At 40.8% G+C, this 62,891-nt stretch overlaps 3 protein-coding genes and 1 pseudogene across 4 annotated transcripts; 1 reads left to right on the top strand and 3 right to left on the bottom strand.

Annotated features, from left to right (window-relative positions):
- The first annotated feature begins 2,238 nt into the window (after positions 1–2,238).
- ILR3 (basic helix-loop-helix (bHLH) DNA-binding superfamily protein) lies at positions 2,239–10,063 on the top strand. Of its 2 annotated transcripts, XM_088964860.1 has the most exons (6): positions 2,239–2,576; positions 7,267–7,296; positions 8,470–8,532; positions 8,731–8,808; positions 9,166–9,328; positions 9,541–10,063. In XM_088964860.1, exons 1-6 carry the CDS (start codon positions 2,437–2,439, stop codon positions 9,808–9,810), a joined length of 744 nt encoding a protein of 247 aa, XP_088820986.1. In that variant the 5' UTR covers positions 2,239–2,436; the 3' UTR covers positions 9,811–10,063. The 2 variants fall into 2 exon arrangements, with proteins under 2 accessions (XP_088820986.1, XP_088820985.1); XM_088964859.1 differs by lacking the exon at positions 7,267–7,296 and having other exon boundaries at positions 2,240–2,576.
- Positions 10,064–10,676: 613 nt separating this feature from the next.
- Positions 10,677–24,174, bottom strand: LOC148875546 (sulfite exporter TauE/SafE family protein 2-like). Its single transcript, XM_088966106.1, has 4 exons — positions 22,854–24,174; positions 13,862–13,993; positions 13,602–13,748; positions 10,677–11,584 (listed from the first exon to the last, which is right to left on the bottom strand). Exons 1-4 carry the CDS (start codon positions 23,670–23,672, stop codon positions 11,276–11,278), a joined length of 1,407 nt encoding a protein of 468 aa, XP_088822232.1. The 5' UTR covers positions 23,673–24,174; the 3' UTR covers positions 10,677–11,275.
- A 4,956-nt stretch (positions 24,175–29,130) lies between these two features.
- LOC148875545 (cysteine-rich receptor-like protein kinase 10) lies at positions 29,131–32,240 on the bottom strand. Its single transcript, XM_088966779.1, has 7 exons — positions 31,369–32,240; positions 31,105–31,242; positions 30,903–31,024; positions 30,568–30,778; positions 30,163–30,400; positions 29,687–29,837; positions 29,131–29,594 (listed from the first exon to the last, which is right to left on the bottom strand). Exons 1-7 carry the CDS (start codon positions 32,186–32,188, stop codon positions 29,349–29,351), a joined length of 1,926 nt encoding a protein of 641 aa, XP_088822905.1. The 5' UTR covers positions 32,189–32,240; the 3' UTR covers positions 29,131–29,348.
- A 7,897-nt stretch (positions 32,241–40,137) lies between these two features.
- On the bottom strand, positions 40,138–41,621 carry LOC148875544 (antimicrobial ginkbilobin-2-like protein; annotated as a pseudogene).
- Positions 41,622–62,891: the final 21,270 nt, after the last annotated feature.

Raw genomic sequence — 62,891 nt, 5'->3', positions numbered from 1 at the left:
ACTTTTGCCTAAGTGGCAAAGTTACTTATTTACCTTGGGAGAGGGAATCTGCGAATCTCACATAAATCTAAAAAAAAAACATTGATATCTTGATATGTTGGAATCAAAATCCAATTAACCAATTTTCTCTCCTCTCGAAATCCAAAGCAGATTAATACGGCCCGTATTGGCCAGAAATAGATGAAAAGTAATAGAGTGACTGATTTTTATATAATATGTATCGTGCCTTGGACAAATATGTATTGACCAGTATCAGTCTATACACTGTAAAATTTTGAACCTTGGGTAGCTCTAAACCACTCTCTCTCCTTTATGCCAAAACAATGCTACCACATTGGCCAGTTGGCCTCTTACGCCTAGGCAGATATAACTTCTGCCTAGTGTGCGGTGCACATGACAGTGTGTGCAAAAGGATTCAGGAGTTGGACTGACCCACCCTTGGATCTATTTCAGGTAGGTAGGGCTATAACATATTCTAAGCAGCAACTGGTTCACATGGATTATCTAATTAATCCATTAATCGTCTGTTCAATCTATTTCAATCTTCTCTATTAAGAACTATATTCTATATCAGAGTTGAGGCCTGAGGGGTTATCGTGTTGGCTTGCAATGGTAGTTCTTGTCCAATCTAAAAAGGATTCATGTATACCATGAGCAACTGTGGGTAGATCCAAATTTGATTTGTTTATATTTAAATTCAAATGGAATTTTTTATCCATTAAAATTTTATTACATTTGAGTTGAATTTGAATTGTGATTAGGTATTAAATAGCATTAATAAATTAAATTAAAACAGATTATATAATACACATCAATGATTCTATTAATTTATTAGCTAAAAAAATAAGAAAATGGACCAACTTTATTAAATATAACATAAATTTGAAATATAAGATATGCAGTTAAGTTGAATCCAATTATAATATAATGAAGACTATATCGTCTCTAGTCTCAAAGTTCTCCCTCTCAGTGGTTCAGTCCCACGTATAGTGTATAGACTATAGAGGACGTGATACGGCACATCAATCAGTGGTTCGGTACCTTGGGAATATTTCTGTCCTTTGAAGGAAAAAATGGTCTGATTTTACTTGGAGTTTCTCTTCAAAGGGAAGGGGATTCGGAATCCTCAGAGTCTGAGGTCCGTCCTCTCCTTCGTATCTGAGATCGGCTTCAAAGCCCATTGGAACACTGTTCGAACAGTCATCATAGTCTTGCATTGAGAATTCCCGATGCAAGGCTATGATGACTGTTCGAATGGGCTTTGAACTGACTGAATCGGGCTTTATTTCGGATCAGCTCTGTTCTGTTCTCTTCCCATCAATCGATGATCGATCACTGTGTCCTAATTCATAGAATCTTTTGATAATCCTGGCAAAAGTTACTTTTGCAGGTATTTCCGGGAAGAGCAACGGGAACCCCACCACCGCTCTACCCGAAGCCAGGCCAGAGGCGGATGGCCTCGCATATAAATCCCATCCACCAAGGTGTCTCTGAGAGAGAGCCTGCGGAACGTTTTCTTTTATTTATTTTTTAATCAAGGTTTTTATTCAAGACTAGATGTTCAATGAAGTTTCTCACTCAAATTATTAAAAAAATAAATAAATTAATGAAGGTTTCCGGTTTCTACATTAAATAACAATTATTATAGAGTAAATCGACCGGATTTATTCTGGCCATTGGTTCCGGGTCAACAGTTTAATTGTCTGATTTGAATGGATAGCCTGTTCTATCTTAAAAAATAAATAAAAATAAAAATAATAAAAATCATTGAACCGATCAAATGAATTAACAGACCAAATCAATATTTTTTGATCAAGAACGAGTTAAGGTTAAAATAAAACAGATTGTCAATCAATTACAGTTCAAAAACATTGTTATAGGGTCTAGTCTTACTTTAATTAGCAAATAAAAAATAAAATATTATTCTTTTTCTAATTTTGATAAATTTATTTCCCCATGGTCATTCATCTACTCATCTTTAAAATGGTTAAAATTTACAAGCATCAATCACATGGTGCCCATTTTCCTTGTTCTTTCTCGATGATTCTCCCTCTTGCGTCAGATACTAATACGAGTTTGTCGATTTTATTTATTAATTATATATAAAATTAGGGTAACTCAGCTTTGTGCAGACAAGAGACAACTACAACCTTGGGAATGGGCTTGAGAACGAGATGGACGGCCCAAGTCCATTAGTACAGAGCATATGAAGCCCAAGTACATTATCTGTTCCATTTACAATTGGTGATTGGTCTTCGGGCGGACACCGGAGCGCCAATTCCCCACGCTTTCCATCCATCAAAATCCCAGACCACCCCTTTCCTTTTCCCTTCCTTCTATTTTCGATCGCGGCAACGCCTTATTTTCTTCCTACCCTCACCAAACTCTCCCGGCGAATTTCAGCCGGAAGATTTCATTTCCGGCGATCGATCCGACATGGTTTCCCCAGAAAACCCTAATTGGCTCTATGATTACGGCTTGATGGACGATATTTCTGTTCCAGGCGGGGATTTTACGGCGTCGGCGGCTGGTTTTCACTGGAATTCGCAGCCTTTGAATGGTTCAACTAGCGTTAGGTGCGTTGAATTTTAATGTTTTGTCTTTTGCTTCGTCCGGTCGAGGTCCATGATGCTCTTAATCGTCTTGTACGTCTAGGGTTTTCTGTGCTACGATAATTGTATAACCTGACCCCTTACTGGAATTCCAAAATGCATTTGTTATTATTTTCTTTTAAGAATTTATGTATAAAATTACACGAAATAGTAGAAACAATTACAGAACCGGGGTGGTACTCCATGGAACTTATTTTGCAATTTATTTATTTCTATTTTTGATAATGGCTTATGTTTAGAAGGGATTTCTCGTAATTAGAAATATTTGGATTTTCGTTAATGTCTGCATCGGGATGTTTGAGTCTTTGAGACTGGAGGGGTGAAGCAGAAATTGAAAGAGAATAATTTTATCGGCTTCCCCATTCTTTGTTTTATGCTTTTCTTTCATTTGGGTAGCTAGGTGACAGTCTTTATTCATTCATGGGATGGAATAGTTCGTAGTTCCGGGTAGTGCTCTTTTTATTTTGTTTATGTTTTTGGTAGTTATTTAAGTAGCGTGTGCTTTTACGTAGTTGTAGCACTAATTCCTTTCCTTTTTATTCAGACAAGGGAGTAAACAAATAAAGATTAGTAAAAAGAAGGATACAGAAAGATAAACCAACTGAGAAAGGAATGCGTTACTGAGAACCCATGGGTGGCCCCAATAGGGAACAAAATAAGGTAACATACATTAAGATATCAAACTCATGTGAGTAAAAGACCACTATTGCACTGGTAAGAAAGGGTGGCCTGATTTTAGTTGAAGGTTCTGAAGAAGGTAGAGGGAGGTTAAAAAGGAGTGTGATGAAGTATTGCAGAAATATCTTTAGATTTAGCAAAATAATAACAACCACTGACAAAGTTGAATTGAAAAATAGGTTTCTGTAGCCCAAATAGTTGACTAGGTTTCTGTTGAGTTGAGTATCAAATACAACCATGGAACCTTTACCTCATTGGTTCCAGGGAGGTGGCACAGATGGAGAACCTTTATTTTTTATTGCATTCCTTTTCTTTCTAACTGGTTAACTGAAAGGATAGCATCATCATCCCTATTCCAAAGTGTCTTCTCAAATTATCATAGGGGGACCTATAATCTATTTGGGATTGAACATGTAAAACATCTGAAGGATATATTATGCATTGCCTTATAAGCATAAGGAAGAAAATCCAACTCCACATGTCAACTTGTCAAAACCATAAATGCAAAAAGTTGTGGTTCCACACTCTTCATAATTTCACAGCAATGCACAATCATGGGTATAAAAAGCTTAGAAGTTCTTCATTTTGGGATCTATTAGAAGGTCTCCTTCTTTGAAGCACATCTGTTATTGTATGGAAAATTGTTATCAGAACAAGAGTCATTATTTTAGCTAATAATAATGTTGATAATAATGTTGATAATAATTAGAGTGGTATTTTGTAAGCATTACTCTTGACTGATAATAATGTTGATAATAAGACTCTGCCAAACTTTAGGCTCCAAAGACTAGTCTTCTTGTTGTTTGACCTATTGCTGCAATCCTTTAACTAATTGTTGATGGGTTGTTTGCACCTCTACAGGTGCATGCATAGTTTGACTTATGTATGTGGCTGGACCTCAGACTAGTCCTGGAAAGAAATATGCTTATACCTCACTTTTTTTTCCTAGACAAACTCCCAATCTAACTAGGAAAACTACCAATAACTCAAATAATCAGAAAATAGTTACCAAACATTAAGATTTTGGTTTTTTGAAAAGTGGTGATGATTTCATTGAAAGCTTAAAGGAGAACATGCTGATGAGGGAGAGGTTCCCTTAATAGCTATAATGTAAACAGAAAGACTACAAGAACAGGAAATGTTAATTCATAACGTCATTGACCCACAAAATGCTCTACCAATGATCGTTGAGATGCCTGATTTTTCTTTGATAAATAAAATAAAATTTTCATTAAATGGAAAAGAAAATTACAACTTGAATAGGTGCTAAGGCAACACCTAGAAGCATCTCCAAACAACATCAATAAAGAAACTTAACAGATCCAAAATCAACAACCATAATGCTACAATTTGAGTCCAGTGCCTCCCAACGTCCGTCCCCAAGCTCTTCTTTCTTGACTTGAGTTGATTCAGACAACACCAGGACCTAGACAGACATAGACTTACCTAGAAATGCCACCAAACAAAACAGGTGATAGCAATCTCAATTCCAGACTCCTACATCCACCTCCCCTTCTCTCCTTTCCCTTCTGGCACCCCCTTCACTCTTCCCTCCTTCCTCCCACATCTCACCCCCTCTCCTAAAACTTTTTTTTTTTTGTTTTGTTCTTTTCTTCTACTTCTTTCGAAAAGCTCAATAACCCTTATAACAACTCTTTCCCCTCCCAGAAAGAATAAACTAAGAGAGTTACCCACCTCCACCTGTCTCTCCACAAGTTTTTCAATATCCATCTTTCCTTTTCTAGAACCCTCCTCTCCCTCATGACCCTCTACCGGTTCTTCTTCCTCCCTTAGTTCCTTTCCCGAACCCTCATGCTCTCTCACTTCCCCGCTCTCACCCCTAGCTCCTTCATTTTCCAGATAAATAGTCCTTCTTTTTCTATTATAAACTCTTTGATTCTTTTCATTTCCGTCTTCCCTGTTAGGAAATTTCCTCTTCACTTCATTTCCTTTCCCTTTCTCTTCTTCAACTCTGACTCCCTTTTCCTCCCCTTCTTTATTTGTCTCTTCCAACACCACTGAAGGAGCAGCAACGATCTCTAGAGTTCTTGAACCAGGCAGGAAACACACTTTGCTTCCCGTTACTGTCCTCTTGTATAACTCTTCCTTGCTCCTTGACTGTGGCTTCTTTGCCACTCAAACCTCCACTTCCAACATTTATATGAGGTTCCAGAAACTGGTTCTCAACTGGGATCAACTTTGGACGAATGAACACCTACCAGTCCTTGGTTGATCTTGCAAGTTTGGACAATCACTTCCTCTTTAAGTTCCATCAATCCTTCCAGCTGCCGGTTTTCCTTATGTAAGCTTGTTTTCCTAGATTCCTCTTCAGGCTCACCTAATCTCTCCTCCACCCCTGCAGCACGATTAATGTTTAGCTGTGAGATTTCCGTAACAAGTGCTGCTGCCACACAGCTCAGAAATTCCCAGTCACAGCTTCCTCTCTGCACTGGAGCTTGAAACTGCACCTATATTTCTACTGAGCTTGATAATCTTCTGCTTCGCAATTGCATCCTCATTTGTCTGGTCGCCGCCACCCTGAAATAGATTACTAACAGAAACCCAGCTGAACAAAGTTCTTTCACATCTGCAGTGATTCTGCACACATTTTTTCAGCAGGTAAAGCAAGGTCTTCAAATGGGTAATTATTCCTTTCTTTCCAAATGCACCAGCAGATCACCAAAGGGGTTAAGTTCCACAGCAACTTGCCCCTTTTACTAAAAGCCTTCCAAATGCCAAGAGAAAAATAAAGAAACTCTATCCTGAGGAGTTACCCAGTTCACGCCAACAAACTTAAGAGTATGAGCCCACAAACTTGCTAAAAAGTCACGATGGATTAGGATGTGCTGAATGTTCTCATTGGCTTTTCCGCATAAGCAACAGTTATATACAATAATCATTCCTTTCCTTCTAAGCACGTCAATGGTGGCGATCCTCCCTTTAATTGCAACCCAAACAAAAAATACCACTTTTGATGATCTTTTAGCTTCCAAATCCAGCCACAGGGAGGGGATTGACCCTCCACAACCGAAAGAAGCTTGGGCATTGAATTGGTTGTGAACTTACCAGATTTCTCAGCTACCCTGCACATGGCATCACTTCTAGAATGTAGAGGTTTTACTTGTTCCTAGGATTGAAAAAGAGAAGCCAACTCACCAAGGTTCCAATCATTAACATTTCTTCTGAGGCGGGGAATCCAAACACATAAAAATAGTCCTACTGCCCAGAAAATCATAAATTTGATATGTTGGTTCCTGTATCATTAACTTATCTGAGTTGGGTTAGTCTCACAACTGAAATAGCAATTACTGTTGTCCCATAGACTATTGTATGATGTCCTGTGCTTTTCTGCATTGCAGAATGGCACACAGAGATATATCTTGGTCTCACAAATTATGAATGTAATGTGCCTTAAAGAGAAAAATTAAATTTCTTTGATTTCACTGTTATTCCATTTGCAACTTCCCAGTGTATGAAATTGGTGTATAGAGTTCCTATTCGATAAATGCTAGTGTTTTCAATACTGACTTAATGTTGAAAGTGCTTACTAACTAATTGATAAGGATGCCTACAAATATTGTCAAGGAAGAAGAATTTCAGTAGTGTTTTTGGTTGTGATTTAGGGCTTAACATGATAAAGATGGGATGATATGAAAGATAACATGACTATCCTTAGTATGGACATACTGATAAAAAAATCCTTAGTATAAACATGAAGAGAAGAATTCCTTGATAAAATGTAGCCACTAGAACTTTTACCTTAGGAAGGAAATTCTCCTTTTGAAATGGTGTGCTTTCATTTAGTTGGATCATGGTATTTAAAAAGGTTTCATAAACTTCTGGTAAGTTTTCTATGTGGCTATTTTCATCAACTATATGGAACGCTATTCAGTGAAAACCTTGTTTTTTTTATATTATTTTTAATGACTTCTTGATTTGAAGCCTTTGGATAAGGAAAATTTAAATATGCTTGTAGGTTTTCATTTGCGAGGGATGAAAAATTGAGGTAATGACTTGTTGAGAGTTGTTCAACTTTTTGTGGTTTGATCTCTTTTAAAATTTACATGACAAGCTGATGCTGAAAGGTAAGCTGCCATGCCTCTTGTTATTTGAATGCATATACTGGGTAAAACCAGTTTGGCTGGCTTTAGGGGTGATTGTGGGCTGCACTCGGTCTGATACCCAGTGTACCATCAAATCCCAGGCCAAGCCAGGCCTGAATTCTTGGTCCATGTCCCATGCTAGGTGAGCCTGGGCTGGGCGTTTCCGGAAACAACCACCTCTAGCTGGGCTGCTCTGGTTTTAAAACCAGTTTTTAAAAATAGAACTAAAAATAGAAGTAAAAATAGAAATCACATCTCCAATTAATGGTAAAAATGTGTTTCTTAGGTAGACAAAAGTACCCTTTTATTTTTTTCATTATCATATACAAGGGGACTCTGGATCTGTTACAAACAAGGCATGTACAGCAGTCTACGTAACTTAAGTATGATTAAATACATCAACAATCTGTACCGTTTCCAGTTTTGTGGCTTTTTCTCATCTTGCCAATTGGGATGCAACACATGGCATAACAGCAGAGGGTGTTATTGGTATATAATCCATTCCACATGTCTTGTTTGAAGCAGATCTAGAGCCAAACAGTTTTGTGGTTTTTTTTCATCTTGCCAATTGGGATGCAACACATGGCATAACAACAGAGGGTGTTTGGGGATCACTATCCATATTGAGAACCTTCACAACAAAGTTTTACCTTTATGGGTCTATTTACCTTATTAGGAAAAAGTATTATTTTTCTCCAGGGCCATGTCTGGGATATGGATTTCTTTTCCTGTAGCTTTCTTTTTCTTTTTCTTTTTTATTTTCAAGAAACAATGTCATTGTTCTGTTTTGAGGTAACAAGAAATATGGTAAGCATTTATTGGAAAGCATTTTTGCTTCTTTTGAATAAAATGAAGAAAACTAAAATTGTTTAGGTTTGTGTTAGTTTCATATATTTCTTTTATTTGGTTCTGTTAAATAATTTATTCCCTATGGTTTCTTGAACTCATAAAGCATTCAGGAATATTGCTTCCTCTTTTCCTTCTTAACAATACAAACACATACATATAATTCTTTTTTGTTCTACTTTCTCCTTATTTTTCTTTTGACAAGAGTCTATTTGTTTCACTATTTCCAGTTTGGAAGCTGATGGTTCCTTTGGGAATTCAGATGGCCTCAAGGAAATGGGCTCCAAGAAGCGGTAAGTAATTTTTTGCCTTTTTTTTTTCATTTGGCAATCAGCAAAGCAAAGTACATTATTCTGTTGAAATTACTTTGATGCATTTTTTCATGGTTGTGGTTTGGTAAGGTTTTACTTACTTTTTGGCTTTATCTGCAAGCTCTATGTGTGTCTGTGTTTGTCTTATGATCCCAAATTTTTTTGAAATGCCTATTGCAGGGTAAGGACTGCATCATGCAGTGCAGCTGGCTCTAAAGCATGTAGGGAGAAAATGCGGAGGGATAGGTTGAATGACAAGTATGCTATTCCTCTCCCCCTCCCTCTTGTGTCTATGTTTTGCTCTCCTCTGGCTGGGAATTACATTATTTAGTTATTGTTGTGACACTCATTTTACATGTGGTAGCTGAGTTGCTTGTAGAAATTGTTTCATGTACTATGCTATGCTACCTCACTGCCTCTTTGTTCTCCAAGTTTCAGTCATTAGACTTGCAATGCACTAAAAGAATTCCCTTTCTCATCCCCGATAAAGGGAGAAAAGGAGAACATTCTATTTGGTCAATCTCATCTGTATTACACTGACAGCTTTGATTGGTCAAATATGCCCCTGGTCTTAATATGATATCTCTCTCATATTTACATTGGTGTTAATGCAAGGTTCGTGGAATTGGGTTCCATCCTGGATCCTGGAAGGCCACCCAAGATGGACAAGGCTGCCATATTGAGTGATGCTGTTCGCATGGTCACTCAGTTAAGAAGTGAAGCCCAGAAGCTGAAAGAGTCAAATGAGAGCCTACAGGAGAAGATCAAAGAGTTGAAGGTTAGCCTGGGTTCTATTTTAGAGGAAGTTCCCATATGTTGCTCCACATTCTCTATGGAAGTTTAGCACCATTGCTCTCCCAATTGTAATTCTGTCTGCGGGTTCTTAGATCACATTTTGTCGTGCTGATTTTATATTTGCTGGCTTGTCCAAGATACTGGGTGAAATATCCCAAGTTCCTGCAGTTGCTTACATTGAATTTCTCTTGGCAGGCTGAGAAGAATGAACTTCGGGATGAGAAACAAAGGTTAAAAGTAGAGAAGGAGAAGCTAGAACAGCAGATCAAAACTTTGAGCGCACAGCCAACAAGCTTCCTTCCTCACCCTTCTACCATCCCAGCTGCATTCCCTGCTCAAGGCCAAGCTGCTGGCAACAAGCTGATGCCATTCATTGGGTACCCCGGAGTTGCCATGTGGCAATTCATGCCACCTGCTGCAGTTGATACCTCACAAGATCATGTTCTCCGGCCCCCAGTTGCTTAAGCTGGAAGATCTTGGTGACGGATCATCCTTAATGTGCCCTGAAGAAATGTTCAGTTTTTTTGTTCTTGTTTTTTTTTTTTTTTTTTTTTTTTAATTTTCTTTGTTGACTTAGTTTTAGTTGGAAATCAGAAATAACCAGATTAGATGGGTTTAAAACGTTGGGAATTTTGTCAACTTGTTATTGTTGCTCATTTGTAAATGTCAATAATCGGATCTAGTAATTTATTTTGGATTCTTGTCTGTGCTTTTGGTACATCAGTGTTGTTCATTAGATATTTAACCTGCATATGCTATTGTTGCTCATGTCAGAATCATTTTGTTTCCTTGGGTTAATTTCATTTTCACGTGTGGTGTTGTCTGATTGCCAAAAGGGGGATCAAACTGCTCAGATCGAAGCTTGTTTTCTAGATAGGCCACCTGTAAAATTTGAGCCCGAATTAAATGTTCACAGTTACAAGTTAGCGCATCATTCAAAAATTTGGTAGCACCGTTTTATGGACAAGTCCTACAGACATTGTTGTGGAGCATCATATAGTAGGATAGGATGAGTGAATACTTGTCTATAATGGTCCCGATTTTCACTTGGCCATTGGTCATGTTAGATCATTGCCTCGTTGGAGGCTCATTTGTGGGGTGTTTCTCTGATTCTCTCCGGATATCAAGTCGCACATTGGGAACATTTCCTGTACTTATATATGCTATGATTCATGGAGAGATGTTCTTGATATGCAGCTATAGTATCCTGTGGGTAGGACTTAGGAGATCCGGACTGTCATGTACATGATTTTAAATATACACATCCATTATGGTAGTGTTCCCACAACCACAAATTGACAAATACAAAGAGAACTCCTGGAGTGATGAGATTATGATAATTGCTAACGATAGTTAACTTCATTGAGAAAACAGGTACAAGGACAAAAACAAGAGTAGAATCCAGAGATAGAGGGCAGAGGGGGGGGGGGGGTGGGGGGCAACTTTATTCAAATCCCCATACAATGGATTTATACTCCATGCAAAATCATCCACAATTATTCTAGCCAATAATTCTGCAAGGACGTTTATGCCTTTGAAAACGGAAAGAACTAGGTGTTCTGTCCGGCTGCGAAGGCCAATCCTCAACATACGAACCAATGTCCGCTTAGTTTTATTCACATCATTCCTTTAAAGGTGTTTGGCGCTCTGGAATCCAAGAGAACGAGTTGTTCTGCCCGTCTCCCGAGGTCCAACTCTCCCAAATCATATTTTCATATCTCATCTAAATCACCTTTGAGAACTCTTTACCGTAGCATCATAGCTCTCCCCTTCTTGGCCCAAACTTGCGTGCGACCCAACAACAACTGTACATGAATCAAGTACCAAACCTTTACTGCTTATCAACTTTCTACTTCTAGGTATATACTCGGCCTACTGGAATAATACTCGCCTATTAACACAACTAAGTGTTGAATCCACCATGTCTTACTCAACAGGGGAGTCTGAATCCCATGTACTTCCCGCTTGTGTAGTCCTTCCATACGTCAATTGCTCCGAAGGTGGTAATCAGAACAGTACTTATAGCCATAACTGTACTGACTGAGAATACAATGAGGGAGGCCCTACCATATTTCACTATGGCCCTCTGTACTACTAGTAACCCAAGAAGTGAAGCCACAAAAGTACCAATAGAAAATATGATGATTTCATTTATGTGATTCACGCCCGCCAGTAAGTATTGAACTGCAGACATTGAAGAAGAGAATAAAACCATGAAGGAACAAGTGGCTGCTGTTACCTGCACACAACAAAGCCATGACAAAGATGAAATGATGGTTACTTATATGAAGCATCAACTTTTGGAGTTTGTGAGTGCTTTGAGATGCTGACGGAAAAGTTTTTGCAAAATTATGGAGTTCTGGCAATTATTGCAACGGTGTTTGAAAAGGAGAAGCACTGTAGTTAAGTCATTAATCAAACTAATGAAACCTTGAATCTCCCACAAAATGAAGTAATATTGCAGTGGTTAAAGTGGCGATATGATGCAAAGAAGGGAAAGGGTGAAGGAAATGCATTGAAGATGGGCTTGGGTATAGAAGTGAAAATGACGCGACTTCCTCTTTTGAGATGCTCGAAGTGGTATGAAATGGGTTAGAAACAAAGAACAAGGTTTCAGGTTTGAAAACAAAAAACACATACACAGCCATAAGCATGCTTTTGGTGTTTTTGTTTTGAGAAAAAAGGTTGTTTTGATTTGCTTTTCTGGAAGTGGCAAGTGGCAACAAGAAAAGCAATTCACTTTGTAAAACACCCTCTTAATTTATGAGGCTTAAAAAGTCTTCGTTTAACACCTTATGTTTTCAAGGCCTAAGGGTAGGGGTGGCAACGAGCCGAACTTTTCACGAGCTGTTTGAGCTCAGACCGTTAAAAGCCCAGCTCGGTTTGGTTTCAACCGAGTTCGAGCTTGAGCCCAATTTATAGGCTCGATTAATAAACGAGTCGGGCTTGAGCCTAATAGAGTTCGGCTAATGAGGCTCGTGAGCCGAGCTCTGAATATATATAATAAAATTATAGAAAATAATATATATAATGAAATTATTATAATTATTTATTATAATTCTTAATTTTAAATATCAAATAAAAATATTTTTTATATATAATTTTTTATTTTTATAAAATATTTTTCCGCAAATCGGGCTCGAGCTTATGAGTTTTTCACTCGAGTCGAGCTCGAGCTCAATATTCTAGCTCGAACTGAACTCGAGCTCGAGCTTATGAGTTTTTCACTCGAGTCGAGCTCAAGCTCAATATTCTAGCTTGAACTGAACTCGAACTCGAGCTCGAGCCTCATCTATTCGGCTCGGCTCAGCTCGAATCCACCCCTACCTAAGGGCTTAAGTCCCACCTTGTATATTATAAGGTGGGTAAGGAAATGGGTCCCTGTTCGCTTTTCGGTAAGTTTTTTATCCAGGTGAATGCAATTACCAAGTACGTTCTTTTTTTTGGGAAACACTTACCTACCCAAGTAAGTGCATTTAACTATGTTCTTTTATTTCCCAAGTAAAAAAGGCAATGACCATTTTAGCCATAAAAATCCATTATTAAAAATGACATTTTTATCCCATTCAAATATTGACAACTTCCCCCTCTCAGGTGAGAAAATTATTTACCCACCTAGGAGATAGGTATATCCAGGAAAATAAACTTTTCCTGATCCCCACATTAATATGAAAAAAGAACACGAGATTCTTGATCAATGGGAACCAAAATCTCATTCACCAACATTCACCTTCTCAAAATCCAAAAAAGAATGTCCCCCTTGTGTAACCAGCCTAAGGAGAGCAATAATGGTGGAAGCCCCAAATAGTCAACCATAGGCTTTCTATTCGTTGATTAATTTTAATGGTTGTGTAGGGCAGTCATGCCTTTGTTACCCAAAATAGGGCTGGCTACCACATGAATCTATACCTAATTGTTTTATTTCTATTTGGGTGATAAACAATTACATGTTTCTTAGATGCGCAAGCTTGATTTTGAATACCGCCATCGAAAATATTTTTGATTATCAATCCATTACTCATTAGTTTTAGCTTAAGAGAAGCCTAGCAAAAGATTAATCTTCTAAGAATACTAGAAATATGAGAGAAGAAATAGCTTTCTCTAAACCGCCCTCTATATTTGCTTAGCAAATTAAAAAATCCATAAATTCTGACACAACATGACAACAATATTTATTTTAGCCTTGACAAACAAAGACAAACACCTACACACATATATGTATGACAACAAAATACAGGAAAGAATATGGAATTTACCTCTGGCAATATACCGACTTGAAGAAGAAGTGGGCTTATTAGCATTCCACCTCCAATACCGAAGACACCACCCAGTCCTCCTGCTAGGAGTGCCATTATTGGAAAAAGAAGCTTGGATGAAGGCTGCCTTGTAATTGGGGCTCTTATCTTTTTCAAGGAAAAAAATAAATAAAAACTTGGAGTTTTAATCAAATTTAACCTCAGAATGACAAAGCAAAATGGGTGTTTTGATAGAGCTCAATATACAATTAATTGTATACCTGCTTATGGGAAGCTTGACCTTGTTCTCTTGTGTGGTATAGTATCCATGCGGTAAAAATTATGGCAAGAGGAACCTGCGATGCAGAGATGGTCCAATATGCGATTCCACATGGCTCAATTTGTATTATGCTCTGTAACAATTTTGAACAGTTGCAAAATTAGTAAGTGCTATAGTATACTAGATACATTATACATGAGGACGACTAAACTTTATAGAGAACGGATATTCTCATTCTAGAATTAGGGGTGCGTAAAAAAGGACGTGGATTAAAGTAGGGAAAACGTACATGATAACTCAAAGTTTAACAGAAGACATGAATCATGACCTTTCAGAGTTTACCCCAGAAATTGCACTCATGCGGGCAACCCCAAATAAATGAAGCTTTGCTTCAGGCTTTTTTGGTTGCACAAGATGATGACAGTAAGCCAGTCAATGGAGTACAGAACTCTGAGACCCAATCTAATTATTTTGGGTTTGGATTATCCGTTAATCCAGTGATTAAATTTTATGTAATATATCATCATCATCATCTAAGCCTTATAGTTTTATCATCATCTAAGCCTTACCCAAACTATAATGAATATGCTATATTATATTTGTATTAATTAATTATTTATTTAGAAGTTAAAGAGTGATTAATTTATTTTAATCCAACCTGATTACAGCCTTAGTGGCATTCTGAGCTTCTGATGAATGATGATTTGGCCTGATCTCACAGTTATGCGACACGTGGCAAAAGCAACAGCTCGGTACAAAAGCAAGTCTAAGGCATTTTCACCAAGGGGAGAAACCAGTGGACCGAACTCCCTACTAGGGGCCCGAACTCACCCTTGGCCCCAAATCAGGACATACCTTGCCGAACTGACCTACCTGGTAACAACTCGGGATACCCCTCGCCGAACTGACCTACCTGGTAACAGCTCGGGATACACCTCGCCGAACTGGCCTGCCTTGTAACAGCCCGGGATACCCCTCGCCGAACTGACCTGCCCTATACATACCTCTGAACTCAAGACTTCGCCTCGCTCACCACTCCACATCACCTTTAGGGCACCAAAACCAAACAAACCGTACTATGCCTGACATTGAGGAAGTCCGTTCCCGAGGGCGCCGCACTTGACTGACTTGGGATCTGACGCTTGACAGCCGCACTCTAAACGGCCGCCTGCCACCACCACCTGACACCGCCATCTCCAGTTAGAGAGATGGTTAGGCAGTGACGGTTCTGTCCCAGCAGAAAGGATGACGGCCAAATTGGCAGACATAAGGGTAATCATACCCGACCTAACAAGGGCCTCGGAGCGAGTGTGCGAAGTGATTATAAGAGCCCTTTGCCCCCAACGAACAAGGTATGTGAACTTTGCGCCATCTGATCTACACTTTGCCTTTGAGAGATTACTGACTTGAGCTTCGGAGTTATCACACCGGGTTCCCCCCGGAGTTCTCATTTTTCCTGTTTCAGGCTCCCAGACGCTCCAGCTCAGAGGCGAGTTCGTTGACAGCTAAGACCGACCGGATTGCGCTCCATCAATTGGTGCCGTCTATGGGAACGCTTCTAAAAGCCTCCCTCTAAATCTCTTTTACCTACCCTTCTTTCAAAAACTCCAACACTCACTCTAACACCGAAATGGCCTCCTCTAGCAGTGCCGGACGTGGAACCGAAACAGCCACTACCAGAGAGCAATTTCATGCTCCGGCGGTGTGCATTGGGTAGTTCACCATCTTCCTTTCAGTGGATGGGATCCCAAGTTTGAATGTGCCACATGCGGTGGCACCTCTGAACACTCCCTCGCTGAACATCCCTCTCCCACTCCCCATCAAAATGAACTTCGCGGAACCAACTGCTGTCCCATTGGCAGCCCGTCAAAACCAGATAGATGATCTGATGCAATGCATGCGGGCAATGCAGGCCCAAATGCAACAATTCCAGCAGCACCAACTCCAGCAACACCAGGTGTTGCACCACCTCTCCCAACACAATTATCAACAACAATTCCCTCAGCTACTCTTGAAACAGCCGCTCCCCCCCGGCACCCTGTTTCAAAGCCGGTCAAGGCCTCCCCCCAAGGTGGACGACCTCACCAAGGAGAGGCTTCCCGACCACACAACCCCCCTAACAGTCATGCCTCATCCCCAGGCTGAAAGCAAAGAAAGATCACCCCCGCCTCACAGCCCGCGGGTGGGTCAAGAACCTCGCCAACAAAGTCACCTCGGCGCTCCAAGCCCGAGTTCCCACTCACGGAGAACCGCTTCAGCGCCTTAGCAGCAGGCCAGCAATCTGGGCCCATCGAGCTCGGCAACACAGAGGCAAGCAGCGCCAGCACCAGGCCCAGTCAAAAAAGACGCCGGCGAAGTCGCTGAACTGCTACACGTGTGCTACCCGAACTCAGAGGCAAGGAAGAAACGAGCTCGGGCGAGGTAAAAACTATCCCCATTCTCTCAGTTCCTTCACCCCTCTCAGTAGAACTTTTGGCAGTCCCCTTGCCTAAAGATTTCAAACTCCCTTCTCTAGACAAGTATGATGGGTCCTTTGACCCCAACGACCACGTCGATGCGTTTCAGTCGCAAATGCACCTCGCTACGGCAAGCGAGTTGTGCATGTGCGTGGCCTTCACCACCACCTTCAGAGGGGTGGTCCACACCTAGTATCGGAACCTAGCTTCCGAGTCAATAAAAAACTGGCCCCAGTTCGTGCAGATCTTCACTGCACACTTTGTTACTAGCAAAAGGTGTCCAAAAACCGAGGAAAGTATCTTCGGGGTGATCCAAAGAGAGGGAGAACCCATCCGGAGCTACATCAAACGGTTCAATGAAGCATGTTTGCAGATCCCTCGGTTAGACCCCACGGTATAGCTCGACGCGACCAAAAGAGGAGTGACTCACAAAGAGTTCAAATGGCACATGGTAGCCAGCCAGCCAGCAACTGTGACTGACTTCCTCAAGCTCGCAGACAAGTTTATGAGAACAGAGGAAGAGATCAACCAGAGAAACGAAGGTAGGGTTGAAAAAAGAAAAAGAGGAGGCGAGCCCTCCAACCCCGACGACAGAAGAGGCCATAACCGAGAGGCAAAGCCAAGCCAGCTCTCCCGAGCTCCCTTAGCAGTTTGGACGGATTACACGCCATTGAACACAAGGCGGACCGAGATCCTGATGACGATCAAGGACGCCCCTTACATAAAGTGGTCACCTCGCCTGAAGAGCAACCCCAACGAGAGGAACAAAAATTTATATTGTAGTTTTCATAAAGACCACGGTCATAGCACCGAGCAATGTAATAATCTCCGCGACGAGATAGAATGACTCATCCGTCGCGGTTACTTAAGAAATTTTGTACATTATGACAATAGTAATAAAGCAGGTCGGCAAGGGGAGCACGGGAAGGATGTCCCCGAGCCGAGCAACAGACCGACCGAAACCTTGCAGCGACCTCCCCCAGAAGAAAGGCCAGTCCGGGGAACCATCAACGTGATAGTGGGCGGTTCAGTGGTGGCAGGATGCACTTCGGCGGCAGCAAGGACATCAGTTCGCGAAGCAGCCCAAGAGGAGCAGAACCCTCCCAAGAGGCCAAAGAAGGAAGAACCGATCTTTTTTATAGAAGACGACGCGCGAGGTGTTCATTACCCTCACGATGACGCGCTCGTCATAAAGCTAAGGATCAACGACTTCGAAGTCCGGCGCGTATTGGTAGACTCAGGCAGTTCGACAGACATACTATTCAAATCGGCATTCGACCAGTTGCAGTTGCAGAAAAGCGATTTGAAACCCACTCACACTCCTCTGGTAGGATTCAGCGAAGAGGAAGTCAGGCCCTTGGGAAAAATAACAGTACTTGTGGAAGTCGGCACATGGCCGTGCGCGGTAAGACTCAACCATGATTTCCTGGTGGTCGCGACCCCCTCCCCATACGCCATAATAGGGCGACCAATTACGCATATTCTGCGTGCAATGGTCTCCACCTATTATCTGGCAATGAAGTTCCCCACGGATTTCGGTGTGGGGGTAGCGCGGGGCGACCAACTTGAGTCCTGCAAATGCTATGTTGCCGCCCTAAAGGGAAAAACCAAGGCAGCTGACGATCTCGAACTAGAGCGACTTGCGGAGCAGGGTGAGGAACGAGCTTCGCCCACTGAGGAAACAGTCGCAGTCCCAGCCTCGGCTATAGATCCGACGCGAACATTACAGATCGGTGCCTCCGTCAACGAGCCTTTGCGAACTGAACTGGTGAGTTTCTTACTCCAAAATTTAGACATTTTTGCATGGTCCGTGGTAGATATGCCCGGTATTGACCCCGACCTTATAACTCACAAGCTTAACATTGACCTTGTAGTCAGACCCATTAGACAGAAGAAATGCAACTTAGCCCTGAAGCGCTGGAGGGCGGTCGACGAAGAAGTCGAAAAGCTCATCGCAATAGACTTCATAAGGGAAGTTCATTACCCGAGCTGGGTAGCCAACCCAGTGCTGGTGAAAAAAGCCAACGGCAAGTGGCGCATGTGCGTCGACTACACCGACCTGAACCGATCTTGCCCAAAAGACTGCTTCCCCCTGCCCCGAATTGGCCGCCTGGTGGACATGACCTCGGGACACGAGCTGCTAAGCTTCCTGGACGCCTACTCAGGCTACAACCAGATTAAGATGGACCAGTCTGACCAAGAAAAAACCAGCTTCATTACCGAGTTCGGCCTGTACTGTTACAAGGTCATGCCCTTCGGGCTAAAGAATGCTGGTGCGACCTTTCAAAGACTTGTGAATAAACTTTTTCGGCCTTTAATTGGCATGAAAATCGAATGTTATGTAGACAACATAGTCGTCAAAACACAGTTTTTGCGAGAATTAATAAAAGACTTGGATTCTGTCTTCCAAATTCTGCGTCAGTATAACATGAGACTAAACCCAAACAAGTGTGTCTTCGGTGTCACATCGAGTAAGTTCCTAGGGTACATTGTCAACCGGCGCGACATTGAGGCCAACCCGGACAAAATAAAGGCCATCCTTGATATGAGACCACATCGGAAAGTAAAAGATGTTCAAAGGCTAAACGACTGCATAGCCGCTTTGAGCCGCTTCATGTCCAAGTCGGAAGACCGCTGCCTGCCTTTCTTCAAGGCAATCAAAGGCAAAGGGTTCAAATGGACCCGAGATTGCCAGCTCGCGTTCGACGAGCTAAAGACTTACCTTGCCACCGTACCAACCTTAGCCAGACCTGAGGAGGGCGAGGTTTTAGAACTGTACCTCTCGGCGAGCGACGAAGTGGTCAGTTCGGTATTAGTAAAACAAGTAGATCGGGTCCAGCGGCCCGTCTATTATGTTAGTAAAATTCTACAGGGAGCAGAAACAAGGTACCCGCAGATAGAAAAAATTGCCTACGCATTGGTGATATCAGCTTGGAAACTCCGCCCGTACTTCCAAGCTCACACCGTCGTTGTCTTAACCGACAAACCCCTAAGACAAGTTTTGCTGAAGCCCGAGGTCTCCGGTAGACTGACGAAATGGGCCATCGAACTTAGCGAGTACGATCTCCAGTACAAACCCCGAACCGCAATTAAGGCCCAAGCTTTGGCAGATTTTATCGCCGAGTGCACTTTCAGCCACGAAGCCCTACAGGTCGAGCCCGAGGTCCCCAGTTCAGGCGAACCCGGAGCTCCCGAGCCAATAGAGTCTGAACCCTGTGAAGTAGCAGCCAGTGTGGCATCTCTCCTGGTCAGGCAAAACGCGAACTGGGATGAGGAGCCCTAGATCCTTCACGTGGATGGTTCCTCAAACCAGCAAGGCAACGGGGCTGGAATAGTCTTATGCGGCCCGGGCGGCACAAAATTAGAATACGCACTACGCTTTGAGTTCGATGCATCCAACAATGAGGCAGAGTACGGAGCACTGATAGCCAGGCTGAACCTAGCGCGAAAGGTCAAGGCAAAGCACTTGGTCATCTGCAGCGATTCCCTACTCGTGGTCAACCAAGTTACGGGCGAGTATGAAGCACGCGAGCTCTCCATGATCGCATATTTGGTGAAAGTAAAAGAGGCCCTGCTCAACTTCCAGTCACACTTCATCAGGCAAATCCCGAGGTCAGAGAACACTGAGGCCGACGCTCTGTCCCGGTTAGCCAGCACAAGTCACAACAACATGAGAACCGTGTACATAGAGGATTTACCTCGGCCTAGTATTCTTGGGGGGGCAGAGGAGGCCACTCCAGTCCTCGAAGTAGAGCCGAGCTGGATCAACCCACTCGCGAGCTTCTTGATGGACGGAACCCTCCTTACAGAACGCAATGCGGCCAAGAGGGTGCAACGCCAGGCAGTCAAATACGTCATAATAGACGAATGGTTATACCGACAGTCCTACACGCTCCCCTACTTGCGTTGCCTGCGACCTGCCGAAGCCGAGTTCGTACTCCGCGACACTCATGAAGGCCTGTGCGGCGGACACTTGGGGGGCAGAGCACTCGCCCAAAAAGCACTTCGACAAGGATACTACTGGCCAACGATGAAGGCAAAAGCTGTCGAGCTCGTCAGAAAATGCGACAAGTGTCAGAAACACGCCAATATCCACTATCAGTCCTCCTTGAAGAGTCGTCTGAGCTATCAAAGCTAGACATCGAGGAAAATAGATGGATTCAGGAAGGTATTCACCGGAAGAAAGTTTTGAAGGCTTCGGAGACAGGAACAAGCCAAAAAACCTTGGAGGCTAAGTAACCAGCCTAGACGTGAGCTGAAAAAACTTGGACGCGAGCTGAAAAACTTGGACGCGAGCTGAAAAGTTGGATGTGAGCTCAATAGGCAAACCACAGAAGTGACAAATCGATTGGGGTCCCCCACTATTTATAGCTACAGTAACCAAGAACCGACCGTGCAAATCAAAGACGATCCGACGGCCCACATTCGCGCTGACAACACGTCCCCTGAGGTCGAGATGTGATTGGCGCACGTCTTTCCGAAAGGAGCGAAACGTCAGCGCACGTCTTTTGAAACCAACGTCGCGCCGGCGCACGTCTTTCTGAAACTGACCATGCCGCACGTCCCCCTACAACTAACAAAAACCGCCAGCGCACGTCCCTTCAGAACGACAGAGGCGCGCTTTCTTCAAATTTAAATGACCCACTATCACGTCCCAGCGGTGCAAATTTTTGAAATTTAAAACGCGTGATGTCACGACCATCAACATTTATGAGCAGTAGGCACGTTTCCCGCCTTCTCGGAACCGAAGAACCTTGGCAAATGCATCTCGCGCAGTCAAGATTCGAAGGACGGGACAAATCCACTTACCACCTTGCAAAACTCCCCGCACCAGGGCAAGACCCTTGGCACGAGGAGTGGGGGGCAATTGATGAAGGATAATTTGGCCCGACCTCACAGTTATGCGACATGTGGCAAAAGCAACAGCTCGGCACAAAAGCAAGCCTAAGACGTTTTCACCAAGGGGAGAAACCAGCGGACCAAACTCCCTACTAGGGGCCCGAACTCACCCTTGGCCCCAAACTGGGACATACCTCGCTGAACTGACCTACCTGGTAACAGCTCGGGATACACCTCCCCGAACTGGCCTGCCTTGCAACAGCCTGGGATACCCCTCGCCGAACTGACCTACCTGGTAACAGCTCGGGATACACCTCGCCGAACTGGCCTGCCTTGTAACAGCCCGGGATACCCCTCGCCAAACTGACCTGCCCTATACATACCTCCGAACTCAAGACTTCGCCTCACTCACCACTCCACATCACCTTCAGGGCACCAAAACCAAACAAACCGTACTATGCTTGACACTGAGGAAGTTCATTCCCGATGGCGCCGCACCTGACTAACTTGGGATTTGACGCTCGACGGCTGCACTCTAAACGGTCGCCTGCCACCACCACCTGACACCGCAATATCCAGTTAGAGAGACGGTTAGGCAGTGACGGTTCTGTCCCAACAGAAAGGACGACGGCCAAATTGGCAGACGTAAGGATAATCATACCCGACCTGACAAGGGCCTCGGAGCGAGTGTGCGAAGTGATTATAAGAGCCCCTTGCCCCCAATGAACAAGGTATGTGAACTTTGCGCCATCTGGCCTACACTTTGCCTTTGAGAGATTACTGACTTGAACTTCGGAGTTATCACACCGGCTTCCCCCGAAGTTCTCATTTTTCCCGTTTCAGGCTCCCAGATGCTCAAGTTCAGAGGCAAATTCGTTGACAGCTAAGACCGACCAGATTGCGCTCCATCAGCTTCCATGCACCTGGTTTCGCCATCAGTGACGTATCCCATTAGTTTGATACTTACCCTAGTAATATTGCTTGACTTTCTGATAGAAAGGGTAAAAGAACTCCATTTCTAATGTGCAGAGTGCTTTTAGGTGAAACTTGCCACATGGAATGAATATTCTAACTCCCCCATTTTGATCCCTGCCAAACTTTCCACTTAGCATTTCCCTAACTTGAAGATCCTAACTTCCTATTCATCCACGAGACGCCCATACGTCACAATTACAGCAGGACAATACAATAGTATCATTTTCAGTTGGATGGACAATACAATGGTATCACATGGAGGGGGGAAATTTCCTTTACATCAATCATGTCTTTGTACCATGTAGCATTTTGATTTATATGCATTTAATTGATGGATAGAGAGTTGAAGAATGATCCAGACTCATAAAAAAGTCCAGATGACAACATATAACCCTTTTAATTAATACTCTGCACATATCTGCACTGAAAGATGGGTCGTGAATGGTGAATTTAGGGTGGGGTAAGGAATTCTTTGTCGGTAAAATAGAGAGTGGGCCCTCCAGAAGAGAGTGGCATTGAACCAGTGGACTGGGGTTGCATGGAATGGCGGGAACTTATTCCGATATAGGGTGGCCTATGGTGGTGCTATGCTATGGTTAGAGGACAAAAAACGTTCCTTTCATGCGCAGCTGCCCCACGGTGATTCAAAACTTATCCCAAAAAAAAAAAAATAATAGAATTGCAAACATCAGGGCAGAGGAAAGAAGAAAGAAAGAGCGGTACCTGTCCATCTTCTGCTTTCTTGTCTCCACGGATGAGTTGAAGTGCAAAGAAGGAAAACCATATCATAACCAAAACCCCAAGTTTCTTCCAGGGAACCTCGAAACCGCCTTCTTCTCTTCCACCCAAAAGAGGCTGTTTCAAGCTCTTCTCTCCTCCGTTTCCATCACAAGCCTCCTCTTTCACAGACCCAATTCTTGATTCTTCCTCAGACCCATTTAACCACGCCTCGTCAGATTCAGATTTCCAATACGAGAAACCGGATTTACATGTTTTGAATGTAGTCCAAGCAATAAAAACAGCGAATAGAATGGTAATCAGCCACTCGGGGAAGATAATATTGCAGATAACACCAATACTCACCCCCAAAAGCATGCACGGCTCTGATAGGAGCACTATATCATAGTCAGTCAAGATCTTACCCCCATATTTGGGGTTCTTGAAATAAAAGTTGCAGAAGACGTTGGCAACTGACCCTGCTGTGACCATGAAAGCCGAGAAACTTGAAGCTGTTTTCAGGTCCAGACCCGCCACTATATTCAGTATGGGTACGAACAATCCACCACCACCAATCCCACCCGCACTAGATATAGACCCGGCCATGAAGCAGAGGACAGCTGCTAAAATAATCGGGACTGATAAACCTTTCTGGGTGTTTTGGAGTTCAATCTGGTGTGCCCTCCATTGAGAGATCTGGTTGATGAACTGGGTTGCATTGAAGGGGTTCGAAGTGGATTGGATTCGCTTTGCATAGGAGTAATTGAAAAGGATGAAAAAGGTTAAAGGGAGAAATACCCATTTCAGAAAGCAGAGAGACTTCATTTGCTATCGTGGGTTTTGGCGTTTGAAAACTCCAGGATCTGTCTTGCATCTGTTGGTTGTGGCCACTCTTACATAAATAGACGGATTGAAGGAAAACAATTAATCACTCAATACATGGACTCTACTCATAAAGAAGACAAGGACAAAATAACGAGGACTCGAAGAGAACGGAGAGTCCGTTACGAACCTCCGTTCGTGGACTTGGTTTCCTACACGATAGCTGCTGTGTGTAGGGAGTAGGGACGAGCTTGACTCCTGAACTTTTTACTTACGTTTTAATAGGTGAGAACTGAAAGTTCCGCAACATGAATGTCTATATTCTATGGAGACAAGTTTCTACAGATATAGTTGCTGGTTAAACACAGCCATTCCATTAGCTCGAGTATATTCTCACTCTTTCCTGGAAGGAGGGAAAGGCTCCTTTTGACGGTGGATATAACTATGCCAAACCAAAACCTCTCCCATGTTCGAATTTCGAAATAATGTCAAAGCTGTCAAGTGATGACATGGGTGGGTGACGTGGTTTTGTTTTGCCAGCTGTTAACATTTACTTAACACAAACTATAGTTTGTTGTTAGTTAGGCTAGGCATGAGTCAAGTAGCACCCGAATGACCGAATCCAATGCCAAAAGAATCAGTAGCGTCCCGACCTGCCTCGCACCCAGAGTCCAGAGACAAAACGTCCTCATCTCTCTCATATGGGTGGGGGGCCTTTACAGAAACCCAAGCGTACAATGCTGCTCCACCCAACTAGGCTTCACCAATCAGCAAGCAACAATCAAGCAAAGGCTAAAATTATTTTGTTATTTCCTTATTTTACAATCAATTGTCGCTTGTAACTTGCAGGGGACAAGTGAGAGATACGTTTGCCTAGTTGCCAGATCACCTCACCTGACAAAACAATTTGGCCAGCACGTTCATTGCTTCTAATGAGTAAGTGGAAAATCCCTTTATTTCATCATGTTGCTGTTTACAACGTCGTCATAATAATAATAATAATAATAATTGCCTAAGATTCTAATTGGTTGAACTCTTTTAGGTATAAAATTGCCCAGTAATGAAAAAAAAATATCAGACGGGGGGATGGGTTGAGTCTTACATGTTTGCAAGTTGCTGGAATCTGAGTCAGCTAGATAAGGTTTCTATATTTTTAGCTTTTTTTTTCTTTTTTTTTTTTATTTTATGGATGGATTTCTACATTTTTACTAGATCATTGGTTGGTTGAGTTACTAAAGATATATAAAGATAATTTTAGTTTAACAAATCTCATAAAACTGAATTTAAGCTCCAAAACAATCTCAATCTAAATCTAATTGCAACCATCTGATTTAGACATGTACTTTTTTTGTTTCTACCAACCAAAGATTTGACATATCACCTAATGAAACCCCCTTATTTTTACAAAAAAATCCTTTCTACTTTTTCTTTTTTACCAAAAAAAAAAAAGAATTCCTAGTACTGGTAAACTGATTCAGTCAAACACCGGCAAAGGGTGTATCCATGTTTAAAAAGTATATTAAAACAAATAAAAAATTTCATTTAGCCTAGATCCCAATGTAACTGACTGCAAAACCCGATTGACTATATTAAATTTTTAATTAATCCAAAAAGAGTTCCATCTAAAATGGTATGAGTCCCCGATAGTCAAACTTTTTTTTTTTTTAATAATTTCTCTTTTACTTTTTACATTCTGAACGGTTGCATTAAAAAATTGCTAATTTGCATCCTGCAATCATCGTCTTATTAGTGGTAAGATGAGTTGGGCAAGTTTAATTAGTTCCCATTAGTGGGTCGTCCAGGTTGGATCATGTGCATGAACACATGGTGATCCAATTTTACGGCAATTAATTTGATAATAATTGAACTTCTTTCTCTCTGTATGAGAACTCCACCACCCAAGAATTGATTCTGAACCAGTTGCCATTGTTTAATTCAATGAAACGAGTGACGTACCTCATTTTTTCTTGATTTGGTCTTGTATTCAGAGTATGAGCTTCTCTCATAGCATCTTGTTTACAGATAATCTTGGCTCATATATAAAAAGCAGTGGGCCTAAACCTGTATAATGCAGTAAGATCTTGTCTCTTCTTCTTCTTTATTAATTTTCTACACAAATTGGTGGGTTTCACTTATTTAGGGCTGGTATTATGTTAATGATATCAGATTACTGTTGATTTCTTTAATTTTCTTTTGGTAAGACTTAATTTGTAGGCGGCTAATATAAAGGTTTTATATTGCATAACACAAATCATCTATACAAACGTTCCTTTTCAACTCGATCTCTAAGGGTTGGTTCGGGATTTCATTTTCGTTTTCTGAAGGGGCACGTTAATATATATATATATATATATATATATATATATATATTTTTTTTTTTTGGGGAATTTTTTTATCTCCTTCAAATAGGTAATTAGGACTCTAACACGCAACCTATTGTCGCAAACTGGCAATGCATATTGTCATCTTTAACCCTATTTACCTAAAATCTGAAGTTGTTGAATTATACATTATTAAGGAGGAGTTTTCTAACTGAATCTTGAAGTTGGGTTAATACTACATTTTGGTCCGTTTATTTATAAATTTCTCACTTACCTGAGTAGATGCGCTTACACATGTTTCCTAGGCAATACTTAGTTGGATAAATTTATTTATCCATGTTTTTTTGATTTTCAGGTAAATAATTTAATGACCTTTTCATTCATATAAAATTAATGTTAAAAGGGTAAATTTGTTCAATTATATTTTATAAACTTTTCTTCCAAGTGAAAAAATTATTTACTTAGGAGATGGATAAGCTTGATCCAAGTAAATAAAACTCTTTATCGTGAGATTCATTACTTAATGCAAAAAAAAATTATAAAATTGATCAATGTAAAAGAGATACTTATTGATCAATTTTTTCACACTTGTTTACCAATAGATAAACAAAACCTTAAATCATTATCATTATCACCTAAACCTTATCACTATATGGGGTCAACTACATAAATTCTATTATAATTAGCATTTTATTCTGTAGTGATATATCCATTGTTAAATTACGAGCGTTTAAATCATTTTTCATTACCTTTGCTCATGCCTATTTCATAATACATGACGTATTATGAAAGAGTGTTGTAACTTGTAAACGCGATAATTTATGCACATGATGAAACTATCTTAGCCTACTTTTACGATCCTTTTCATCATCTATTACATATATATTTGAAGATTCCTTAGAATTATATATCTTTTTTTTTTTTTCTGATAATTCCTTCAAGTGATTTCATTTATGATAGAGTAATAAGTCATTTATTAACCACTTCAACTGTTATCGAGTCAGGGTTGGGCTGTGAACTGTGATAATAATAGTTTGAGATAGCAATGAATTGCAAATTAAAGGGTTTCATGAAATCATTGCAAAACCATGAACAATTAAAATTTACAGTTGGGACCGACCTCTTAAACAGGTTGCCCTTTGGCCCGTATCATGGAAATTGCCTTTTGCAGATCTTTCAACGTCAGTTTCGAGATTCGAGAATTTATCAATTTTGTTTGTATACGAGAAAATACAAACTACATGTGACAGATTAATGGGTGAAGCAGTAGGTATATGTGTTAGACGGTTAAGTGAAGCTAATCGGTGCACACCACTTGTTCATTCCACTCTCCTTCAATTCAACATTTCTACTTCTTGCTTGATGAGAACAATTCAGTGATGGTATTCCATGATTACCTCTCTGCAATTAGTGGGCTTCGGCTGGCAACATGAACTTTTAAAGTTGAGGAGGGAAGAGAGGTCCATTTCTCTGCAGCCCAAGTGGGTCGGCTTCAGGGCTTATGAGTTGGGAGTTGGGACATGTTGGATTTAATGGGTTTGATTGGTTAATTATATGAGAAATTGTACTTGTACATTTGATTGAAAAATCAGTTTTTCTCTTACAAAAACTCAATTTTGAACTTGTTCTATATTAGAAAATTATAAGGTTTGTTTCATTATTTCAATAGGAGCTGATTTACATTCCTTAGAATTAGTAGATGAGATTATGGAGATTCGATACCATGCAACACGCGTGCATGAAGTGCGCGCGTGTGTGCAGCGTAATGAGGCGCTTTAGAGGTGCACTTTGCTCGCACCCGTGTGGCTCGCGATGGACAACTTTAATTTTGGTGCATTGTTGACCGTTGATCACTGTTGATGAGATAACGGTCACGATTCGATCAGGTGTGATCAAGAGGTACAACTCAAAGTTAATAGTCACCAACTATTAACTACTTTTTAAATAGTCACAATGCTAGATATTGTGACTGTTCAAGATGCATTCTCTAAACCAGCACCTACCTTTTCTTCATACCTCTTCACAAATTATTTAAGGAGCATGAATTAGACTCCAAAACACACAATTTTTGAAATTCACTCACTCTCTCTCTCAGTTCAGTCTACTACAGTCTCACAGAAGGTTCCTTTGGAGATTCTTCAACTTTGCTGGTTGCAGATTCTTGCCCAAGGCTCTATTGTATCCTGGGAATGAATTTGCCTGTAACCCAACAGCAAACTCAGTGCAACTGAGTGGGGGCAAATAACGTTCTAAAGACAGTGTCTTCAGACGCGCCTCAGAGCTTCTCCTCCAAAGTTACAGTGACCCCATCTTCCCCAAGAGGACATTGGTTTTTGTTAATGCACTAGAAAATGACAGCCCCAACGTTCGATTAATCTTCTACTAGAACCCTCTAAAAGTAGTGAGTCTAGTGGTACGCCCATGTCATGGCGGATGAGCTGAACTTGATTTTTGCATGTGTTGCCGATGGCTTAGAACTTTATTGCTGTTTTACAGGCTGTGGCTAACAAAGAATAAACTAAAATCCCTACAAAGAGCTTTTGGTAAACAAAGCTCAAAGGCCTGAGCCTGGAAATGGGCTTTTCAGTCTCAAATGAATAGCGCAACGGACCGGGCCCAATTGGAGCACTTTAGCATGGACCTCTTTTTTCATGTCAGTGTCACCATGTCCTGGTTTGGCCCTGTTAGTGACCACGTCAGATCCCATGCGCATCATGCATCTACAGATTCAGTTTGATAAGCATTCCTCTCACAACAGGATAATAGTTATCCTTATCTTTCCTAGTATTGTAATTTGTATTGAACTATACCCCTTTGTACATAAGACTCAGTTTGGAAAAGAGTACAAATACACATAAAATATAAGATTTTGTACTCTACATATTTGTATTTGTACTCCTTCCAAACTGAGAGTAAATATTGTAATCCGTTCAACCAACAAAAATGAATAAAAACAATTCGTCTTTTTAACGTTTTCTCATAGGCCCATAAGTCTCCAAATCGGCAAGAACCGATTTGAGAGTCGAAAGGATGAAGTTAGCTTTGTGTCTTCACTCGGGGATGACGAATTCCATAGCCATTCGATCAGGAAAACAAAGAAAAACGGGTTAATAACCATAGTATATTGTGTTCTCGTGAAATTGAGATGAAAGTAGAAATTCATATATATCTCAATCTCTCTGGCATTTCTTTTAAAAAAAGATTCTACATTTCTACTTGACAATTTAGTTCGTGGGACCAATTGAGATGCAGAAGCAGAACAGTGCTCGATTAATTTTCATTGGAAAAAAAAGCCAAAACAGAGAGACAGGCGGCATCTACAAAAAATGACATCTTATTCCTTGTCATGTTAAACTTGTTATGTTGAAGTATAATTTGATCCAGTAGTACTAAATACCAGTGCTGGTGGTGAAGGGGCCCGTAGGTTTGAGTTGGTATTGAGCATGGTATTGACAGTGGACATTGATGGGCGATCAGTGAAAACCTCTTGAACACATAATAACCCAATATGAATACATCTGAACACCTCAGTCATTTCACATGATTGGACCATTGCTGGATCTATCATTTTTAGAATTGTTCCCTCTCTCCAGTTCCTCCATATCTACAAAGTTCAAATTTAACTCTCACCAGCTATTTATAGGAGTTGCAATTCCTCGTATGAAAACAATGAATAAGTTAAAATGGTGTACTTACATAGCTCAGAAGACCTTGCCCATGTTCTAGTTCAAAGAAATTAGAATTCCTTTGCCCACTGACAATCTCCAGAAGTATAACCCCAAAACTAAAGACATCAGATTTAACTGAGAAGTTTCCATGCATTGCATATTCTGGTGCCATATATCCACTGCATAGAAAAACAGTAACTTGATAAACTCATTAATCTACATTCGATGGATACTATAACAATGTTTAGTACCTTAACATTGAACTTGTTGAGAGCTCACGTAGGAGAAAAATAAAGGAGAACAGACAAAAATGGAAGAAACAAAGAAACTGAAAAACCCAAATGCAATTAATAAACTTCTAGGCCTATGGGATGTCTGTGTAAGGATTGATTCCTCATTGGGGGGGGGGGTCCCTATGAGGCTATGACACCTTACCCAGAAGGCCCTGTTTTTTATCTCGAAGGTGGTGATCCATAGAAGAGCAGAAGAATGGAAGGGGCTTACTATGTTCCTGCAATTCTGCTTGTATTGCCTTGAGTGTAATCTCCTTGGAAGAGCCTTGCCATGCCAAAATCAGCAATTTTGGGACAAAACTCTCTGTCTAACAAAATGTTGTTTGTTTTCAAATCACAGTGAATGATTCTGCATGGAGAATCCTCATGTAGATAAAGAAGACCCCTAGCAATTCCTTTGATGATTTTGTAACGTTTAGACCAATTTAATTGTACCCGTTTGGTTGAATCTGCATACATTGCATCATATACTTTATATAAAGTTTGAAAAGAATAAAAATTAAGTGGAGGTTTGGTGCCTTTTTTCTACTCCAAAATTTTCAGTATTTTGAATGAAGATTTTCCTGATTTCTTATACATAAGTGAAAAGTAGTGGTATATAGGTTTAGGAACAAACCAAACAAAAAGGTGTCTAGGCTTTTGTTTGGTACATATTCATAAACAAGGATTCTCTCCCTTTCTTCAATGCAACAACCCAGTATTCTGACAAGGTTCTTGTGTTCTAGTTTTGCAGCTAAAGCTACCTCATTCTTGAATTCATGTATCCCTTGCCTCGAGTTGTTAGACAGACGTTTTACAGCTATTTCTTTTCCATCCAACAACTTCCCCTGCAAAACTCAAGTAAGTAAATAGGTCTATACCTTGCAAATTAATGAATGAAGCCATACATAGAAGCCCATTCTGAGAGCTAAATTCTTGATAGTTCTGCAAGTTACTGCAGTGTAATGGTACCTTATAAACAGGGCCAAACCCCCCTTCTCCAAGCTTATTTGCATTGGAGAATTTTGCCGTGGCAGCTTCTATAGTATCTAACTTGAAGTAAAGTGCTTCTATGGTTTCCATTTCTTTCCAAACTGCATCAAGTATATTCAAAGAAATTTAGATCTGAAATAGGATGGGTTTTACAAGAAATTCTCAAAAGCAATGACATTACCCCTGGGTTTCTTCTTCTCACTTCTCATCATCAAAAAAATGAAGATGCCAGAGAAAGCCACTACAGTCACGATTACAGTAGGTACGAGAATAGCAACAAGGTATCTTGATCTTGATGAGCACCTTTTACAGGTTGTACCTGGATAAAAGGGGAAGACATTTACTCATTCAATACATATTAAACGAAGAATCTGTTCATACTAACACAGTTTCTTCCTACTTTTTCCTTCTTTGATAGCCAATAGTACTGCAACTGAAAACTTACCGCCTGAAGTTGAGGGACTTGTTCTTGTTGTATTTATTTGGGGCCGTGGTGCAGGTGATTTATCTGGGGTTGATACCTCAAAGAATGGATGAAGTTCATATCTCAAAGTGCAGCTCCCTAGAAGTATTCTCGCTCCCTGCCTTCTGTTGCAACAGTCTGGAATCAATGAAAGAGCAGTTTGCAAACGTAGACTGCAATCATATTCAGATAAGTCTCTTGTACACTGGACCAGACCATATATCTTCAGAAATGAGTCAAAACTCACCGATCCAGTGGCAAAGAGGAGTTTAGATGGATCAGAAACAGCTTGGGATGAAAGATTGGTTATCAAGTTAACCAAAATCTGATTAAGCCGATTGGGGTCCGTTATGTTGTTTTCATTCCACATGAATTTCTTGTCTTGTAGGTCGTTGGTGGAGAAAAAGTTGTGATCAGAGTAGCGTAGCATGCACACTTCATACCATATAATCCCAGACTTTCTACCAGAGCATCCTAGTATTATCTCTTCACTTGCCTTCTCGAGACAAGTACGGCATTGTTCGACTGGAATATCGCCTCTGCAGAGTCCAAGTCCGAAGACAGTGTTGGGGTTTTCTCCCAGGGTGGCATTGTAGAAGCCTGTGGTTGAACCATTAATCGCAAGAGAAGGAAGGAGGACCCTGAGGTTGGACTCGAAGGTGTTCCCAGCAGTGTAATTTTCTGCACCTTGGCAAGATGTGCCAATTAAATCGGAGTCCGTGGTGCTCTTGACAATTGATAGCCATGAAAATAAGATAACAAAGAAAGAAAAGGATTGTCCTGGTTTTAGGAAACAGAACATCTCGGGAACTGCAATACGGAGAAAGAAGAGTAAAGTTGTACAGAGATGAAGATAAGAGTAGCTTCCTTATAACGTTTAATGGGAGATGCGGTGTTTGAATTTCCATACTTTGACTGTAATTTCGCTTGACCAGGACCAGCACCAGTGCCTGGTTATGACTTATGACCAAGACCAACTCTATTGCTTAAACTCGCCATTACTTTTCAAAAATCAAAACGTCAGGGAACTTCACGTTAAACGTTAGAAGATCACCATTTTACCCTTTTTTCAATATTTCAGAAATACCCTTTTATTATTCAACCCAAAACCCATTTTTCAGTTTCTTGGGATTCTTTCAATCAGCATAATGAGGGGCAAAAGGCCTCTCAACAAGTAGAAATCTTATATACAAGCAGTTGGATGCTTAAGGGCATTTTAATCATAAAATATATTTAATAAAGCTGATTTATCATTTAAGGGCAGTTTGATCATAGAAATTACATTTATATTAACATTAACAACTTCTGTCAAAGTATACTAACAATACTCTTTACGGGTGTGTTTTGGAAAATAAAAAAACTCACTAAAATTCGGTAGATATTTCGAAAAAGTTATGATAAATATTTAAGAGAAATGCTAAAAATGTCTCTCATGAATCACCATCATCAACCATGCGTCAGGCTTAAAAATGATCACCTGACTCTGAGAATAGTCATACAAGATTATGATAGTCAATGCTTTTTCTTTTTTTCCCTTACCTGGGTTGAACTTTAAGGGTCGTTGATGACCTTGATTCTTATTTGCTTAATGTTGGAAGATTTTGCAGTGATATTGTATTCTATATAATAAACGGTCAAGGAGAAGATGCTTATATTTCTTCTTCTTGATTATATTCTATTTCTTCTTTTAGGGGCCTGACTGAAATGTGTTAGTAGGACTTTGGGATTTGAGATGAAAACAGGGACACCAGTCAAAACTAAGTTTTCAGAATTTAGGGGGTGAAGACAGAGGCTCCGCCATAGGAGTTCGTTCGTCAAATCCGGCTTCAAGACGTGTTGTGGATACCGTATTTAAAGACGGGTTAGCCCAACCCGTGTGGATGGCTTTGCTCATTGAGTCATTGTGCTTCATATAGGACTAAGGACTAGACGTCTAATACAAAAAGATAGATCTAGACGTCTTGAACTTCGTTGAAGTTTATGTACTAAGGCTTTTTTTTTTTCTCTTAATTTGGGCCGGGCTATTAATGTTCCTCCTAACCACCCAAAAGTTCTCGAAGCTAGGGCAGTTAGGAAGGCCCTAAGGCTAGATGATGGAATCAAATCAATTTGGTTAGAGGGAGATGCACAACAGATTATTAATCTCCCGTTGGACCAATCTTTAGGTCCGAGGCTACATCATGTTTTGGCTGATTGAAGGAACCTGTTGCATCACTTTGATCATTATTGCATCTCCTTCATTCATTGTACGGGTAATACTTCAAGGTCAATACTTGGTCCGTTTTTCCTTCATTTCTTTTACCTGTACTTTGAAAGATTCATTGGAATGAAACTGTCCTACGGCTTCTAAACTGATTTCAACCTCAGAGTTGGAAAAGCCCTGGTGGATTTGGCCGAAAGTCTAGGTGATATGGAAGACGAACTGTTGGTTAAACTTGTTTGACCGTTTGAATCAACTAGGAAGTGACCCAGATCGCGTATCAGGTTCGCATGGACGTCAAGCCGATTATAATCTTCGTGGATGTCAAAATAAGCTCTAAACTGATTTCAACCTCGGAAAGCATGCAACCAGTTTTCCTAGGAGTCATTGGATCACATAGATTTCGACCGTTGGTTCTCGGATATAGTACTTATAAATAGGGGCCGAAGGGCCCATGTTCTTTGCCACAAAACTGCGAATCCAAAGCCCTTGAGGTCATGTTCAAGTATCCCAGTTCGGTGTTAGCTATTCTTGGGTCCGAGGTTGTCTTGCTTTTTTCGGTCTTCTTTTGGTGAATTTGTCTCCCTTTGCTTTCGACTCCATTGTCCTTTCTATTAGCATGTCTAGCCTTAGCTTAGATAGCCTTCTAGATGAGAGTGGTGAGTCCGTTGAGGCTGAGATGGGGACCTCAGCACAGACCATGGAAACTCATCCTCCCGAGGTGGGTACATTGGCACAAGATGTGGGCTTCGATCTGTCTGAGGCAAACTCACCTCGGCGAGAGTGAGAAGCCTTTGACAAATCAGCCTCCACTTCACAGTAGGGTCACCTGTCGGACAGTTTTGGTCTGTCTACAATGATAGTGGACAGACTCCTATCTTTAGTAGTTCGATACAGACTTCCCAATGACTTTGTATACAGTATTTCCTTAGGCAACTTTCCTTGGGATCACGGTCATGACGAGATTGTCGTATTCGAGAAGCAGCTCCTACCTGGGCTGCGTCTTCCACTCCATCCTTTCATAATCGAACCCATTAAATTCTTTGACATTGCCATAAACCAACTACATCCGTAACATTGTAGGTACCATTGCCCTTTTCCATGATTACAACTGACCTTTAGACCTCAACATCTTCTCTTTAATCCTTTCCATAAAAAAGAACTCATCTTGTGTTCTACTCGAGCACAAGCAACGTTACTATATGTCTCCTCACCTCGGGTACAAGCTGTTGCACGAGCTCCCTAACAAGGTCTTGGCCTGTAAGAGACGCTACTTCGTGGTTTGTAACACCGAGGGGTGGCCTTTCCCGACTCATTGGAGGGAAGCCATCCAGGATCCCGATGTCAGACTGGACCCAAAGACAAGGGAGGAGGTCCAATCTTGGGTGAAGCTCGGCCTGAAGTTTGAAAACTTAATGATAGAGGAGAAGCTTGTGCAAGCTGGTCTAAGCCCTCCTGGTAGGTCGCTAACTATTGTACCTTTTTCTTGTTTGTTTACTTCGGTGTTGTATCTGACTTAGTTCATCACTTGTTGCAGTTGCCATCGGTGACGTCCCCATCAGTGAGCTCTTCAGGAGCATGCAAAAGGTGAAGAAGAAGAAGAGGGCCTCCATGAAGGCTGGCCTCCACATTGAGACCACCACCTTTGACGTCGTCGCCTCTGCCCCTAAACACCCACCCATCGCCGAATAGCCTCCCATAATCGACTTGGTTGAGTTGGACCCAGGCAATGCCACTCCACCCTCGTGTGCTCGAGGAGACCACGCCTTAAGCCCCAGCCCGTACCAACAATTGCCACTTCTTTGGGTAGCGATACTTCAGTCTGGAGCATTTTGACTCCGAAGTTTGGCCTTCTCAAGAGCAAGGACGCAGTATTCGCCGAGGAGTTCACTCGCTGGGCTGACTTGCCGGTTGCCCAGATCGGGGCCTCAGTGGCCACACATTGTGTGGTGGTACGTATTTAGCCTTCAGGTTGCTTTGTACTTAGATTTTTTTTTCATACTTATACTTGTTTTTCTTGTTTTGGCAGGTGAACTCCTCGATCCACGCCTTGGCCTATCAGTCTGAGGTGAACTTAAAGCGAGCTCTCGAAGCCAGGAGTCCTCTCGAACTACCCACTCCGAGCTCAACTTAGCTCATAGCGAGATCAGTCTATTGAAAAATGATGTGCGGGCCAAGAAGGAGCTATTGACTCTACTGATATTAGAGAAGGAGTTCAAAGTAGAGAAGAAGCAGCTTGAGGAGTGCGAGGTGGCCCTGAAGAGAGAGAACGAGAACCTCGAGGCACTTATGAAGGAGCAGACTGAAATTCTGCTCCAGGCTATGGAGAACGCCAAGGCCAAGGCCATCGATAAATATAAGTCTTCGATAGAGTACTGTGAGAAGATGGTCGAGGTTGGGACAGCAGACTACCGCAAGGGATTTAAGCTTAGCAGGTGGTTAACCCAACGTGAATTTCCCCACTTTGACCTCAGTGCCATCACAATGTATAAGATCACCAAGGAGATGGCCATCAAAGTCGCGAAGGACCCAGGCTCCGAGGAGGAGAGCGATGACGACCCTCTTGACGATGAGATAATGGGAGGGGAGGGAGCTGATGCCGCCGAGGACTACATGGAGACAGATCCGTCCACCGATGCCTCTGCTGGGGATGAAGAGCCCCGAAGTGACTGATGCCTCTTTTCTTGGACCCCCTTTGTAAATATTTGATGTCCCAAGCCTCCGATCTCGGCTAAATAGTTGTAATCTTTTTCTCTCTTTTTTTCTTTTATTTCCTCTTTTTTTTTTTTTATGTACTTGAAGCACTATATCAATGGAATACAAACATTTTGCAAAACTTTGTGTGCAAAATTTGTCTGCATGTTGATTACTCCCGAGCTCACGAGCTAAACCATATAGGAGCGAAATTTTTCTAAGTATAGATTATTCCCGAACTCGAGATTACTCTTGAACTCAAATAGGAATAATCGTTATTGTAGGTTGGGGTGAGCAGACACCGTAGGGTGTACATGCCTGACCTGTCTGCACTTGGGCTACTTTTCCTTACCCATGTCAAAGCGACTGGGTTTTAATGAGCCCGTGTTGAAGAGGTGACCAAATCTTAAGTTGCCTTTGCCGAAGAGGTGATTGGGTCTTAAATCATGCCGAGGTCCCTTGTTAGCTCGGCACCATAGCCCTTAGGCTTCTAGGAGTGACTCAAGGTCCTCTCTCCAGTTCATCGTCCATAGGATTAGTTCGGTTGTCTTATGGACTTAGTCGTTTGTTCCTTGTACTAAGGTTTATAGGTAGTGTCTCCTTAGGTTGTCGATATTCCAATCTTGAGGTACCTGCTTCCCTTCCATGGTTTCGAGCTCATAGGTTCCTTCTCTGAACACCTGTCTCACCCGGTAAGGGCCTTCCTAATTCGGGCCTAGCTTACCCACACCGGGCTCAGGTACCATGACCTTACGAAGGACCAGGTTGCCAACTCTGAATAGTCGCTTCATAACTCGTGCGTTATAATACCAAGCTACTTGCTGCTGGTAAGCTGCAGTTCGAATGTGGGCCAAATCACGTACCTCTTCGACAAGGTCCAAGTTAATTCTGAGCTCGTCATCATTTGTCTCTTCGTTGTAGGCTTCAAGCTGCAACGTTGGTACTTCAATTTCTGTCGAGATCACTGCTTTCATCCTGTATGTGAGGTTGAAGGGCATTTCGCCGGTTGTGGTCTTGATAGTAGTTTGGTAGGCCCAAAGGAAACTGGGCAGCTTGTCCACCCACAACCCTTTAGCTCGCGCAAGGTGAGCTTTCAGTCTGCGGAGGATAGCCCTATTTGTCACTTCGGCCTATCCGTTTACTTGTGGATGTGCTACCAAAGTGAAGTTTTGCTGAATCCCCAACTCGGCGCACCGGTCCTAGAATTTGATGTCTTCAAATTGCTTTCCATTATCTGAAATTAAGACTTTGGGCAGTCCGAAATGACACACAATGCTTTTCTAGAAAAAATTCTACACATTCCGGGTTGTAATGATTAGCAATGGTTCGGCTTCCACCCACTTCGTGAAGTAGTCCACTGCCACGACCAAGAACTTCCTTTGCCCAGTTGTTAGCGAAAAAGAACCGAGGATGTCGATTCCCCATTGCACGAAGAGCCATGGGCTAGTAAGATACTTCAAATCAGTAGCAGGTTGGTGGGGGATGTTTGCGTGCCTTTGACATTTGTCACATTTCTTAACAAGCTCGAGTGTGTCTGCCTTCATTGTGGGCCAATAGTAGCCCTACCTTAATGTCTTTTGGGCAAGGGCCCTGCCCCCAAGTGTCCTCTATATAAACCTTCATGATATTGCGAAGTACGAGCTCAGCTTCTAAGGGTCGCAGGCAACATAGGTAGGGGAGCATAAAGGATTTGTACAATCATCCAACTATGAGAACATACCAGGATGATTGACACTCTACCCTCTAAACTGCATTGCATTCTACAGTAGGGTCCCAAGGAGCAGATAATCAACGAGCAGATCAATCCAGCTCGGTTTTGCCTGCAACACGGGAGCGACCTCTTCTGCCCCCCCGAGAATGCTGGGCCAAGACAGGTCCTCTATGTACACAATTCACAGTGTTGTCACTCGTGCTTGCTAGTCGTGTTAAGGCATCGACCTCAGTGTTCTTGGACCTCGAAATTTTCTTGATGAAACAAGAATTAAAGCCTAGTGGGATCTCTCTGACTTTCGTCAAGTAGGCTATCATAGTCAAGTTGCATGCTTCATAGTCATCATTGACTTGGTTAACCACCAATTGAGAATCGCTATAGACAATGGGGTGTTTTGCTCTCATTTCCTTTGCTAAGCTCAACCCGACAGTTAGTGCTTCATACTCCACCTTGTTGTTTGACGCCTTGAATTTGAACCAGAGAGCGTACTCTAGCTTCACCTTGCTTGGGTCGTATAGTATCAATCCTGCACCACTTCTTCGTTGGTTGGACAAGTCGTCAACATGGAGGATCCAAGGCTCCTCATCCCAGGTCGGTATTGATCTAACCGAGATCGGTGCCGCACTGGTCGACACCTCCATCGTGTTAATAGGCTTAGTCAGTTCAGAGGCCGGTGTGCTGAACATGCATTTTGCTACGAAGTCCACCAAGACTTGGGCTTTGATTGCTAGCCATGGCTTGAACCGGATATCGTACTCACTAAGATTGATGGACCACTTCGTCAATCTTCCTAACACCTTGGGCTTAAGTAGGACGTGCCTCAGATGCCTATCAGTAAGGACGACGATGGTATGGGCTTGGAGGTATGGGCGTAGTTTCGAAGCTGCTACCACTAGTGCGTACGCCAACTTCTCGATATCAGGGTATCTGGTTTCTTCATCATGCAACACTTTACTTACATAGTAGATGGGGCGTTGAACCCGATCTACCTCTTTGATTAGTACCAAGCTGACCACCTCGTCACTCGTAAAGAGGAACAACTTCAACACATCTCCTTCCTCAAGTCGGGTTAAAACTGGGGCGGTACTTAGGTACCTTTTCAGCTCATCAAACACGAGTTGTCACTCTTCAGTCCATTTAAATGTTTCATTCTTTTTAATTGCTTTAGAAAAGGGAAGGCAACGACTTGCCGATTTAGACATAAATCGGTTTAAGGTAGTTATCCAGCCAGTTAGCCGTTGTACCTCCTTGATTTTTTGGGGTGGTTGCATTTCTAAGATGGCCTTGATTTTGTCCAGGCTTGCTTTGATGCCACGTTGGTTTACTATGTAACCAAGGAACTTGCCCGATGTGATCCCGAAGACACACTTATTTGTGTTTAACCTCATGTTGTATTTCCTTAAAATTTGAAAAACAGCATCTAAATCATCAATTAAAGATCTAGAAAATTGGGTCTTCATGACCATGTCATCAACATAACATTCCACTTTATTGCCAATAAAAGGTTCAAAAATCTTTTTTACAAGTCGCTGGAAAGTTGCTTCAGCATTTGTCAAACCAAAGGGCATAACTTTATAGCAGTATAGCCTGAGTTTAGTTACAAAAGCAATTTTGTCTTGGTTAGCCATGTCCATCATAATTTGATTATAGCCAGATTAGGCATCCATGAAACTCAACAACTCATGCCTTGAGGTTACGTCTACCAGGTGGTCAATTTTGGGCAGGGGGAAGCAATCCTTTAGGCAGGGCTCTTTTCAGGTTAGTGTAGTCGACGCACATACACCACTTGCCATTGGCTTTCTCCACAAGCACGGGGTTGGCAACCCTACATAAGTAATGGACCTCCCTGACGAAGTCTGTGGCGAGGAACTTTTTGACCTCCTCATCGACTACCCTCCACTTTTCCGGTGTGAGGTTGCGTTTTATTTGTCTAATTGGCTTGACTAGAGGGTTTACATTAAGTTTATGAGTTATTATACTAGGGTCAATTCTGGGCATTTCTATCACGGATCAGGCGAAAATATCTAAATTATTAAGTAAGAAACTTACTAGCTGTATTCGGAGTGGTTCGCTTATCAATGCATTGATCTGGAGAGTCTTCAGTCTTAGAAATCGGTATGTGGGTTGTCTCTTCCATTTGGGTAGCTCACTCCTCGGTGTAGTCTGCTGGTCGCTCCAGTTTGACGTCTTCTACCAGTTTTTCCTTTCCCTTGAGGGCAATTTTGGGATTAAAAACTTTAGTTCTAGTAGTACCTTATAAACCTCACCGAAGCCACCTTGTCCAAGCTTATTATCATTAGAGAAGTTGTTTGTTGCAGCTATTATTGTAGCGAAGTTGAATTGCAGAGATTCCACACTGTTGATCTTATCAACATCTTCACAATAAATATGGACTAAATGAGTTAGTACATCTTGATTTATTTGGGTAAAACTGAAACCACAGAGTGCAGATAATGGATCCAACTCAAAAGAAATTAAGGGCTATACTCGGCATTTGATCGATTTTGAAGCTTCAAATTAAGCAGTAGTGCATGTAGGCTTGAAAGGCAGTTATTTACCATCTATGTCCATGTGTTCTTTGGGCTTCCTACTCCGTAAGCAGAAGAAGTATAGGATAGAAAGAATTGTTGCTCCAATAACTGTCGAAATCACAATAGCAATGATAATGCCAGGTGAATTTCTTCCCTTTCCTACATCTACCGGCCAGAGAATTTCAGACAAAGTTGATCGGGGGAATGTTTGGGTAAAAAGAAAAAAAAGAATATATCCTGAAAATCCTACGATTACCCTCTGTAATTGTTGTGTTCGTGAGTGGTGTAAACAGAGGAGATACAAGAGTCGACGGAGGTGGTGTAGAAGCCTTGGAGTCATAAAATCTGTAGGACTCATGCCTAATACTACAACTGGGTTTGAGAATTCTGGCACCTATTCTGTTATTGCAACAGTGGGTGAGAGAACCGACAGCCTCTGTTAGGCATCTATTGCAATCATCCTGAGATATATCAGGAGTGCATTGAACTAGCCCGTATATCTTCCCAAAGCTTTGGAAGCTTGTTTCCCCTGTGGCAAACATGGCGGTGGATGAGCGAAAGGCAGCTTGACTCACAAGGCTGTACAGGAGATCTTGTACCTTCTGACCGTGCTGAACTGGATCAGAAGCATTGGCAGAGCTAATTAGAGCTTGCCTTGTGCTTCCTCAAGAGTTGAGAAAATGGATCGGTTTGAATACCGAAGCATACACTCATCAACCCAGAAAATCGCCTCTTTCTTCTTGGAGAAACGTTTGATGATCTCCTCACCTGCTTTGTTGATGCAATTCTGACAGTCTTGAGCTGCGATGTCACCTCTACATAGAAATAGTCCGTAGACTTTATCTGGACCCTGACCGGCGGTGCCATTGTAGAACCCATTCTCACGTGTGGAATTAGAAGATAGAGAAGAAAGGACGATTTGGAGGTTTGGTTCATAAGTGCTATTAGCTGTGTAATTACCTCCATCACACCGGTGAACAAGAGTTTGTGCAGATATGAACCCAAAGGTTGCATGCATGAAAGAAAGAAAGAACAACAGCTCTCTAGTATGCATTGCTTCAATTCTTCCTGGTTTCAGAGGCAAAGTAAAGTTGTGCATTCCTCTGTGAAGAGGATGACCACTGACTCCCCTTATAACCCAGCCAAAAAAAAAAAAGAAAAAAAAATACTCATTCAGCATATATATTCAAATTCCACCTCAGCTGTCATCCCAGTGCCGAGGTCTTGGAGAATTTGACACTCTGACCTTTCTACGAGAACATGGCCAAACGTGAATTTTATAAAAGAGAAAAGGAAAAAAGAGTATTGTACCCTTTCAACTTTCAAGCCAATGAAAATTATCATCAGAATTCACGGGAAGGGTGGAACTGAAACTCTGGAATATGCCGTCTTTCAAGCCATAATATTTAAATAAGATATTTTTTAGTATTATTAAGTCCACAAGATGCGTACAATGGTCTATTTTGGGCTTGAAAAGCACTCAACTTGTTTATTGTAGAAAATGAAACTTGTTTAATAGTCAAATATGATACACTCTATAAAGGTAATTTAAAGTTTGTGCCACAGAAATAGAGTCCATTGCTTTCACATCAAATGAATCCTATCGTATGCATCCATATATATATATATATATATATATATATATATATATATATATATATATATATATATATTCTTGGCTTGATGAATATTAATATATGAAAGTATTAGTGTCAAGTATATATCATATTAATAAATTTGGATATAAATATAGATATGGATATATTTTGAAAATACATGTATAGGATTAAAAGAATATAGATATACATTAGTAGAATTTCTTTCAATCCCGCAAATAAAATAATAGCATTAAAATAACTACAAATAAAATATAAATACATACATAAGGATAAATGCATATTTTATTGATACATATGGAGAAATGCATTATTATTAATGTAGTGGGATACATATATGTCATACAATTTTATTGATAATGCATCAATTAAGAGACTAAAACACATAGTATGAAGCCATTAATATGTTATTATCTATTTAAGTACAAGACATACATATATCATATACAAGCAATTATTATATTTTACTTACTAACTATTTATTTTCTATTTTATTATTTTTACTTTTTAATGTTAACAAAAATATCAACTTAATGTTAAATTCTCAGATTTTTTGTAAACAAACAAAATGTATAACCATAACAGAAAAGTATATTAGATCTATTACTAGTATTTTTATTTCTATAAATTTTTTTAGATTAAAAACCATTTTTTAAAAATAGATATTGATTTAATAGATTATTGACTTCATTTTTTAATATTTTCCAATATCATGTCTTTTTGGCATCATAGATGTTGTTGTTATTATTATTATTTTATATGGATTATGTGGGGATGTTAAATTAAATAAAAGTTATTTGTTTTAATTATTAGCATGGTATGGTAAATTGGTCGAATGGTTTAGGGGAATAGGGCTTCAAGAGGAGCTCATTCAAATTTGGCCAAAGCTAAGTCCTAGCCTGGCCAATAACAGGTCCAGACACACTAGTTTCAAAATTAATTTATTTAATAAAGAGATTTATGGTACATTCGAATTCAAATTTAAAATGATATGTGCATAGGATTTGGTATTATAAAACAAAATTAAGTATTACTGTAGACCAAGGACCAAAATTTTGTCATGTATCGGCCCATATCAGCTGATATGTATCATATATATCAGAGCTTTCCCAATATGCCCCTACAAGGGGTGTCTTGGGTCAGCAAGTTGTTCAAAGGGTAGACCAGACTTAAACCTGCCCAACTAGTTTCAAAAAAAAAAAAAAATTAAAAAGTAGTACCGATACACCTTACCGGCATATCGCCCTGTATCGATATTTTGAACCTTGTTGTAGACACTCCATTTTTGCTCCCTTTAGTCTTTCTACAACACTTCGAGTTGCAAGCATGCTTTATCTAACCTCTCAATCGGCTCGAGGGCATTCTTAGATTTTTACAAAAGTTTGGACTTTAAGGATTCGAGAACATAAGTATGTAGAGCCCAAAATTCTGAATTTGAATATACCTAGATCACCCAAATCAGACATCATTTACCCCTTCATCTTAAGACCGAAGCCATAATCAATTCCCATTGTCCGATTGGAGTCATTTTGATCATGAAGCTCATTTCACAACAAATCAGAAATCTAAAACCACAGGTATGTAGAGCTCAAAAATCCAAATCCAATGACACCAATATCATCTAAATCCGACATCGTTTACCCTTCATCTTACATCTTAAAGCCCCTAGAATCTCCTCCCTCCATATTGATGTTACAGTCAAAGAAACCCCAAATTGTGTTTATATCCATGAAGTGAAGCATGAAGCGTTCTTGAAGTAATGATTGTATAGTAGAGGAGAAAATACATCCAGCATCATCCCTCACCATTCAAGCAATGTATTGCCCTTAAGAATGGTGTGAGATCAACCTAGGGCTCTCCATCAAGTGTCTTAGTGCAGGATATGTCGTTAGGGTCGTGTATTGCTCCATCAAAATAAACGCAACCCATTTAAAGAAAAAAAAAAAAGTTGTAGAAAGTTTTAGACATTCAGCAATTTTTCAAACATGGGCTACATTTTGAGCAATGTTGATAACAAATCACTTTAATTTCTTGTTTGTTCTACATATCATCAGGTGGACCAATTCTTTATTTGATTAGCATGCTTGTGTTAATTAGTTGTCATTTTTTTTGTAGTCCAGTTGGCTTGGCCCAATGGCGAAGGCGAACAATTTATTTCACCTAACATATGTATCATCATCTATATATATATACTGAAGTAGAAACATATCATGCCATGGCCTGAGCTTTTTCCCTTACCCTAATGGAGAACTCTCAACCCTCTTCCTTTTAGCTTTACTTGCTTTTCATGAAACCACTTCATCAATCCCTTCTCCCTCTCTCATATCAACATCTTAGCCTGCCCAGCCCAGGTCATGGAATTGCCACATCAGTATGGCAAATTCCAAATTTTTTCCGCAAGAAAATAGCAACTTAATATATCACATTCACCATCGTAACATAATTAAACACTAGCGGGGACTAGTGTGATGCACAGACTTTGTTAAATGGAAGTGAAACAATAGATGTTTGGGTGATGATTTATTGACTTCCCAACCGAGTTCAAGGCTACTACTGGCCCATCATGAAGGATGATGCAGTTCAGTTTGTCTAGCGGTGTGATCAGTACCAGTTTCACACCAACATACCCCGTCAATCAGCCTTCAACTTGCAGTACCTTGTGAGCCCACAACCATTTTCCCAATGGGTAATTCACATCCTCAGACATTTCCCTCTAGCAACTGGGTAGTACAAATATTTAGTCATCATAATAGGCTACTTTACCAAATGGGTAAAAGCTGAGCCATTGGCAACAATCACAGTTAAGAACACTCAAAGATTCTTCTAGAAGAACATTGTGTGCCATTTTAGACTCTCTCACATACTGATCTCGAACAACAACAAGAAATTTGAAGAAATCAGGTTTCAAGACTGGTGCACTAAGTTGGGGACCAAGTAGAACTTCATCTCAATTTCCCATCCCTTAGCTAACGGGCAAGCCAAAGTGATGAACAAAGCCATCTTACACTGTCTAAAAGCTCAGCTTGCTCGAGCCAAGGGATAGTGAGTAGAAGAACTCCCCAGTACGTTATGGGCATATCAAACTATAAGTAGAACGACAATTAGAGAAACCTCCTTTGACCTCACATTTGGCACTAAAGCGGTCATCCCTACTAAGATTGAGGTGCTAACCTTATGGTCCAAGACCTACGATGAGGACAAGAACAATGACGAGCTATAAACTAACCTAAACCAAATGGAAGAAATACAATACCAAGCACAGATCTAGACTACCACTTACTAGTAGAGAGTAGTTCACTGCCACAACGCTAGAGTTAAAAGGCACTACTTCCAAATTGGTGATCTAGTGCTTCATTAAGTCATGGAACCTGAGTTGGGTTCTAGAAAGCTTGGCCTAAACTGGGAGGTACCCTACAAAGCGATTAAGGTATTGGGACCTAGCATCTATGAGCTCTAAACTCTTGAGGGGAGGTCATTCCCCCATACATAAAATTCTAAGAACCTAAGGAAGTACTATGTCTGAAGTTCTGAGCTCATCAATGTTTTGCAAGTCATCTACTTATCAAAGTTTGATTTATGTCATAACCTTGGTTTTGTTCAACCCTAGAATGAGCAGTTTGGCCTCAAGAGGCCAAGTTCTATTTATAAGACCTCCACTTATGTAGCCACGGTCTAACCGACCCGCTTTATGCATCTTGGTTCATATATGTCGCTTTTAAGCACTTCACTACAGTGATGACCTCACTAACCAAACTACACCATTTTATTAGTTAGAGAAAACAAAGAAGGGATCAGATATCGACACAAAGTGTTGGATAAATAGTTCATTTCATTACTTACCAAAAACGTAGAAAAGTACATCATCACCAAAAACAAAAAGAAAGGAAATCTGAGCTTGGAGGCCTAGGATACGTCAGGTCATGTTTATAGAAGACCCAAGAAAGAGGCAAATTTTAGTTATTGCTAGGAGCATGTCATCGCTTCTGGTCTCCATCTTTTCATTGTCACCACCACTGGTCTCCTAGTCTTCTCCATCTTCCTCCTCTTCTTCGAAGTCCAGCTCCTCATCGACCCGCTTCACCACCTCGTCAGTGATGCCTATGCTTTTTAGCTTTCTCAGGCTGCACTCTAGGAAGAAAGAGATCACTAGTTGGTGGCATGGTTTAAAGCCCTGATAGAAGGCGACAACAGAGTACTTGTCCTTATCCTTTTGGCACTAGTCTAAAGCAAGGTATTCTTCAAAGCCCTTAGCCTTGGCATTGCAAACATCTTCAGAAAACTTCAACCTCCACTTGATGAGCTTGACCTCCTTCTACTCCACCCATTGACAAGCATGGAAACATTCTTCTCAGCTTCGCCTAGTTTCTTCTAGCTTAACTTTCTCTTCCCTTTCCTAAGCCAACTTGGCCTTTAGAGCCTTGAGTTTTCCCATGGACATCTCCAGTCACCCTTAAAATCCCTCTATCTCCTTCATTACAATCCCACACTAGCGGGAGCTCAACTGCATACGCTAGGCTGTTGTCCTAAAAAGATCTTGGATTAATCCTTGCAAAAAAAAGGGGGTAGATGATGAACTAATGACGCTGAACACTTACCAACATGAGGTACCGGATGATCTTCTAACTGAGTTGGAGAGAAGGCAGTTTACCATGTTCTTCTATGTCTTCAAAGAGGACAATCACTTTGCTTATCTGAAGTGCGGTCATCAGGTCCAAAATGGACTGTTTCCCTCCTGAGCTAGTTTCAAGCTTCAAAGTGCCAATCCCCTCTATGATCAACACTGAATGGCTTTCCTTGATGACATGGGAATCAAAACTGATTGGATTATGTGACTTTTTGGCTACGTCCTCCTGCCTCACTTTCTCAGTGAGGTCAATGTGGACAACCCTAGTAGCTCCTCGCTCAATAGACCTGAGTTGATCATCCTCTACGACTTGAGAAGTGTTGCCCTAAGCGACCTTTTTATTTTTCCTCCTCATCGCGCTAAGGATGCCATTAGTGTTGACTCATTCCATTTCTCTTGCATAAGATAGACGATGATTAATTGAACAATCGAAGTAAGAATGAAAAGCAAAAATGTCTAAGTACAATACAATGACCTACCCATGGGGCTCAGGCCAACATTGACTAGCACCTCCTCGGACAAGAAATCCTTGATTTTTAACTTCTTGCCAACTAGATCCTTCACTTGAGCCTTTACCCACTCATCTAAGGTCTCTTCCCCTACGTCTTCGATGGCCATTTTCCACTCTGTGGTGAAGGGACACCCTTTATTTACTGAAAGTCTAAAAGGAAAAAAAAAAAAAAAACTTCCTCTTCCAATGTGGAACCTTGGAAGGGAAACTACGCAGTAGTTTGCAACTGGAGTGATAGAGTAGGTAGAAGTAGCCATCCTCCCCTGACTAGTTTCTTTATCTGGCAAAGGCTAACGAAGGTTTTGATGTTCAAGGAAATGTTGAACTGGAAGCAAAATAATATGGTACTAACTAGGGTTCTAATTGAGTTCAGATGAAGCTGACCTATGGTGATATTGTAGTACCTAAGGACCTCAAGTATCATGGATGAAGTGGAAATCTGAGCCCGACCACCAAGGTTTGCTCGAAGATATAGATTGTCCTTAGTATGGCCCCAAGGATATTGGTTGGAGACAAGCAGGATGGTCCCATACTCATAAGGGATCTAGTACCATTTAACTAGATGATGGACATCATTAGCTGATAGATGAGTTAGTTCAAACTCGAGCTTCTTCCTCCTAGAAGTCAAGGTCCCTTTATAGGAACCCCAACGCTCTTGAGCCGAGGACCCTTCCCTGGTTAGAACAGTTAACTCCTCTCCTTCAAACTCGGAACTCAACATACTAGAAAAAAAAGTATAGAAGACTCATTGGGAATGGTAGGACGAACTAACTTGGCACTACCAAACTTGTTGAGCTTTCTGATCTCTCTACCACACAACTCTCGCTTAAAGATAAGTGGGAAATGGACTTCCCTAGCTCCACTATTTATAGATGGAAGACTCGGCTCATCAACGATTATGATCAATTTGATCCGACGGTTGCAAAGGGTATGTCAGTTCGTCTTCTGAGGCCTAAAATCTAATTTAGCCCATTTTTTGGTGTCCGCAAGACCTAATATTCATGTCAACCCACACGTACCCACCATGTGACCTATCAGATGATTCCAACATGGTGAATTGAGCTAGTTTGGATCTACAACTTGATGAAAATTCAACATCGGAGCATTGAGCAAAAATCATCCCTAGCCGAGTTACTTCCTTCGTCGAAGCCATGCACCTCTAGCTTGGGAGTGGGGGACAATTGATGAGGGATAATTTGGTCCTCCAGTTATGGCACGCCATATGGCAGACATTAACCATTCTATGAAACCTCGGCATCACACTTGGTGGGACCTCATCCGATCAAATTAGCCAATGCTACCTTGGATAACTCCAACTTCACTTAACAACATCCTGGTAGATCAGCTTGCTGAATATCTAAGGCAGTCTATGATTACTCTGACTTGGGTAACCAATGAGGAGGAATGCTCTGTAAACAATGTGTAGGTAAGTCATATTGCCTCCGAACGTGTCGGACACGGCATATCGGGCCTCAATGCTTATATATAAGGGTGACCCCACACCTCCAGAAGGTACATACTCGCATGCTAGAACTCTGTTTTGATTCCCTATTCCGTGGCTCTCATTCACCTCATCAGCTTTGTACTAACTTAATTGTTGGAGTGCCTTGCTCGGGTCATCCCCCTAATTTCTTTGACATGTTCTCTTCTTGTAGAACCGACTTGTCGACCTCATCAGTCTTCATCTGAGCTATCACTACCAATAGGGACTCGGTGCAGAATGCACCTCATCATAATCCACGTAAGTTGCACCCGTAATAGGTTGGGAGATTTAGGGAGGCAAGTATTAAATCCATAATTATTTACTATAAATTAATTAATTAATAATTAAATCCATAATTAGTTATTGTAAATTAAACCCATATTTAACTATACTTTAAACTAAATAAAGTTATTACTTTTAATTAATAATTACTGTTAATTAACAACAAATTTTCTGTGAATTATGATCGCATGGGATTTTAAAAATTTAGGAGATTAGATGGCCGAAACCACCCAAAAGATTAACATGATCAGACATGCTAATTGGAATCAATCAACATGTAATTGAATTAATTAATATTAACTAAGTTAGCTGATTAAATACTTTATGCAGTTTTGAAAACGGGTTGTTTTTTTATGAAATGAATGTCGGTCGGGTCATCCAAACCCAAAGAAATGTCATTTACACCTAATTATCCGCTATAATGCTCCATCGAACTGGGGAGCATCACGGAATTAGAGGGCCTCTGAATGTCCTCTATAGCACCTAATATATTTTCACAAATCATTAGAAGCAAACGTCCAGCCATAAACTGATGCAGTTGTTAGTTTTCAACAATATTAAAAGGTCAGATATGTGTTAACTCTCAATACAATGTCGTAAAAATAATGAATTCATTGTATAGCAGAATGTATAGAAAAGATAAGTTCTATGTTCAGTTTACAGTTTTCAAGTTTGTTTAGAAAAAAAGTGATTGTGACTCATTTCATAGTGAAACAAAGAGTCTAAAAAATGACATTGAACTACTTCATTGGGTGATGGTAAAAACGATAGTGGATATTTTGTCAAATAAACAAAAGAATGGTTGCAAAATCTCACAAAGCTAAGTCATGAAAAGAAAGAATAATTTCTATATGTAAAATGACTTAGCTGAGCTCTTTATCAGAGTTAGTGGAATTGCGAAAACATTAAGAGACATTGTGATGGAAGAAGATAGAGATTTACCTAGGAGAGAATAATATTTTCTTTTCTTGTGTACAAACCAAATAATGAATTGGGGCAAAGCCCCTCTTTTGGGTCCAAAACGAAGAATTTTTATGTTTTTGTGTATTATGATGGAACAAATAATTTTTTTTGACAAGTTTCCTACTATTTTACGATGCAAAGTCGTGATTGAATGTGAATGAAATGGCCATGGGAAAGTGTATATATATATATTGATGCTGCTTAATCCGAGGTTATGCACGAATTGAGGAGAGTAACCAGATAGTCCTTGCTAACAGGAGCGGGGCCGAGTTACAAGGATGAGGCCACGCTTCAAGACCTATGATCAAGAAATGAGGAGTCAGAGGCCTGAGGAGTTATCCCCGGGTAGGTACTCTGGCACTCAAGTCAGTAGGATGCGATGGATGGCCGGGCTGAACTATAGGGATGCTGGTCCGAGTTAATTAGTAGTATGGGTGTTAAAAGTCAGGGATCTCTTACTTCGAGCATGGAATACCTTTTCATAGCCGAAGATCCATGTCCTATTCAGATTGGGCTTTTGGGGTTGTCGGGATGAGGTTAGCTGCCGAGGTATTCGGGATAGAGTCCCATTCCCTAGTGGAGTCTTCTTCCTTATTCCTCTTTATCCGTAGTTGTGCTCATCCACGTGATGTGTAGTTGACGTGGCTGAAAGGAGAAGATGGGGGGCCACCATAATAGCGTAGCTCATCCGAGCTAGGCCGACGTGGCTGGGTGATTACTGGGCAGCCATGTGTCTTGTAGGGCCAACTCAGCCATGACCTGAACACCACTCCCCCAGTTCTAAAGTCGAGAAATGAAGTAGTCCAATTCATTTTTTGGTTGAAGAACTTCAAGTTGATGTCTGGATGGGCGTTTGGCCTCTTTGGTGTTCCTCGGTGCCTATCGCAATCTTGAGAACTTGGAAATATGGAACGTGGCCAGGAATCTTCCCATCGTCGACTATAGAACTCTAAGAGCTTTGACTTCAGAATCTGAACACCACTCCCTTAGTTCTGAAACCGAGGAGGGGGTGTGCGTGGTTTGAAGTGTTGCACGGTTGCGTAGCTTGGTAGAGTGCCAAGGTGTCAAACAAAGCTTCCAGGTCTGTCCTCTTGATGGAGTCGAGGAACAGCTCTGATTCCAAGTGGAAGTTGAGCTTCTGTGCCGTGGTGATGCTCGGCCGTGGTGCACCAAGATTTGGAGTTGGGTCTGAATTTCGGAGTTGAGGCCGTTGTGATGCTCGGCCATGATGTGCCGAGATTCTGAAGTTGGGGCTTAGCTTGGTCATATGCCGAGGAAAGGCTTTTTGCTATCAGTCGGAGGCCAAGCTTCAGAATTGAGGTTGTGATGCTTGGCCACAGGGTGTCGAGCTACGGAGACGGGGCCCTTGGGGGTGCCGAGCTATGGAACTGAGGCCATTGTGATGCTCGACTATGACTTGCTGAGCTCCAAAGCTAAGGGCCCCCAGGTGTTGAGCTGTTGTGATGTTTGAGGTTCTACAATTGCCGAGCTTGTTGTGATGTTTGATTGTGGCTTGCCGATCTTCGAAGTTGAGGGCCTCGCAACTGCCGAGCTTCGGAGTCTGCGCCTCTCCGTTGCCCCGCCAAGGAAGCTGTTGAGCTTCGAAGTCTAGGTCTCTTCGAGGCTCAGTATCGTAGTGCCGAGGAGGGTGCTGAGCTTCGGAGTCTATGCCTCTCTGAAGCCAGGTAACATTGCGTCGAGGAAGGTGTCGAGCTTCGAAGTCTAGGTCTCTTCGATGCTCGATAGTGCAGTGCTGAGGAAGGTGTCGAGCTTTGAAGTATGCACCTCACTGAGGCTTGATAGCACTACACCGAGGAAGGTGTCGAGCTTCAGAGTCTACGCCTCTTTGGTGCCCCACCGAGGAAGGTGCCGAATTTCGAAGTTTGGGTCTCTAAGGCTCGGTAGCATAGTGCCGAGGAAGGTGCCGAGCTTTGGAGTCTGCGCCTCTCCGAAGCTAGGTAGCATCACACCGAGGAAGGTTCCGAGCCTCAAAGTTTGGGTCTCTCCGAGGCTCGGTAGCATTGCACCGAGGAAGGTATTGAGCTTTGGAATCTATGCCTCTCCGAGGCTCAGTAGCGTTATGTCGAGGAAGATGTCAAGTTTCGAAGTTTGGGTCTCTCCGAGGCTTGGTAGTGTAGTGCCAAGTTTCAAAGTCTGGGTCTCTCTAAGGCTTGGTAGCGCAGTGCCGAGGAAGATGCTGAACTTCAGAGTCTACGCCTTTCCGAAGCCAGGTAGCATCACACCGAAGAAGGTTTTGAGCTTTGAAGTTTGGGTCTCTTCGAGGCTTGGTAGTGCTACATTGAGGAAGGTGCTAAGCTTCGGAGTCTAGGTCTCTCCGAGGCTCGGTAGCCCAGTGCCGAGGAAGGTGCCGAGCTTCGAAGTCTACACTTCTCTGATGCTCTGTTGAGGAAGGTTCCGAGCTTCGAAGTCTGGGTCTCTTCGGTGCTTGGTAGCGTGGTGCCGAGCTTCGAGGTCTACACCTCTCTAAGGCTCAGTATTGCTGCACCGAGAAAGTTGCAGAGCTTCGAAGTCTAGGTCTCTCCGAGGTTCGGTAGTGCTGTGTTGAGGAAGGTGCCAAGCTTTGAAGTCTGCGTCTCTCCAATGCCCCACCAAGGAAGGTTTCGAGCTTCGAAGTCTGGGTCTTTCCGAGGCTCGGTAGTGCTGCATCAAGGAAGGTGTTGAGCCATTGGGCTGAACTCCCCTGATTCTGCACCGAGGATGGACCCTCTATTCTTTGACTAAGAAATTTGTAACTTAAGTTTCAGAATCCGAACACCACTCCCCTAGTTCTGAAGTCGAAGGGTGGAGTGCTTGACCGAAGTGTAGTGCGGCTTCCCTTGGTTGGCATTGCTATCGATTGCCCTGCCAAGGATTGAACAACTACGGGCTGCTCTTAGAATTTTGTCTTCTTTTGTCTTTTTCTTCTTTGATAGCTCAGTATACTGAGCTTTAACCTGCTGTGCTAATGGCTTAACTTAATGAAATTGTTTTGTTCTGAACTTGTGTGCATACATACAAGTTGGTTCCTTGGCCTTACCTTGGCCGTGGTCTAGGTGACCGAGATCTTCAGTCTCTGGCTAGTGGGGCCAGAGTTTATTCTGAGGTCTCATCTTTGGGATGCTCAGTTTCTGGTCTCGAGAGCCTTTGGGGCCCTTCGTGGGTCAGCCGTTGTTCAGTTAGCTCTGCAAAGTTTTGTCGCTGAAGTATGGAGTACAATGATTGCCCTCTGGCCTCGGAGGTAGGAGCGACCTTCTCCAATTTGGGCTCTGGCTGTTGATCAATCGAGTCAGATGTTTGGCTATATGCTTTTGAGCTAGCTAATAGCTATGCGTTAAGGGCTTGAACCACTATAGGTCAGCTGAGTCTATTTTCTTAATCAGTGATACACTACTAAGCCTCATTCCATGCCCGCTGGTAGGTTATCCGATTCAATGCAATGTGTTGTGCATGTGTCAATTAGTCGATTGTGTAGCGCGGTGGTGTAGTGCGACCGTGTAGCATGGTGGCATAGTGCGGCAGTGTAGCGCGATTGTGTAGTGCAGCTGTGTAGCATGGCGGTGTAGGGCAACTATGTAGCGCGACTGTGTAGTGCAACTGTGTGTGGTTGTCGGGCTCGCAGGAGTGGGTCGTGGAGGCAAACCACCTTATTGTGTCTTGCTTCTCACGCTTGGACTGTGCTCCCCTCCTTTCCAGCCGATGCATTTTGGGGTCATCGGAATGAGGATCATCCTTCATACGCGTCGGGGCGTGGAGGGGGGATGACCTGGCTGGGCGGTGCCACGCCTCCTAGTGTCTGCATCATCTCGAAGATCTTATCGACTCTCTTGTATTACTCGAAACTTTATAGGATCAACCACGGCCGGAGGCTATGGACTTTCTTGATGCGGAGGGCTACGATGCCAAGATTCCCAAGATGGGGATCGACCTGTTGATTGTTCTGACTAGTTCTTAGGCATCTTGATCGCTTTCTTGATTGCACGGTGGGGAATGAAAGATATTCGAGAAAGGCTTTTTGTGTGTTTCCCACACACGACGCCAATCTGATGTTGCTCATTCCGGGGTTGTGCACGAACTGAGGAGAGCAACCAGATAGTCCTTGCTAACAGGGGTGGGGCTGAACTACAAGGATGAGGTTGTGCTTCAAGATCTATGATCAAGAAAGGAGGAGTCAGAGGCCCAAGGAGTTATCCCTAGGTAGGTACTCTGACACTCAAGTCAGTAAGAAGTGATGGATGGCCGGGCCGAGCTATTGCGATGCTAGTCTAAGCTAATTAGTGGTATTGGTGTTAGAAGTTGGGGATCCCTTACCTCGAGCATGGAGTACCTTTTTATTGCCAAAGATCTGTGTCTTGGTCGGATTGGGCTTATGGAGTTGTCTGGATGAGGTTAGTCATCGAGGTATTCGGGATAGAGTCCCATTCCCCAGCGGAGTCGTTTTCCTTATTCCTCTTTATCCATAGTTGTGCTCATCCACGTGACGTGTAGTTGACGTGGATAAAAGAAGATGGGGGGCCACCATAGTAGTGTAGCTCAGCCGAGCTATGCTGACGTGGCCGAGCTAGGCCAACGTGGCTGGGCAAAAACTAACTAAGCGACCATGTGTCTTGCAGGGCCAGCTCAGCCATGACCTGAACACTACTCCCTCAGTTCTGAAGTTGAGGAATGAAATAGTCCAATTCATTCTTCGGTTGTAGAACTTCAAGTTGATATCTGGATGGACATTTGGCCTCTTTGGTGTTCCTCGATGCTTATTGCAATCTTGAAAACCGGACAATATGGAACGTGGCTAAGGAATCTACAATCAGTGAATAAAACTGTTACTAATGAGATGGTTTACCAGCATACAATCAGTGAGTAAAAAGAAACATAGAGCGTAAAGCTATTTTTTTTATCTTCTTTCAAATTTCGCTGATTCAACCAAATATGGCTAAAGCCTTTTTGTCTTTCACATAAACATTTCGCCCTGTCCAAATAAATGGAGTTACACGCAACTGGCCTACAATTGCATGATTGAAACTGATTTGTGGTTCAGTTGTTCTCGTATACGAATAACATATACTATGTATTGTAGATCCTAAGCCTTGAAAGATCATTCATCATTCACAATTTAGGCCTCATACCTCCCACTTGGCTGATCCAAGATGTTTGCGGTTTGCCTCCAGGCTTCAGCTAAGGATACCCTCATCAAAGTAGCTAGAGAGATTCACTCATCTTCCTATTCCCAAATATTAGCCTGACGATATTGACATTCTGGTAAGGATACCCTCATCATAATGCCAAATGTGACGATAGGGATATAGGCATCTTCTCTTGTTTTTTATTGGATTCTGCAATAACAAACAATCAAAAATTTTTATAGGTGTTCGGTAGACGGCATTTCATTACGTTGTGTTTTGAATTGATCAATACAAATACAGGTTTAAATGGGATGCATGCAGTTTGTTCAAAGTGTGGGTCATGTCATGTTGGCCCATGGGTTGAGTTGGGCTATATTTCTCTCATCTAGGATATTTTGTGGATCGGCCTGGCATGGCCCACAGCTCAAGCCCATATGAACCCGTGTCATGCCAGGTTAGTCTGTGGGTCGAGCCTTGGATTAGGTCGGGCCTGGATAAGGCCAAATCATGTTTTAAAGAAAATTGAAAAAAAATAAAATTTTAAAGCAAATTAATAAAATAGACAAAAAATTTAAAAAATATTAAATTTTTATTTTATATGAATTTTGATGTATATAATTGTTTATATATGCAATAATAAAATGAAATAATATAATAAAATTTTATATATTAATATTATATATATGAGCCGTATTGGGCCATGTCGTCATGCTGGCTGTGAGCAGTACATTCCAATTTACACCTCTAAATATAAATTTGTCTAAAAGGGATTTTTCTAGTTGAAATATTTTGAATTAATTAATATAAATTACTATTCGTACCTAAAATCTCTATGAATTTTGAGGGAAACCCACCTGTTTTGTTACCATTTTATGATTATGATGCCCGTTCATTGGTTATAAGTTTTTCAGCATCATAGTCAAACCCTTCAACCATGAATGATAATGATAAATGACATATATACATTATTCTAGTTGAAATGACAGTTGTGAGTGAAAACATATATTTCTCACAAATCTATCGATCAACCCAAAAGCCAAAACGCAGCACAGTGCCACTGTATCAAACAACCCCATATTTATTGATTTATAATCCAGTACTAAGTTACAACAGTTATTAATCAACAGATTCTATTGCAGGTAACTCATAATCGGAGTCTAGGATGTACTTATCTTATTAATTAATGTAATTTCCATTGTTAATACCCATTATTGATCAACATTATCGGGGATCAAAGTGGCTTAGTGACATTTCATTTGCAGAAGCTGTTGATTCAGTTGCTCTTGAATCATTCTCTCCAGAAGGCACCTCTGACCCCATTCTTCTACTGTTTAGGAAGAATGCAGGAGATGAAGGTATTGAGATTGTGACTGAGTAGCTATTCAACATGAGCATAATGGACGCCATGGTGGGTCTGTCAGCTTCATTTTCTTGAACACATAGTAATCCAATGTGAATGCATCTCATCACTTGTTGTCTAGAGCAACCTTCTCTCAATGTTGGATCTACCAGCCCCATTGCCGTCCCTTCTTTCCAATTTCTCCATGCCTACAACAATTTCAAGGCAGAGATTTGAAAACAAAATCTAAGTTAATTATTTGGTTTTTATTTAGAGTATTGAAAGCTATAAAAAGTAATAATTGTAATATACACAAAAAAATCATTCTAGCATGCATACTTACATAGCTTAAGAAAGAGGTCCTCATAGGTCTCCGATTGGTGGAAAGAATTGTTTCTTTCACCACTCACAATTTCTACTAGTATGACACCAAAACTAAACACATCTGACTTTACTGAGAAGTGCCCATGCTTTATATATTCCGGGGCCATATTACCACTGCCTATCATAACAATATATATATATATATATATATTATATAATTAAACTCAAAGATTCAAAGTTCAAGAGTACCTTGTATTAGTTAAATGATTGAATGTTTGAGCTTTTTGCCAAGTTAATTCACTGATTATTATAGTCCATGTTTGGTTCAAGAATTTAGTCCAAAATACTTTTGTTTATACCTCTATCATACCAAGATTTTATTTCAAATGATTGACTGAATCAACCCCTTTCCATATTTACCCGATCCGGGTGTAGTTAGGCCAATCTGACCCTACCAATCAACCAAAATGCTCAAAAACACTACCCTACCAAATTTCAACAAAAAATTCCCTCATTTTCCCCTTCATCACACCAAGATTTTGTTTCAAAGATCTATATTGATTGAATCACTCCCCTTCAAATCTACCTAATTTGGGTCTATTTGGGCTAATCTGACCTAACCAATTGATTCAAAATACCTAAAAATCCCACCTATAAAATTTCATCAAAAAATACCCTTATTTGCCCCTCTATATAAAAAGATTTCATTTCAACCATTTTCATTGGCTCACATACACAAAACTATTGTGTATACTTAGATCCATCTCTACCCTTCATTTTTTACCCAAAATATCCACCATTAGATTATAATCATAATTTTCACACCCGTAGACTCAAATTGACCATAATACCCCCAAGCTTACCAAAATGCCCTTAAAAATCCTAAAATTATTAAACAACCCTTAGCCCTCCTTATAAAATTTTCATTAGAGCTAATGACTTATTAAATATATTAATAGGATTTTTTTAACATTATTTAATAATAGCATTTATTAAAAATGTATAGTAAAATTAAAATTAGTGGAATTTAGCATAATTTATTTATATTTTATATTATTAGAAAAGTATAAGAGAAACTACAATAATTTTTCTTAATTTCTAATAATTTTTGAAAATTCACGCATATTTTTTTGTAAATTTTTCAAAGTTATTAGATTCTAGTAAAAGTAAGAATTACTATATAATTTGTGGTACATTAATAATTTCTAAAAATACTAATAATTTATTTATGGTATATTCTTTGATAACCTTTAGTAATTTTCAGCTTTCAATGTTTTTAATAAATTAACTAAAACTTAAAAAAACTTTATATTTCACAAAGCATTATTTTGGAAATACTTGTAATATACTTTTGGATCATTTTTTGATAATTTTTTGTAATTTCTAATAATTTATGATAATTTCTAATAGCTTTCTAGTAAAAGTAAATAATTTTGGTAAATTTAATTTCCAAAGTTTACTCATAAATTAATAAAAATAAATAATTAGCAATTATTAGAGTTGATAACATTAATTATGAATAATTATTAAAATATATCAATTATTATAAAAAATATTAATCAACAATTTGTGTTGTAGATAAATTGGATTTTTTAATAACTTTTGGTAATTTTTTATATTTAATATTTTGGTAATTTCAAATGGCTCAATAAAAGTAATTAATTTAATTAAAGTTAATTCTTAGAAATTACTCATAAATTAATAACAGTAAATAATTAACAATTATTACCGCTTATTAATACTGATAATTAATTACTGCTAATTAATAATTAACAGTATTAATACTGCTAGTTAATACTTTTAGTTAAACTAATAGTAATTAGTAACGACATTTATTTATTAAAACGGTTCGGATATGGGTCGGCTTAGTCTCATATCTACATTGAAACCGGATCGTTTAAGTTAAGCCATGTCACTTTAGTTAAATTGACTAGGTAGAATATTATACCGGACCCGGATCCGTGTGAAAAGCTCATCTTCTTCGCCCAATTTACATCTACAGTGTTCGCTTGAAAGAGTGAACACAGTAGATGCAAATCAGCTCTAAACATCAATCGATTTACATCTATAAAGATGTATCAGTTCGTATGTCCCATTAGAAGTAATTTTTCATATAATATTACAAAAAAATAGAGAAAAATCTGGATGAAAGACATACCTGAATCTTTCCTCCCCTGCTTCACCGAATTCACAACACATGCGCACAAAGCGATTAAGTGCTTCGTGGTGACCTCCGAAAATAGAGAGAGAGAGAGGGAGAGTAGTGAGAGTTTAGAATTTAGCCAAACAGACCAACTGGAAGTTTGCAGTGCTCGTGGGACAGACATACCTGAACCATTCCACCCCCGCTTCACCGAAGTGACAATGCACGCACAGAAATCTACTGCAAGAAAGATAGAGAGAGAATAGAGAGAGAGTATAGAACATAGCTGGCCCTGTTTTCTTACCCTGTTACTACTCCTCTTATGGTTAGCATTTAGGAAATATGAAATGGTCGGCAGACATGATGAGGTGGTTTCATGAGAGAGGGAGAAGACATTGATGATGTGGCTTCATGAGAGTGCAAGAAAGGAAAAACCAAAGAGGGGTTGAGAGTTCAGGGTTGGTAAAGGAAAAAGTAGAGGCCATATGACATGGCACTAACTACTCTGTTATTCTGGATGTTCTCAAATATTATGAGGTGGCCTCAGGACATTAGGTAAATTTCTTTAAATTGGAGGTTTTTTTCAATAAAAATCTGCACCATATATTACAAAAGCTCCTAGCAAATTTTTTAAAAATGAAAGAGTGGAAACCCTATCCATATGTTTAGGACTTCCTACAAGAATTGGTAAATCAAAGAAAAATCTTTTTAATTTCTTAATTGAAAGAGTGAAAAAATTGCTTTCAAAATGGCATGAATCTATGTTATCCCAAGCAGGAAAGGAAGTCCTGTTAAAAGTGCAATTCTTAACTATACAATATCTTGCTTCCTCTTGCCAAAGACTGTCTGTGATGAACTTAAGAGAATTCAAACTAGATTTTGGTGGTGGTGGGGGGAAGGAGTAGAGGAAAACTCATTGGGTTAGCTGGGAAGTTATTAGCAAAACATATGTGCTAGTGGGATGAGATTCAAGGATCCATATAGTTTTAACCTAGCTCTACTAGCAAAATAAGCTTGAAAACTATGTGTTGAAGAGGACAATCTACGGGCTAAAATTACGAAAACTAAATACATCAAAGAGAAAATTTTTTTGACTGACAATTTACCTAAGAAAGGCTCATGGGATTGGCAAAGCCTTCTAGCAGCTAGAGAGGTTCTACATAAAGGGGCTTGTTGGGCAGTAAATGCTGGTACAAGAGTAAGGATATGGGATGATCCATGGCTACCTCAGGTTGAGTCCTTTAAATTCATAGACCCAGAGCTAACAATCTAGGTCTGGTATGGGTAAAAGATCTCATGACAGAGGAGGGAAGAGGGTGGAATATAAGAGTAGTGAAGGAGAATTTTAGGGAGGAAATTGCAAAAAATTTTGAGCATAAATCTGGCCAGGGGAGAATGGGAGGATAAGTTGAAATGGACTTTAAACCCAAAAGGTTTTTATACAAATAAATCTGGGTGCTATCTTAACTTCTATTAGCAGGACTGCAACTAATGGGGCTTTGGACCTTCTAAGTAAGAAGCAGTGGTCTGAAATATGGAAGTCAAAAATTAATCCAAAAATTAAAAATTTTATTTGGAAATGTCCCAAAATGCTCTAGCTATGCGAGAAAATTTCTTCAAAAGAAATCTCACAAATGACAATTTATGTCCAATTTGCAACCAACAAGTTGAAACTATTATACATTTCCTTTTTGAATGTGATCATGCAAAAGCTGCATGGTTTGGCTCTCACCTAAGCTTTTTGGATATGAGAAATGGATAGAAGATATCCTTTAATAGCTGGATTTCCAACTAGTTAGAGAATTGCCTAACAAACAAAGATAGGAAAGATGATTTAATTTCTTTATCTTTTCTGCTATTATGGAATATTTGGAAGTCTATGAATAGCAAAATCTTTGAAAAGATTAACCCATCGCCTAGAATTACTCTTGCTAATGTTTACAAGATGTGGAGGGAGAGAGTGATGACTTCCCCAAAAGGTTCTTCGCCTCAACAAAGAAACTCGAATGCGCAAATTCTCTCTTTTTGGAAAGTGCTGATTTCAGGGAGGCTAAAATTGAACGTGGATGGGAGTTTTGTGTGCCCTAGCAGGTCAGGTATTGGAGCGGTTCAAGGGAACGAGATTGGTGCAGTAATAGCTGTAGTTTTTGGCAAATCTTCTATTCAAGCTGAAGCAATGGCGATCCTCAACATTCTAGAGGTTTTGAGCATGTACAAGGAGGAAAATATTGAAGTGGAGTCGGACTGTCAAATTTTGGTGCAGGCGCTTAGAACTGAAACATGGATTTAGTTTTAGATGCAAACTTTCTTTGTTTAGATATTAAGCTTCTAACTGATGATTTAGCTATCTCTTTTAGTTATGTAAATAGATCTTGTAATATTGCAGCCCATTTGCTTGCTAAGAAAGGTCTAGTTGAGTCTGGGTTATTTGTACAGGATCCACCGGAGTGGATTCAAACTTTAGCTAACCAAGACTTTGCTAGACCTTAACTTCTTTTGTTGTCCTGTATTTGGTGACTATGTTTTAATGATATCAGCTTGCTACTCTTTATAAAAAAAAAAAAAAAACTACTTTTGTATATATATAGATGCTTATGTATTAAAATGGGTTGAAAAATAGATGAAATATTTTAGATTGAAAAATAAAATTTGACTCTTTTATATTCAAGTAAATTAAAAAGGAGAAAATTTATTAATCAAAAAGACTGGGGGAGGGACGGGACATAGAGGTAGGGACTTATTTAGATATTGTTCCTTTTTGGAATTGTGACGCCTTTTCTTCCTCTGAATAGCAATGAAACTGTGATAATAGACTGTTATGCTTTACCTCACTCGTCTGATTCATCTTCGATCCTAGAATTTATTTCACTGGAGGGAGCCTTAGTCTCTACATTTTGAGTTTCCGAACCCATCAGGATAGGTCAAGTTTTCACACTATTTTGTTTCATAACAGCAGCAAGCCTAGAATCAAAACGTTTTTGGATCATAGTATTAAAATTTTGTAACTTTACAAGATCTTGTTTTTTCCTTTCAGATTGTGGATATTCTTCTTCAATTGTAACCACCACAGTCATCTTTTAACTAGCATTTGTATTAGAGTTGAGTAGGAACTCTAGTGAAACCAGATTAGATATCTCTCCTAACCACCTATTCATTGCTTGGAGATCGTGTGAGCGGGGTAAACATAGGTGAATCCTTATTTGCATTCTCCAATAGGGGTGGCAATTTTTCCCATTTCACTAATCTCCATGGGGATCCACCCCGAATGGGGCAGGGATGGGGATGATTTTCTCCTATGGGGATGGGGATGGGGAAATTTTCATTCCCATTAGTAGGGACAGGGAGAGCACTCCCCGCCCCGTGGGATTCCTACTAATATATATGTATATATGTATGCATATATTATTTATGTATATATGTAAACATACATCTATATATTAATATTTTTAAAATTATGATTGAATATTTTCTAATAAGAATTGTAAATTTTAATTGTTTTATTTTTATTTTTTAAAATAAAATAAAAAACAAAATGATTAACATTATAAAAAATCATGGGGATGGGGATAACCTTGTCCTCGTTAGCGAGAACAAGGACAGGAACAGGGATAGGGATTTTCTCGGAGACGGAGATGGGGAGAAGCTCCTCATCCCCACCTCGCCCCATTGCCATTCCTATCCTCCATAGTCAATTGAATACCCTTCTTAGAGATCTAGGCCTTAATAGCGGCCTCTTTACTTGACAGCCTTCCATTCTGGACTTCAACGATCAAAGTTATAAAGAGTCTTCACACCTTGATCCAAATCCACAAGATCTTTATTAGTTAAAATTGTGGGAGTAGGCATATCAACCCGTATCAGCTGGTAATGGGCTTATTACTCAACTCCGGATCTCCTGCCCATGAAAACTCTACCCATGTCTACCCACAGCACACTACCCCCCGTGAATTGAAAACATCTCCCCCTA

Source organism: Nelumbo lutea, chromosome 1, assembly GCF_056320005.1.
Source record: "Nelumbo lutea isolate HS-2025 chromosome 1, American lotus-T2T, whole genome shotgun sequence".
NCBI classification, from domain to species: Eukaryota; Viridiplantae; Streptophyta; class Magnoliopsida; order Proteales; family Nelumbonaceae; genus Nelumbo; species Nelumbo lutea.
Note: the sequence above shows the minus strand (reverse complement) of the source record. Positions and strands in the feature narration are given on the sequence as shown.

What these genes read in the sequence shown, in the direction of transcription:
- LOC148875546 (XM_088966106.1), bottom strand. Translation starts at nt 23,672, where the DNA reads ATGAAGTCTCTCTGCTTTCTGAAATGGGTATTTCTCCCTTTAACCTTT. An exon ending in GTCAAGCTTCCCATAAGCAG is followed by an intron (nt 13,749 to 13,861) that starts GTATACAATTAA and finishes TCCTTGAAAAAG; the next exon opens with ATAAGAGCCCCAATTACAAG. An exon ending in AAGTCGGTATATTGCCAGAG is followed by an intron (nt 11,585 to 13,601) that starts GTAAATTCCATA and finishes TGTTGTGTGCAG; the next exon opens with GTAACAGCAGCCACTTGTTC.
- ILR3 (XM_088964860.1), top strand. Translation starts at nt 2,437, where the DNA reads ATGGTTTCCCCAGAAAACCCTAATTGGCTCTATGATTACGGCTTGATG. An exon ending in AATGGTTCAACTAGCGTTAG is followed by an intron (nt 2,577 to 7,266) that starts GTGCGTTGAATT and finishes ATATGCTTGTAG; the next exon opens with GTTTTCATTTGCGAGGGATG. An exon ending in GCGAGGGATGAAAAATTGAG is followed by an intron (nt 7,297 to 8,469) that starts GTAATGACTTGT and finishes CACTATTTCCAG; the next exon opens with TTTGGAAGCTGATGGTTCCT.
- LOC148875545 (XM_088966779.1), bottom strand. Translation starts at nt 32,188, where the DNA reads ATGTTCTGTTTCCTAAAACCAGGACAATCCTTTTCTTTCTTTGTTATC. An exon ending in CCTAGACACCTTTTTGTTTG is followed by an intron (nt 30,401 to 30,567) that starts GTTTGTTCCTAA and finishes CAATGTATGCAG; the next exon opens with ATTCAACCAAACGGGTACAA. An exon ending in AGCAGAATTGCAGGAACATA is followed by an intron (nt 29,838 to 30,162) that starts GTAAGCCCCTTC and finishes TTTTCTATGCAG; the next exon opens with TGGATATATGGCACCAGAAT.